Here is a 72,089-nt window from a genome sequence, read left to right on the forward strand (position 1 = left end):
AGAATGATCTCTGTAATAATAGATCAGAATCCACTGACTGCAGATCAGTATAAACTCATGTTTATCTTAGTAAAAAACACAGTTCCACATAAACATACTTATAAATGGGGGGGCAGTAAGTCAGCTTTTCTGATGCTGTGACTAAAGGACTGAACCAGAACAACTGTAGAGGAAGAAAGGATAATTAGAGGGCTCACAGTTTCAGAGGTCTTAGTCCATAGGAGGCCTCCTCCATTCCTTGGGGCTGGAGGTGAGGCAGAACTTCATGGCAGAAGAGTGTGACAGAGGGAAACGGCTCACATGTTGATCAGGAAGCAGAGAGAGTTTCTACTCTCCAGATACAAAATATATACCCCAAAGTCAATGCCCCTAAGTCCCACCTCCTCCAATCACACCCCACCACTTCAGTCACCACTCAGTTAACCCCTACCAGGGGATTAATTCACTGATTGGGTTAAGACTCTTAGAACCCAATAATTTCTCCTCTGAAACTTCTTGCATTGTGTCTCACATGAGTTCTGGGGGACACCTCACACCCTGCCTCAAAATAAAGTTTCAAAAAGGGCTGGGGATGTATGTAGCTAAGTGCTTGCCTACCATGTGCAAGACCTTGGGTTAAGTCTCCAGTGTCAAAAAATTCTCCAGGCCAGACATCTGATCATAGACAGCCACGGCAGGTGTAGAACAGGGCAGAAGACATTATGTCAGCCTCCTCAAAACAATTCAACTAAGTCTGTACTTTGTTCAGCTCACAATAGTAATATGTCTAATCTCTGCTTCTACTAATTCAAATATGATAACCCTTTGAAATAGGGTAAAAAGTGTATGTACTTTTCTAGTGAACCCAACAAATATAAGATGTACTCAACTCCATTCTACAAGAGATCTTATAAACACATAGGGGCACTGACATTAGAATAAAATGTAATCATGGCACTTCCCACATTAAATATCCCTAAGTACTAATAAACACATAATCTCAAAGGAAGAAATTCAAATTTCTGAACTCAAAAGCATGTTGGTACATTTTAAACTATGGTTTGAACAAAGATAGACCACTTAATAGAGTTCTTCAACAATTATTCCTGAAAATACATGAAGCATCATGCTCATTAGATGGCCCATCCCCTTGCTTCCAAGGAATAAGATAAACTTCCTGATGAAAGCTTTAATAAGATACATGTATATGCTTCCTAAATTTGAAAAGTAGAAAAAACATGTCTGTTTAAAAAGGTTACTTTTAGTAAATGTCTAGACTTACAAAAAGCAGCTAGAACTGTTCTCATATACTTTAATGATTTGAGTCCAGAAGAAATTTCATCTATAGTAGTTTTAAGTATGCAATATCAATAGTTGGCATTAAAAATATCACCATTCTGTTTCTATCTTCTACAACTGATTTGAAATTTTTGCTTAGAATCATTTGACTGAAATTTGGAAGAAGTGTACTGTGGTGTATATGTGTATATGTAAATACATAATCTTTTAAAATCATACCTCTGGGTACTTTTGATGCTTGGGTTCTATGAAAGACATCTTCTGCATGTGGGGTAGGGTAGGCAGTTGTTGGGATCCAACCAAAGGCCTCTCATGTGCTAAGCAAGTGCTCTTGCCACTGAGCTGCACATCCAGTCCCTAAGACATCTTAATAAGCAGAAATTAATTAAATCATTTAATATTACCATGAGAAATTTCAAACAAGACAATTCTCTCAATCAAAAACAAAGTAAGTTAAAAGTATATCTTTAAAATATTGCTGATGAAAGATAGCCAGAGTCCACAGGATTAAGAATTTTGTAGAAAACCAAAAAGAGGAAAAATTAAAAGTTGAATAGGAACCTAATGCACAGAACTGGGAACTGGGAAGACATGGGGAATTTTCTTACAAATACAGATATTGGAAAATGACACAAATAAGGAAATTACAAATCAATCAATCAATCAATTAGCATAGAAAAGCTTGGACTGTTGCTTAGAGATCTCCTACTGGAAAAGACCCGGGATCACCAGGACTCACAACTAAGTGTTACCTGACCTTTAACAAATTCTGATTTTATTTCAAATGTTCATGATCTAGAGGAAAGAGAAAGAGGTGACTTTCCTAAATTCAGTTTACAGTATATCAAAACCTAATACAATCAAGGTATTTCATTCAATGTAGGACGTCAATATTTATACAACAAATACAAATTGTTTTGTGTACCATTACAAACATACTGCCAATTAGCTCACCGAAGGTGACAGCCTGCTTATCCTAGCCCAGCAGGAGTGGAGGCCTAGAGAAGGGGCAGGCCTAGAGGAGAGGTGGGGTCAGAAGAGATGGACCTGGAGGAGGGTGGGAGGGGCAGGTCAGAAGAGGTGGGCCTGGAGGGGCGAGGCCTGGAAGCAGACCCAGACGGTTGTCTGGTGGAGGGTCAAGGGACAACAGATAGTGAGGAACAGCATTCTTGATGGTCCCTAGCTTAGAACCTCTCAATCTCCAACCTTCCATCATGATATCCCACTGAAGGGAAACACACTGGAGCTGGGTGGAACCACAACAAGCCTGACCAGCCACCCACCATCGCACTAGTCACCAACAGCCACCCTGAATCTGGGACAGTAGTTCCCTGGGTCATCCGCTACCACCTGCTTTGTACCTGCTGGCCTAAAAGTGCTGTGACAGTGGCAGGTAATCATTATATAATGCTAAGAGGAGAGGAGCCAGGCATGGTGGCTGATGTCTATAAAAGCTACTACGGAGGCTGAGGAAGGAGGATTGAGGCCAGCCTGGGCAACCTAGCAAGACTGTGTCTCAAAATAAAAAAGAATTGGGGATGTTCAGTGGTGGAGGGCTTACCTAGGATGTGTGAAGTCCTGGGTTCAAGTCTCAATACTGAGAGAGAGAGAGAGAGAGAGAGAGAGAGAGAATGCATTGTTATTATAAAGCTCATTTCCTTTTATTCTACCTTCATCATCATTTTAAAGCATTTTAACATTCATGGACAATGAACTATTTGGCAGAACAGTAGAGCTCTTACAAACTAAAATATAGATTGTTAGTGGTGGGGGAAGCGTGGCAGGAGGCCTGGCGAGCTCCACTGCCGCGGGGTAAGGGGAAGCCAGAGGAGTCGCCGAGGAAGCTGAGGCCAGCACAGGAGGTGGCTCCCATTGGCCTCTGGCGGGACTGAGCACAGGGAGACCAGAAGGTGGGCATGGGGGAAGCACCTTTAATGAAAAGTTTCAAAGACTGAAAAACTAAACATGAGGGTAGCAGGTGCTGCAAAGTTGGTAGCCGTGGCAATGCTTTTACTGATGTTTTATGATATTTCTCAAGTATTTGAAATAAAAATGGATACAAGTTTAGGAAATCTCTTTGCAAGATCAGCATTGGACACAGCTGCATGTGGTGTGAAGAATAATGTTGGAAGAGGGATCAACTTGCCTTGGCAAATGGGAAAATAGAAGAAGTATTAGACACTAAGTATTTTGACATGTGGGAAGGAGATGTGGCACCATTTATTGAGTTTCTCAAGGCCATAAAGGATAGAACAATAGTCTTAATGGGAACATATGATGATGGAGCAACAAAACTCAATGATGAGGCAGGATGGCTCACTGCTGAATTGGGCAGCACGTCTATAACTAGTCTTAGATTTAGAGACAACCAGGTCTTCTGTGGTGGGAAGGGCATTAAGACAAAAAACCCCTTTGAAGAGCACAGAAAGAACAATAAGGATACAAATAAATATGAAGAATGGCCTCAAGTTGTAGAAATGGAAGGATGCATTCCCCAGAAACAAGACTGAAGGAAATATGGAGAAAACAGAAGGAAGTGCACTTTCAATATTAATGAGACACTCAAAGAACAAACTACACATAAATATTTTAAGAGCATGCAGTCATCTTGGTGAGTGATATCAGGATTATTTGTTGCTAAATAGCTGTCTTTGTAAGCAGTCCTCATGGGCAAATCACTGAACATTTCCTTAGAAGTACAATGTTTAGACTGCTATGATAATAACACACATCAATTCTAAAAGCATTATCAGTGGGTTACTGATCAGATTGTGAAAAACATATTGATATATATGTGGTCACTGTAAAAATTGATCATAGAATAATATGGTCTTTATGAAGGGGATTTTGTTTATAAATAAATATATAGGTATGTATCTGGCCTTGTGATAACATTATCTTTTAAAGTCAAAAGAGATTTGGCTAGTTGTATGTGCAATGTCACCTTATAGTCCATTTCTCTTGATGTAACTCTTATTCTTTATTTTCCCCTCCGAAGAAACTAAGAAATAAAATGTTGGATATGAAAATATACATCAGATATGTGAAAAGCACAACAAATTCTTTAATGCACACAGCAAAAGTCAATATGTAAATATAGGTGGTCTTCAGAACCATACCTTATGAAATTTGTGTTAGTGATGTCAAAAACTTGATCTTGTATAAGCTATTAGAGTGAAGCTGGAGATGGAAACTCCACAAAACTGAGGAGCCAGGCCAAGTCACCTCCCTGACCTAATTATGTCACTTAGGACAGCTAAAACAGTATATTTAGAGCAACACAGGTATGTATTTTCCTTATTGGCATATACCAAGTGGTTTGAAAAGGGGTATGCTTAGTATCATGACACTTTGGATTTATAAACTAAGAAATTAATTTTATATTTACTTCACCTAACTTCATAATGGCAATTATTGCCCAAAGCTACAGTGGCATATTTAGAAAATTCCTAATTACTCAGTAGACTGATAACACTTTTCAAATAATTTTATTTGAACTAAAATGACTTTATTCCCTGTTCCACATAAAAATATGGGATATCTAACTTTATCCTTAAGATGTTTACTAAATTACTTTATTTTATTTTGCTTTCATTTTCCTAGGGCATTAAATACCTATTATGTATAAGTATCTTAAACTGGAACATAAATAAATTTAATGATCAAACTACCTTTCACAGTACAAGGCAGCACTTAAATTTTGAATTTAAATTTTAGCTATTGTGTATAAAAATAACCTATAAGCAGTATTTGTTATCTTTCTGTAAGTTGAATATCTTCTGGATATTTCATAACTATTGATAACTTTTGGGGCACTACTTCTTCCCTCCAACTGAATGTAATTCATAAACAAATGCACCATATGTGTTTAAATAATTTTTGTAAACTTTTTAGATTTTTGGTGCTTATATACTCAATCACATTCAGCATGATATTTTGACATTTAAAATACTTCTCTCAATTCTGTAAGTTAAAAGAATAGCTATTTTACAGTTCCAGGGATTATACAACAAATGTTGCAGTTTTTTATAATGAAAATAAATACATCTTGTTTTAAAACAACTAAGATATAAAGTCCCATTTGTTATAGATTGATAGATTCAACATAAAGAACTTCTAAAATGAAGGTGTAAGTTAGTGGAAAACCTAGAGTGGGCTCAGAGAAACCTCATTTTCCAACATATTGGCACAGGTGCTGACTTTCTTTCTTTTTTTTTTTTTGCATTATTTAAAATTTACTTTTATTGTAAACAAATGGGATACATGTTGTTTCTGTTTGTACATGGAGTAACAGCATACCATTTGCATAATCATACATTTACATAGGGTAATGATGTTTGATTCATTCTGTTATTTTTCCTTCCCCCCACCCCTCCCACCCCCCTTTTCCCTCTATACAGTCCCTCCTTCCTCCATTCTTCCCCCCTACCATGCCCCATTATGTGTCTTCATCTGCTTATCAGCAAGATCATTCTTCCTTTGGTATTTTGAGATTGGCTTATCTCACTTAGCAAGATATTCTCCAATTTCATCCATTTGCCTGCAAATGCCATAATTTTATTATTCTTTATAGCTGAGTAATATTCCATTGTTATATATATATATATATATATATATATATATATATATATATATATAACTGTGGTATATATATACCACAGTTTTGTTATACACTCATCAGTTGAAGGACATCTAGGTTGATTCCACAGTCTGGCTATTGTGAATTGAGCAGCTATGAACATTTCTGTGGCTGTATTTCGGTAGTATGCAGATTTTAAGTCCTTTGGGTATAGGCCAAGGAGTGGGATAGCTGGGTCAAATGGTGGGTCCATTCCAAATTTTCTAAGGAATCTCCACATTGCTTTCCACAGTGGCTGCACTAATTTGCAGCCCCACCAACAATGTATGAGTGTACCTTTTTCCCCACATCCTCTCCAACAATAATTGTAGCTTGTATTCTTGATAATTCCATTCAAACTGTGGTGAGATGGAATCTTAGTGTACTTTTGATTTGATTTCTCTTATTACTGAAGATGGTGAACATTTTTTCATATGTTTGTTGATTGCTTGTAAATATTCTTCTGTGAAACGTCTGTTCATATCCTTAGCCGATTTGTTGATTGGATTATTTGTATTCTTGGTGTAGAGTTTTTTGAGTTCTTTATATATTCTGGAAATTAGTGCTCTATGTGAAGTATGAGTGGCAAAGGTATTCTCCCACTCTGTAGGCTATCTCTTCACATTGCTGATAGTTTCCTTTGCTGAGAGAAAGCTATTTAGTTTGAATCTATCCCAGTTATTGATTCTTGCTTTTATTTCTTGTGCTATGGGAGTCCTGTGAAGGAAGTCTGATCCTAAGCCAACAAATTGAAGATTTGGACCTACTTTTTCTTCTATAAGATGCAGGGTCTTTGGTCTGATTTCAAGGTCCTTGATCCACTGTGAGTTGATTTTTGTGCAGGGTGAGAGATAGGGGTTTAGTTTCATTCTGTTGCATATAGATTTCCAGTTTTCCCAGCACCATTTGTTGAAGAGGTTATCTTCTCTCCACTGCATATTTTTTGCCGCTTTCCTCTATTCTGTACCATTGACCTACCTGTCTATTTTGGTGCCAATACCATGCCATTTTTGTTACTATTGCTTTGTGGTATAGTTGAAGTTCTGGTATTGCAATACCCCCTGTTTCATTCTTCCTGCTAAGGATTGCTTTAGCTATTCTGGGTTTCTTATTCTTCCAGATGAATTTCATGATTGCTTGCTCTATTTCTGTAAGGTACGTCATTGGGATTTTAATTGGAATTACATTGAATCTGTATAGCATTTTTGGTAGTATGGCCATTTTGACAATATTAATTCTGCCTATCCAAGAACATGAATGATCGTTCCATCTTCTAAGGTCTTCCTCAATTTCTTTCTTCAATGTTTTGTAGTTTTCATTGTAGAGATCTTTTACCTCTTTGGTTAGATTGATTCCCAATTATTTTATTTTTTTTTGAGGCTATTGCAAATGGAGTTGTTTTCCTCATTTCCCTTTCAGCTGTTTCATTGCTTGTGTATAAAATTGCTTTAGATTTATGCATGTTGATTTTATAGCCTGCTATTTTGCTGAATTCATTGATGAGGTCTAGAAGTTTTCTGGAGGAGGTTTTTGGATCTCTAAATATAGAATCATGTCATCAGCAAATAGTGACAGGTTACGTTCCTCTTTTACTATTCGAATCACTTTAATTTCTTTAGTCTGCCTAATTGCTCTGGCTAGAGTTTCACGGACAATGTTGAATAGAAGTGGTGAAAGAGGATATCCCTGTCTTTTTCCCATTTTTAAAGGGAATGGTTTCAGTGTTTCTCCATTAAGAATGATGTGGGCCATGGGCTTAGCATAAATAGCTTTTACAATGTTCAGGTATGTTCTTACTATCCCTATTTTTTCTAGTGTTTTGAACATGAAGGGGTTTTGTATTTTGTTGAATGATTCTTCTGCATCAATTGAAATAACCATATGATTCTTACCCTTAAGACTATTGACATGATGGATTATGTTTATTGATTTACAGATGTTAAACCATCCTTGCATTCCAGGGATGAACCCCATTTGATTGTGGTGCTCTATTTTCTTAATATGTTTTTGGATACAGCTTGCCAATATTTTGTTAAGGATCTTTGCATCTATATTCATCAAGGATATTGGTCTAAAATTTTCTTTCCTTGATGTGTCTTTGCCTGGTTTGGTTATGAGGGTGATATTAGCTTCATAGAATGAGTTCAGTTGGGAACCCTCCTTTTCTATTTCCTGGAATACTTTGAGAAGTATTGAAATGAGTTCTTCTTTGAAGGTTTTGTAGAACTCAGCTGAGAATCCATCTGGCACTGGACTTTTCTTGGATGGTAGGTTTTTAATGTCTTCTTCTGTTTCATGGCTTGATACTGATCTGTTTAAATTGTGTATGTCCTCCTGGTCCAGTTTGGGAGAAGCATATGTCTCTAGAAATTTGTCAATGTCTTTGGTAGTTTCTATTTTGTTGGAATACAGATTTTCAAAGTAGCTTCTCATTATGTTCTGAATCTCAGTGATGTCTGTCATGATATTTCCTTTTTCATCACAGATTTTAGTAATGTGAGTTTTCTCTGTCCCCTTTGTTAGTGTGGCTAATAGTCTATGTTGTTTACTTTCTCAAAGAATCAACTTTTTGTTTTGTCAATTTTTTGAATTGTTTCTTTTGTTTCAATTTCATTGACTTGAGCTCTGCTTTTAATTATTTCCTGTCTTCTACTAATTTTGCTGTTATTCTGTTCTTCTTTTTCTAGGGCTTTCAGCTGTAATGTTAGGTTATTTAGTTGTTGTCTTTTCATTCTTTTCTGGAATGCGCTCCATGCAATGAGTTTTCTTCTTAGTATCATTTTCATAGTGTCCCAGATATTTTGATATGTTGTATAGTCGTTCTCATTGACCTCTAAGAATTTTTTTATCACCTCCCTATTTTTTTTTTTTTTTTGTTATCCATGTTTCATTCAATAGTCTCCAGGTATTGGAGTAATTTCTGTTTTTTATTTTGTCATTGATTTCTACTCTCAGTCCATTATGATCTGATAGAACACAAGGCAGTTTCTCTATTTTTTTGCATTTCCTAAGGGCTGCTTTGTGGCATAACATATGGTCTATTTTCAAGAAGGTTCCATATACTGCTGAGAAGAAAGTGAATTCACACATTGATGGATGTTATATTCTATATATGTCTATTAAGTCTAGGTTATTGATTGTGTTATTGAGTTTTATGGTTTCTTTGGTGGGTTTTTGTTTGGAAGATCTATCTAGTGGTGACAGTGGTGCATTAAAGTCACCCAGAATTATTGTGTTGTGGTCTTTGTGATTCCTGAAATTGAGAAGGATTTGTTTGATGTACAGGGATGCACCATTGTTTGGGCCATAAATATTTACTATCATTATGTCTTCCTGATTTATGGTTCCCTTAAACATTATGAAATGTCCTTCTTTATCCCTTCTGAATAACTTTGGCTTGAAGTCCACTTTATCTGTTATAAGGATGGAAACCCCCACATTTTTACTGAGTCCATGTGTGTGGTAGGTTTTTCCAATCCTTTCACCTTTAGTCTGTGGATGTCTTTTTCTATGAGATTAATCTCTTGCAGGCAGCACATTGTTGGGTCTTTCTTTTTAATCCATTCCACCAGTCTATTTCTTTTGATTGATGAGTTTAGACCATTAATGTTCAGGGTTATTATTGAGATATGATTTGTATTCCCAGTCATTTGGCTTATTTTTGGTTTTTAAGTTGGCTTGGTTTCTCATTTGAGTGGTTTTTCTCTAAGGTAATTCCTCCCTTTGCTGACCTCCATTGTTGTTTTTCATTTGGCCCTCATTGAATATTTTGTTGAGAACATTCTGTAGTGCAGGTTTTCTATTTGTAAATTCTTTTAACTTTTGTTTATCATGGAAGGATTTTATTTCATCCTCAAATCTGAAGGTTAGTTTTGCTGGGTATAAGATTCTTGGTTGGCAACCATGTTCCTTCAGAGCTTTAATACGTTGTTCCAGGCACTTCTAGCTTTTATAGTCTAGGTTGAGAAGTCGGCTGCTATCCGTATTGGTCTTCCCTTGTATGTAATCTAATGCTTTTCTCTCTTGGCCTTCAAAATCCTACCTTTATTTTGAGTGTTAGGCATTTTCATTATAATGTGCTTTGGTGTGGATCTGTTGTGATTTTGTGCATTTGGTGTTGTGTAATCTTCTTGTATTTGATTTTTCATTTCATTCTTCAGGTTTGGAAAAATTTCTGACATTATTTCATTGAATAGGCTGTTCATTCCTTTGGTTTGTATCTCTGGGTCTTCCTCAATCCCAATAATTCTTAAATTTGGTCTTTTCATGATATCCCATAGTTCTTGGAGATTCTGTTCATGATTTCTTACCATCTTCTCTGTTTGGGCAACTTTATTTTCAAGATTAAATATTTTGTCTTCCTTGTCTGAGGTTCTGTCTTCCAAGTGGTCTGGTCTTTTGGTGATGCTTTCCATTGAGTTTTTTATTTGGTTTATTGTTTCCTTCATTTCAAGGATTTCCATTTTTTTTTTTTTTTAGAATCTCTATCTCTTCATTGAAATGATCTTTTGCTTCCTGCAGGTGCTCTTTCCGCTTATTGGTATTATCATTCATTGCCTGCATTTGCTCTCTTATCTCATCCTTTGCTTCGTGAATCATCTTAATCATGTATAATCTGAAGTCCTTTTCTGTCATTTCTTCTAACATACTGTCATTGGATCCTATTACTATAGAATCTAGATTTGTTTGGATCATTTTCTTCCCTTGTTTTTTTCATGTTGTTCATTTATCTTCCCCTCTAGCACTGCAGATCTGGGGTATTACAGATTTCCCCCATAGGCTTATAGTGGCCCTATAGGTTTCCAAAACCCTTTCTTTAAGGGATGATCAATATTAGCAGTGCCCAGATCAGACACTATGCAATCCTAGACCAAATAGCCCCTATGAGGACAATAACAATATTGTCATAATAAACAGAATGAGTTCAAATATTATCTTCAGTAAAACAAACAGATTTGCCTTAAAGCTAGCAGTTTCAAATGGAGGACAAAGAGGATGCAGAGGGATATAGAATGTGGCTGTTAATGGGATAAGAGAATATACAGAAGTTATAGATAATAGAAAGTGTGAGAGTGTAATCAAAAGAAATTGGATGTTAGCATGCAAAAAAGGGAAAAAGAGACTCTGAGGAAAGAGGTAAAAAAAGGAAAAGAGAGCAAGAAAAGTAAAGAAATAAAAACTTGAACTTTTTCAGTAAGGAGAAAAAAAGAAAATCTACAGTATAACAGTCATATAGTAATGAAACCTCCCAGAGTTCAGTAGCCTGATGCACGAGAGGTACCTGACAATGAGCTACAAGCCTCCAGCAGGCGTCTCAGGATGGGTTTTGCCCCACCTAAAGATTGGAGCTACAGCTTCCAGGATTATCCAAGATGACTGCTCTGGCTTCAAAATGTGTTGGCAAATGGGGAGCTGGAGCTCAGGGTGTGGCCGTGGTCAGCAGGAGGTCCTGAGGGAGGATGCATTTGTTCAGGCTGGAATCCTGGAGGTCGGGTGTGTTGGTGTGGTTGTGGGATCCTGGAGGCCAGTTGCAATCAGTTGGTCTGGGGTCCTGGTGATAGCACGCAGTCAGTTGGTCTGGGGGTCCTGGCAGCAGGAAGCAGTCATTCGATGTAAGGGCACAAGAGGCAAGGAGTGATCGGTCAGGCTGAGGGATCCTGGAGATGGGGCTCAGTCAGTCCAGCCAGGGGTCCTACGGGGCCTGGTTCTTGTCTCAAAATGGTGACAGCCACATGTAATCAAACCTGCAGGTACTGTAACAGTGAACTTCCAGGCAACAGCAGGCAGCTGGTGCTCCACTGGCGGTCGGCCATCAGTTTGTTGACTGTAGTCTGACGATCGGGAGGTGAACCTCATGCATTGGATGATGGGTAGGTGTAAGGCAGGTGATGGACAGGCAAGAGGCAGGCAAATGGCGGATGATAGGTGTCTGACAGTGAGCAATCTGCACTCAAAAAATGTGTCGATATGCTGGCAGACTGCAGGTGATCACAGCAGACAAATGGGGTAAACAGCAGGGGATCGGTAAGCAGCAAAAACTGCCTTACCAAGAAACAGATATCCTCTGCTTGAAACCGGAGTTACGGAGCAACAAGGAATGCAGCCTCCCTCTAGTCTGCCATCTTGGATCTCCTGCTGACTGTCTTAAAAAGACCCACACTGGTTAAAAAGTAAAACAGACTCAGTAAGAGGGATGGTTTCAAATTATAAAGCTTCTGCACAGCAAAGGAAACAGGAGTATAAAAGGAGACCTTCAGAAAGGGATAAAATCTTTGCCAGCTACTCCTCCAACAAGGGATCAATACCCAGAATAGATAAAAAAAACCTCAAACACTTAATAACAACAAAACTAGTAACTCAGCAAATGGGTAAAAAGAACTAAACAAACACTTCTCAAAAGTATAAATAGAAATAGACAGAAAATATAGGAAAAATTGTTCAACATCCTTGCCAATCAGGGAAATGCAAGCCAAAACTACACTGAGATTTCATCACACTCCTATTAGAATGGTAAACATCAAAATTACAAATAATGAGTGCTGGGGAGGGTGTAGGGGAAAGGTACACTCACGTATTGTTGGTGGGACTGCAGACTAGTACAATCACTCTGGAAAGCAGTGTGGAGATGCCTCGAAACACTGGGAATGGAATCACAATATGACTCAGCTATCTCACTTCTTGGTATTTATTCAAGAGAAGTAAAATCAGCATACTATAGTGATATGGTCACATCATTATTATAGCAGCACAATTCACCATAGCCACATCCCACATCATGGAACCAGTCCAGGTGTTCGTCAACAAAGGAATGGATAAAGAAAATGTGGTGTGTACACAATGTAGTTCACTTAGCCATAAAGAATGAAATTGCAGTATTTGCTGGTAAGTGAATGAAACTGGAGAATATCATGCTAAGTGAAATAAGCCAGACTCAGAAAATCAGGGGTCAAATGTTTTATCTCATACGCAGTAACTAGAGAGAAATAAGAAAATATAAAAAGGGTATGGTGCCATGAAGGTATAAGAGAGGTTAGTGGAGTAGATAAAGGGGATAGAGGAGAAGGAGAAAGAATGGATGGGAAAGGGAGGAACTGAGGAAGAAAACTAGCCAAATGATGCTATGTGCATATATGAATAGACCACAGTGAATTCTACCTTCATGCATATCCATAAATCACCAATTTACTAAAACAATAAATACATAATATGAAGACCAGTAGAGGATGGGGGAAGTTAAGAGAGGAAGAAAACAAAATAGACATACTGGGGATGAAATGGAGCAAATTATATTCCATGCATGTATGCATACAAAGGAACCCCACTATTACTATTAAATATATGTATATATATATATATATATATATATATATATAAAGTGTGCATATATTTAATATAACTAAAATCTTCTAATAAAATATTTTTATCTGAGGAAAATATACATGTACTGCAAATTAGACTCTGACTTTATCAACCAAAGAAAAATGTGCTGTTGAGATTAGTTTCATGAAAGACTTGAAATAAATTTTTAATAAATTCTAACTGTGTTATAACTAATATTTTTACTTAAATAACTATGTGGACTTAACACATTTACTTTCAAATTTTTATTAGTTTTTTCTTCTACTTTAACACTACAGGAGAAAATGAACCATTAAAACATTAAGAAAACAAGGGGGTGTGCTGGGGACCCTTCCACTCAAGCTCAAGACCCTCCCTCAGTGTTCCTCCTTCCTCCCTGCCAGGTCACAATCTGAGGGAGAAGAACTTCTGCACAGTGAACCTAGATGAAACAGTGAAGGAGAAACGGGGTTCACAGCCTGGGTGTCCTCAGTTCTCAGGTCCAGGATGAGGTCTAACCCTCTCATCTTTTTGTCACCTGCCACTTGTTCATCCAGAAGTTTCTAGGGTATCTCCCTGAGACTGGTCTGAGGAGAAGGGCGCTCCAGGCATCACTACAGACATGACCCAAAAGAGTCCCTGATGCAGGTGTCTCCCTCAGGCTGCTCTGAGAAGGGAACCACAGGTGTCCCTAGAGACATGACCCACCAGGATCCCCAAACCAGGCATCTTCCTCAGGCTGCTCTGAGGAGGAGGGAACCCCAGGCATCCCTAGAGACCTGCAGCGCAGTGTCCCTAAGTCAGGCGTCTCCCTCAGGTTGCTCTGAGAAGGAGTCGCAGGCATCCCTAAAGATAAGACCCACAGTGTTCCCAAGTCAGGCATCTCCCTCAGGCTGCTCTGAGGAGGAGGAGCCCCAGGTATTCCTAGAGATGTGACTCACAAAAAGAAAAGGGAGACCACCTCCCTGAGACCCCAGCCTCTGCACTCCACCAGGCCAAGAGCTGCTGCAGTCAGACACCAGGCAGGCAGAGGCACAGACTTGCACAGCAGCAGGAGCCCCTGGATGCTTCACTCTTGCACCCAAGGCCAGAAATGGACCACCAGAGAGGCTTCTGGGAAGTGTAGTTTTTGAGGCTGAGTGACTTAATCAGGGACTGCCTCATTTTAGAATTATGGGTTTTAAGAAAATCTGTCAAGTCCAACTCATGGTGACCACTGCAGGAGTTTAGGAGAACCTGAGCTCAGATCAAGCCCCTAGCAGCCTTTGGGAGCTGCAGACTGCACTGTTACACCACCTTCAATTCCCCTCAGTACTTGACAAGGATTCTGCTGAATAATAAAGGTGTTTGTACAGTCTCATTGTATTGGGAATTTGGTTGCAGACTTTCCTTCCTTGCTTGCTTAATATGTGTAGGTTTACTGTTAATATTTTATGTGTTTTCCCTGAAAACATGGGTCTTAACAGAACCAGGGATAAAACATAAAAAACAGACTTCTAATGGAACAGTGATTTCAGATTTAGTCATTTGTAATAAAACTTTGAGTAACCAAGAATGTTATGAGAAAATACAAAAATAGATTTTAGCGGCTGATTCCCTGTTGACTACTCTCAGATGACCTGAAGTATGTAGGCAAATAACTCCAACCCCATCAGGAATGATTAATAGGAATAGAAGAAATAAAGAAAATAAGTTTCTACACCTTATGACAATGCTTATTTAATTAATGGAAAACCATGACATCCTTACAGAGGGATGCCTCTTAAGCCCCTGGATTTAGAACCTCCTTTATCTCCCACAGGATATTTAGATGTAAAATCAGGACATGTTATAATCTGGTTTGAATGTATACATACAAGAGTGCAAGATATTCCATTTCTTAAAGATTAGGATTTACTAAATGCTGTAAATATTATTGGCCACCTATCCCCTGAAGAAAAAAGTTTCTCAATGTTAAGTTCACATAGTAGAAGATGGTGTCATATTATTGTTAGCATATTATTGTCTAGCACCTATTAACCACAGCAGTAGCCACACAACTGACATTTATTCAACCCTGCTGATTAGTTAAACAATATGAATATGTCTTATTGTTTAGTTATAGGTTATCACAAGTAAGCAATTACTAAAAATAATTAGAATACTTCATTGTCTGGTCTAGTAATGATTATACAAGATATTTTTGTTATTTTTCCTTGTGATCTTTTTCTGTTCTGGAAAAACATGTGCAACTGTCAACCTTTTAATGTATAAAAAGCTGGCTGGGAAAAATAAAATTTAGAACTTAGCATCCATTCCTTGAGTTGCTTTGTTCTCCACCTCACCGATGCCTACTCCATCACCTGTGACCACTACGACCCCTGCTAGGACTGGACCCCGGCAATGCACCCACCTGCCCTGGAGCATTCTAGATAATTCAGTCTGTCCTGCCTGCCCAACTCTCACCATGGATGCCTCTGGGAGCTGCAGGCTACCCATTCCTTCAGATTTCCCATGGATTCTGGACAGTGTAATCTGGTGCTCTGCCCACATAGTTCTAGTCCTGCAGGACCATGGGAGCCATGTGCCACATGCAGGCCCAGGCACCCTGGAGGACCCTGGCAGTGAAGTCTGGAGTTCTTCCCAGGCAACCTTTGCCATGGTGGACCATGGGTACTGTGTGCCACATGCTGGATTAGAAGCCCTGGAGGAACCTGGCCATGGAGTCTGGTGTTCTACACATACAGCCCTCACCCCAGAAAAATATGGGGGCTGCAAGTAGCACATTTACCCTCATACACCCAGGATTCTGGGTAGTGCAGTCCAGTATTCCACAATGTAGCCCTGCTGCAAAGGCCTCTGTGAGCTGCAGGTTACACAGTCAGCCAGGCACCCCTAGGGATTCTGGACAGTCTGGTTTTCTGCCCATTCAGCCCTCATTATGGAGGATTCTGGGAGTTACAGGCCTCCAAGGATCAAGGATATTGGAACCTGGTGCTATGTTCCACTACAGTGGTTACTAAGAGCTCTGAGTCCCCAGAAATTCTGGGTAGTGTAGTCCATTCTACTCAGGCAGCCCTGACCCCAGAGGTCTCTGAGAGCTGTGGGCTATTGATTATTCTGGGTAGTCCAGGCCATCCTACCTAAGTGGACCTCACCATCAAGGCTCCTGGGATCTGCACACCACAAGCCTGCCTGGGCACTCCTGAGGAGTTTGGGCAATACAAAGCCTGCTCAGGTAATCTTCAACGGGAAGGTGTCTGGGAGCTGCAGGCCCCCAAGGATTCAGGGTAGTGTAGTCTTGCCTTCTGCCACCACAGCCTTCACTGTGGAGGACTCTGAGAGTTGGAGGCCACACAGGCACTTAGGTACTTCCAAGAATTCTAGGTAGTGTAGTTCAGTTCTCCACCCAGCAGCCCTCACTACTACTGCAGGTCCTGGAAGATGAAGTTTCCCCTGAGGATTCTGGGTAATGTAGTCCAGTAAATTTCCTGCACACACCTACTGCAAGGGCCATGAGAACTGTAGGCCATATGCTTGCCTTGGTACTAAAGACCTCACTATGGAGGCCTCTGGGAACTCCAGGCAGTTCATTAACCAGGTGTCCCCAGGAATTTTATGTAGTGCAGTCTGGGCTTCATAATGCACAGTCTTCACTTGGGAGGTGATATAGGACAAATAAGGCTGAACACATCAGGAAGTAGCAGGAAGGATTTTTGTTGGTTGCAGCAGGTTCAGAATGGTTTGTACCTAAAATTTCCTCTGAACCCAGAGTCTAGAAACTCTTTTGACTTAATACCCAGTTGGGGAGATTTACATCTTTGCAGAAGTCTACATAAAAGTATTTTTTTTGCCCCAATTTTAGATTAGCCAGAGGTTTTTACAAGTATTTTTTTCCTGCAAACCTGGCATCCAAGAAAGAGGAAACTGCCAACCACAATGCCCTCTGCAGAGATTTTTACATGTTATCACAAAAGCAGAAGTAATTATACCACCATTTATTGGTGACAAGTTCTGCTGTCTCAGATGTTGAAGTATAATACCAGAGAAGCACACCAAGGCAAGCATATTAAGCAGGTTTTATTTAAAGGTAGTGACACAGATTTCTCCAAGAAGGGAGAAGGGGACCATGGCTGATGTTCTAGAATCTCAAGAAGTGAGCATGCCCTTCATCTTTTATAGATTAGGCTCTCCTTTGTTCTCCTGTTCTATCCCCCCCTTATCTTTCTCCTTCATACCTGTGTGACTAGGCCCAGAATATGCTGGTGAGATGGCAAAAAAGTGAGAAACAGGTGGGCAGGGGAAGGGCCAAAAGGAGGTATGGGCCCAGGGAACACTAATTAGCAATTCCTGGTCTGCAACTTTTTGGGAAGGGTAGTATAGGCAGATAACCTTGGTGATCAAAAGAGCTCTGGAGACACTTGACATTCCAATCTCCTAGGATTGGTCTACAACCTCCCAGACTCTGATGGCCTCCACAACTCGATCTAACCAGATTCCCTATTCTACACTAACTGCCTGTCCTCAATTCTGGTTTCAGTAACACCATGAATTTCCAGGCCAAACTTAACTCTCACAAGACAGAGCAACAAGAAATAGGAAGTTGGTCCACATTTGAGTTCTTTTGCAGAAATTTTTACTGATATTTTATTAACAACAGTTACGATGAGGATCTCTGGAGAAACTTAATTCTTTGGTGAAGGAGGGTGTGCCACTATAATTCCCCCCTTTAATGATGCCTCCCATAATTTAATCTTTTAAGTTAAAGAGCATCATTACAATCTTCTTGGCTTAAAACCTTATATACTGCCAAAACCTTGGTTGTTGTTCTTCTTTCAATAGATTCTTCTATAGTGGACCCAATAGTTTTAATGCACAGGGGAGCCAAACATGGGAGTAAAAAACAAGTTAATATCAGAATATCCACTATACCAATTAAGCTTTTAAATCTTCCAAGAGTTGAAAACCATACTCCAAATAGTGAGCTTGAATTTCAAGCTTTAATGCTCTTCCATGCTTGGATTTCCATCTTTAATGCTCTTTGAACTGGCACATGAGCTAGTTTTCTTTTATTGTTGGCTATGTATTGAACTGCCTGCCCATTGTCATCTGTTTGGATGCAACAGTCTGAACTGTTGAGCTTTCCACATACTCCCCCTTCCTCAACCAGTAGGTAATCTAATGCCAAGCAGTTTTGATGGATAGTTGCTTGCATCTGGGTCTTTCAGGTGGCTAGGAGGTCAAAGACTGTGGCAGTCTGATTAGTAATAATTTCCAGTACAGTGTGTAGGTGAAGAATCCTGTGTAGCATATAAATAGGTGTTCTTTAACCCCAACTGCCATCCTGTGCCCAGGTATCAGGACCATAAGTGACAATAATCCTCTGGCATGGCCAGTCATCTTTACCCCAAGTTTTTGGCCTCCTAGATCAACTCCTTTATCAATGGACCTCTTTTTCCTTGGCCCTAGATCCTCATACAAGGGAATCCCTAGGTCTTTTCCAGAGACAAATAGTCATTCAATTATAGCATCCGTCTGGTGAGGCAGGTCCTAAATATGTATTTTAATCACCACTTGATTATTATAAATTGATTCAACACATGGTTTACATGATTTCCATCACTGGGGCAGGAGTGGGATAGAGCCCCCTAAGACTAAAAAGGAAACCAAACCAGTGATAGACCAATGTTTGGCTTAATTTGGGTTAAACAGTGTAAGTTAACAAAGTCAACTAATAGAACCAAAGAAACCCTAGAAAACCTACATAAGCAAGGTAAAATAGTACAAATAAATATTTATACTATTTGTAGCAAAATATTTATGCTATTTGTAGTAACATGTAGCAAAAACCAGAGAACTATTATATAGGGCTAGAAGTAAGGGCTGGCACTGCACTCCAGTATAAGAGCCATCTTAGAGGATGAAAGCGTCTTTTGCCTGGTGATAAGTTTATCTTCCACCACGTGTTGATCAGTCAGCCCCCGAGTCACTGAAGCAGAGCTGTAGTTTCCTCAAGCTTAGGCTGTGTGCAGGCTAGTCAGCTTCTAGAGTGACCAGAGCAGGGCTGTTGTCCTGATACTCAAGCTTCTCCAGGGCTTCCTTCCTCCAGATGGTCAGGTGAAGAGGTGAAGCAGAGTCTGGAATGCACTCCCAATCCATGATTCCAGGCTTAAGCCTGGCATAATGAATCCAGGATCCTATCTCTATTGCCTTTCCTGCAGTTGGGGTGAATAAAATGACAGTTAAAATTCCCTTCCATAGAGGTTTTGAGGGGTGAGTATTTCATTCTTTGACCCAGATTGAATCTCCAGTGTGGGGATCCTCTCTACCATGTCCCATGTGGAGGAGAAAAGGGTTAACTGCCAGAGGATGATGTTGGGAGTTTTTCTATTACCCAAAAATCTTATCTCCTAAATGAACACACAAGAGTCAGTACTCTTTTCCTATGAGAGGGGACATGACAGGTCTGGCCATACCAGCTCCAGCCTCTTACAACAACATGAAGTCACCCAACTCTCCTTTATTTATAATATACAGGTGAAGGGGGCAAGGACTGGGAGGAGTTTCTTCTGTGATGGACAGGATAGGGTGGAGTTAGGGAAGCCATTGTCTTAAGGAGAAAATTCCAGAAGGAGACAGGGAAGCTCTCCCTGCAGCACTACATGCTTCCTGGCAGTCGCTAGAAGCCAGGTCTTTGCATTCTATGGCTCAGCCTAGTCTGATTCTGATAAACAAGGATAGCTTCCCACATCTCCACCCTTTTAATATTAAAATGCAAATAAAGGGCAGTTATCTTGAGGCTCTAGATCTTAGTTCTGAGAGCAGTTCCAAGGTCCCAGTTGTTGGTTTGGAGGGCTGCTCCATGGTCCCAGCTCTTGGTTCTGAGTGTATGGCAACCTATTATCATGACACAAAAAGAATTAGTAGCAAACATATCATTCCAATACCATTCAATTTAGGAAATATCTGATTTACAAGGAACATAGAGTCCATGAGATCAATTCTATCTTTTGAATATCCTGGATGTGGTAACACAATTTTACAAAATCCAGGCAATTATTACTGCTATGTCAAATGTCCATTAGATTCTTCTTATTTATCTCTTAGTCCCATTGGGAAGTATGATATTTAGTTGCAACAACACACATGCTTACAGTCACTATGGTATTTAAGCCTTTGTTTAAATTTGAGAGCAAAAGGCTCATCCCTGATATTTGATATAGTAGCTGTAAAAGCATTTAATTTAATCTCAATCATTCTGTTAATACTTAACTTTCAGGGGCCATAGCATCTAAACAGAAGGAATCATGCCCCTTGATATAATGAATGTGGAAATATATAGAAACCTAGAGGAATACATTAAAATATATATGAACCAAACTACCATCAAAGAAATAACTGTTAGAATGTAGATGTGAATTATCCATCTTTCTAGTGTAGTATCTGTCAGTTCATTATATTTCAATTTGGTCTTTATTACATGATTACCAGTAGTGCAAAGTAATATCCAAATAATAGGGAATACTCCTAATTATATGGAATTTCAAAATCAGAATGATTATATATTTAATTTTATTTTGAATACTGAAAATGTTTTTAAACAACTTAATTATTTGCCTAGTTCCTTAGATCTTTCATAGCATTGAGGGTTTAGATTAAGTATGGTTGCTTGTAAATTATTTTTAAGAAGAATTAAAAGTGAACCATTTAGTGGCAATGTTGCCATGTTAGGCCTTGTTGGCTTTGTATCTTCTAAAGGAAAATATTTTCTTATAACTGTCTTTCATCAACTTTTTAAAGTTAATCAAAAAACATATCCATCACCTTCAGAGATAATATGTAGCATTGGCAAGACATTTGTATATTTTATCCATTTAAGAAAGGTGTCAGATTCTATCACAGAACAATTAAGATATTGGTGGATATCTCATAGAAATATCTGACCTTATATGAGAAAATCCCATTACAATAACTGTTTGAACATATAATCCTAAGTTCCCTAAGTATAATTGGCTGACCTAGGTATTTCTTATGCTGTCTTTTTCTTAAAGGTTACATCTAGACAGTCAGAGAGTCTATCATGAGACCAGCATAAAGATAAGTTTCCATTATAGCCAATATAGTCAAATCCAGTCACATGGATGGGCGTAATGTGAATATCTTCAAAACCTTCCATCATATAAATGTTATCAGTAAATATTGGAATTGATTCTCTAGTCCACATGGTTGGATATAATAAAGGTGGATCTGGGAAATGGACCCAACAGATTTACTATATTTCACTTACCTGAGAGCTCAAAGAGCTGTGTATAAATATTGTGGTTGAAGATTTAAGATCTCCTTATTGTAAAATCTGGTGCATTCTACTGCTCCATTTGTCACTCAGCAGTGGTGAAACACCTAATATCCTAATTTTTAGACAATATTTTTTAAACTAAGTGGGTTTACATAGGTATCTGTTTCCCCCCTTCTTGTTTTTATTTTTTTTTAATTGTAGAAAGAGATTGCTATAAACTAGAGCATTATCACCTTAAATTGTAGACAATAATCTAGCATTGTAAAAATATTTAAACCATAAGAAGTGACTTAATAAATATTTGTATTTGGCCAGGAAGATTAACAAAAGCTGCCTGTTATTAAAGCCAATGTTGTTAAGTTGAAAGGGCATTACAATAAAAGAAGAAAGGTCCAACTTCCACCAAATATATGATTTGATTTTGTCTCTAATAGTAGGCTGAATTAAAAAGCTATAAAATGCACTCAGTACAGACATAGAAAATTAGTCTGATGACCTGTTTGTTTTGTAGATAATGGACTTATTATTCTAAACTAAGTTAAACTATTATATTAGAATTGGTAGTATCTGTCAGGATAGTGATTCAATAAATTATTTAAAAATCCTAGACTTTATGTCATTGATCTAGCAATTGTATTTTAAGGGACTTATGGAAAGATAATCACTATGTATAAAGATATAGTTGTATGAATATCTTTAATAACTTTGTTTTTAAAGTAGGAAAACTAATCCAAATGTCCAAAATAGGGTTTTGGATAAATGAACTATTTGACACAAATCTGACATTAAGAGTAATTTTGTAAAAGAATACTAATTGTGTACATCTAAAATAATGTTATAAGCTTTAAAATGAACAACATAATTGTGTATGTGCAAAATATGTACATCTCTGAGCTTATATATGGAAAGCAGTTTGGAAGATTTAGTAAATGTTAATAATAGTTGTTGGAACTTCAAAAAAAATTTTATGTACACTTAATTTTTCCTAAGTGGGTCTCTTGACAAAATCTAGGGAAGCTACCTCAATCTTGAAACCATCTTTAGCCTCTTTATCTGAATATTACTTTATAAAACTTCCATATATAATTCTTTGGTTAATATAAATTAAGTAGCATAATCTAATATCACATCTGAAACATGAAACAGATAAGCCAAGAGCGTCCATCCTTTCTTCAGGGAAGGTGTTAAAATACATGTCAGCCTCATCTAGGCTAGTTCCCCTCAGTTATAGAATGTTTGCCAGTAGCAATTTCATTTAACTTGGATAATGACCCTGTAAGGTAAATACTATTATAATATCCATCTTATAAGAAAATTGAGACATGAGAGAGGAGAGTGATGACTGCCATTTGAACACAGTTTATTGCTAGAATTTTACTTTGGGTGACTGAGTATTTCTCTAGCTGAGTAGTTCTCTTTCAGGAGCCTATTGCCCACTCATTCTAAACTGCAGGAAAGGTGGACTTCTGAATAAGCATGGATGTATTTTGAATTGAAGGCTTTTGTGGTGTTCAGGGACGTGGCTGTGGACTTCACCCAAGAGGAATGGAGGTGTTAAGCCCTGCTCAGAGGATCCTACACAGGGAAGTGATGCTGGAGACCTATAGCCACCTGGAATCATTAGGTAAGTATGGCATCGCTTAGCACTAGAATTTGCCCCACAGGATATTTTCCACGTGTCATGAGAAAGGTTATACCTTTGGGTTGGACTTAAAACAGTAATTAATCTTTTTCCTTTTAGTAAATCTGGATTTAGAAGAGTTGAAGCAGAAAGTTTGATTTACTTATGTTATGTATGACACTGCATTTCCAGGTCTCTTTCCCTGGAAAAGAGAGGCTGGGGCTCTCATTTTACCTTCTCTTTCTCTAGACACAGAAGATTTTCATCCCCCAAATATGATTCATTTCTGACTGGAGTTCCCTTTCCTTATTCAACTCTTCTTCTCTGGAGAATTCACTATTCATGGGTCTTCTGTAACCTTGTGAGTTCTCTTTTTTTTTCTTTCCTACAAACAGAAATTCCACTTTCCAAACGAAAACTCATTACGCAGCCGGAGCGAGGGGAAGAACCCTGGAGAGAGGAGAGAAAACATTTGCCAGGCCTCTGTCCAGGTGAGTGTGAGCATGGGATAGATGGGACAGCATACCGCTTGGCAGATAGGGCAGGAAGAGGCATTTCTCAGATGCTGAGAAGAAGCTACTCTGCAGGCCTCCTAGGCCACTGGTAAGGCTTTCTTGCATTGCCTTCCTTGCAGAATATAATCTTCAATTGACAGAGGGATTTTTCTGAGGGAGGATCTCTTCCCTCCTCCTGAAAGCCCTCCCTTACTTGTCTTTGTCTTCTCTATAATGCTTTCTAAGTTCCTAGTATTTTTTCATTCCTTCAGATCTTAAAAACTATACCTACCACATTGGCATTAACTCTTTTGGATGCTGTTTTCCCTTATGCTAAGAATAACTGATTATCTCCACTTCTCCAGATTATAGCAAGCTGAGGATAATAATAAAATACATACTCATGTGCCAGCACTCTGGTTTTAGAAATGAAACATTACCTAATCAGTTGAAGCTCCCATTTCCAAATTGTATCATATACCTCCCCACTGTCCTGCCCATAGGGAACTGTATTTCAGTATTAGGAATTTATAATGCCCGATTATGTCTCTCTGGAACTTGTGAATATAATAAGCTTTGTTTTATTTTTTTTCTGACCCTCTCTTCTGTATTTTCTTTTGGCCATATCTGAGTATCTTGTAAAAGAACATAAAACAGGATACAAATATCTTGCATATGTTTTGATACATTTATCTGCAGTATTTTTATTTATGTTGTCATGTTTTTATATGCTATTCTAAATGGAATTGTATTTTAAATTTTGACCTTCAGTTGTTTCCTGCTAGTATAGTGAGAATACTATTTGTGTATTGTCCTTGTTTCCTGTCACTTTGCTTACTTCATTTATGAATTATAGCTTTTTTTCTAGATTCTTAGAATTTTCCATGTGTAGGTCATGTCATCTATGAGTAAAGACAGTATTACTCTTCCATTTTAAACAGAATGCTTTGATCCTTCCTCCCTCCATCCCTTCCTCCCCTACTTTCAACCTTACATCTATCCCTCCTTCTCTCTTTCTTCTTCTTTGTCTCTTTTTTCTTTTTGCCTTATTGCAACTGCTAGGACCATTGGTACACTGTTGAATAGACTTTGTAAAAGTGAACATTCTTTCCCTGTTCCTTGCATTGGGTGTTAAGTGTTCACTTTTTCATCATATAATATCATGTTACTTTTATCAGGTGACCACTTTCCCTTCTGTTCCTAATGTGTTGAGTTTTTATCATGGATGAGTTGAGTTTTCTCACATGAATATTATGTTTTTATTTAGATCATCTGTCACAAAATTAGGGCTGGGGTTGTGGCTCAGTGGTAGAGCACTTACCTAGCATGCGTGAGGCATTGGGTTCAATTCTCAGCACCACATATATATAAATGAATAAAATAAAGGTTCATAAACAACTAAATTTTTTTTTAAATTTTTTAAAAAGTCACAAAATGACACCTTGGGTGGTCAAGTTTTTTCTTTGTAAATAGAATTCATGTAAATAAAGTTTTCTTAGAAAACAGCTATACCCACCTAATTTAAATTTTCTCTCTTGATGCTTTCATATTATCAGTACAGCTGAATACTTAAAACAGATTGTGTGGTCTACAAGCCTGTAACATAATTTGTTTGACTTTTTAAGAAAAAAATTTCAGAACCTTCCTTTAGGAGATATTACAGCATTTCTTCATTAGCTTGTTAATATGATGAATTGTATTGATTGATTTTTGAAAGGTGAATAAGTCTTTCATTTTTGAAGTAAACTTTATTTCATCATATTATATATTCTTAATATATTATTGAGCTTGATTTGCTGTTTTGCTAAGAATTTTTATCAGTGTTCATGAGGGATTTTGATTGGTACTTTCTTTAAGTCTTAGTCTGGTTTTGATAGGAGAGTAATAGTGACTTCATAAAATGAGTTCAGAGTTATTGCTTCTCTGTTTTACTGACAGTTTATTAGAGAGGTTGGGGTTGTGGCTCAGTGGCACAGTACTCACCCAGCACATGTGAGGCCCTGGGTTTGATCCTCAGCATCACATAAAAATAAAATAAAAGTATTGTGTCCACCTACAACTAAATATATATATATATATATATATATATATATATATATATATATATTTTAAAAAAAGTTTATTAGAATTGGTATTCTTTTCTTAATGTTTGAGAGAATTTAGCAGTGAGGTTTTCCTTAAGGGAAGATTTTAAATTTCAGATTCTATTTACTTAGTAGATATGTGATTATTTTCATTCTGTTTCTTTTTAAATCAACTTAAAAATTTTGAGGGGGGTACAAAGGAATGAACTCAGGGGTGATTGTATATTTCAATCAATGTATCCACTTAATCTATTTTAGCTAGAGATTTATTAAATTTGTGTATCTTTGCAAAGAATCAACTTTTGATTTAATTGACATTTTTGGTGGTACCACGGATTGAACCCACGACCTTATACATGCTAGGTAAGCAATCTACCACTGAGCTATTTTATTGTGAACCAAGGCCTTGAAAAGTTGCTTGCACTGACCTGGAACTTGACCCACCTGCCTCAGCATCCCAATTAGCTGGGATTTCAGGCATACAGTACCATACCCAACAGCTTCAAATTGATTTTCACTTCTTAAAATATGGAACACTTCACAATGTGCATGTCATCTTTGCACAGGGTCTATGCTCATCTTCTCTGGATTATTCCAATTTTAGTATGAGTGTGGCTGAAGTCAGTCCTCAAATTTATTGTTTCAGAAATTTTCATTTTTATCTTTTTCTTCCCTTATACTTTGTGCTTAATTTGCTCTTTTTATCCTGATTTCTTGATGTAAAAGCTTAAGATATTAGTATAGACCTTCTTTTCTGGTTCAATAATGTATAGCTATCAATTTCTTTTTAAGCCTTGCCTAGCTGACTCCTACAACCTTTGGTATGTTTTCATGATCATTTAGTTCAGAGAATTATCTCATTTATTTTCTTCTTTAGCCTACACGTTGTTTAGAAGTGATTTCTAGATATCTGGAAATTTCTAGATATTTTATTATTATTGGTTTTTAATTTAATTGCATTGTTGAGAGAACATATACTTGTTTTCAGTTTTCAAGATCTGTTAAGAGTAATTTTATGACACAGCACATGTCTGTTTTGGTGGACATCCTAAGAGCACTTAAAAATAAAGAGTATATTCGGTGTTGGGATTGTGGCTTATTGGTAGAGCACTTGCCTAGCATGTGAAGCACTGGGTTCAATCTTTAGCACCAAATTCAACACTGAATAAAATAGTTATAAAAAAAATCCACTAAAAACCCCCCAGTATGTACATTCTGCAGTTGTTGGTGTACTTTTCTATAAATGCTAGTTAGGTTATGTTGATAATATTGAGATAATTTACATTGGTGATTATTTCTAAGTTTTTGGCCATTATTTCAAACAGTATTCTTTATCATTTTAGATTTATCTGATTATCTCTAATGATCTCTCAAATATTGATTCATATAGTTTGAAAAAAGTTGCTTTTTTTTCCTGTGCTGGGAATTGAACCCAGGACCTTACACATGCCAGGCAAGTGCTCTACCACTGAGCTAAACACACAGCCCTACTTTGAAATTTTGCTATGAGGTACATGTACATTAATAATGATTATAACTTGTTACTGCATTGATTTTTATCATTTTGCAGTTATCTGTTTTTATTAATATTCTTTGTTTTAGAGTTTATTGTCTGATATTAAATAACAGTTCCAGTTTTTATGATTATTCTCTGCCTGGCATACTTTTGTCCCTTGTTTTCATTTCAATCTATTTATTTGTCTTTGTATTTTAAATAGGTCTTTTGTGACACTGTATGGTTGATTCTTCTTTGTTTGTTTGTGGTACTGGGGATTCAATCCAGGGCTTTGTGCATGCTAGGCAAGCACTCTACCAACTGAGCTACAGCCACAGCCCATTGGTTCTTTTTTATTCGGTTTGATGATCTCTACATTTTGATTGCAGTTTACAGTGTATTTGCACCCAGTGTTACTGTAGATATAGAAATTTTATTTATTTATTTATTTATTTTCTAAATAAGTGTACCTGACTGGAAATTTTAGTTTTGTCAGATTTTTATCTTCTCTTTCTGATCTGGTTTTCCCTCCTCTGTACCTTCTTCAGCCTACATATTTTTAAAACCAAATACTTTTTGGTTGCTTATGTGAATTTGTGGGTGTGACTTTTCCAGGCATTACTACGTGTCTTAAACCAATTTAATTAATTATTGTTTGCTTCAGGTAGTGTAAGAATGTTGCAAGAGTGTGTTTACATTCTCCTCATCTTTAGCACTGTTATGTACATTATGCCTGTACAATCCTAAACCCAAAACTATAGTGTTAAAATATTTCTTAATATTCTATTTAATTTTGCAGTATTGGGGATTGAATGCAGGACCTCACACATGGTAGGCAAACATTTTACCAGTGAGTTATATCTGTGGCCCATGTTACAGTTTTTAAGCAGTCATATAACACAGTCATATACTGTTAAAGAAACTAGGAGAAGTAGGCATATAGAAGATGTGTGAGCATCTGTGTGTGGGGGGAGTGTGTGCGATATCTACCCATATTTCTGGTACCTGTCACTCTTTTATATGACACAAACTGTTATCTGGTGTCATTTTCCTTTATATGGAAAGACGTTCTTTAGAGTTTAATTGAATCTAATTGAATTTAATTCAATTGATTTTTTTAGTTTAATCTGAAAATGATATTAATTCCACCTTCATAAAATAGATAAAGAATTGTTGGTTAAAACATTTTCTTTCAGGGCTGCAATGTTTTCTGGCTTTCATATTTAAAAAAAAAATTTTTGTAGTTTTAGATGGACAGAATGACTTTATTTTATTTTATTTATTTATTTTTCTGGTGGATACCAGGGATTAAACTCAGGGGCGCTCGAACACTGAGCCACATCCCAGCCCTACTTTGTATTTTATTTAGAGACAGGGTCTCACAGAATTGTTTAGCACCTCGCTTTTGCTCAGGCTGGCTTTGAACTCAGGATCCTCCTGTCTCAGTCTCCCAAGCTGCTTGGATTACAGGTGTGTGCCACTGGGCCTGGCTACTTTATTTGTTTATTTTTATGTGGTGCTAAGGATAGAACCCAGTGCCTCACATGTGCCAGGCAAGTGCTCTACCACTGAGCCACAACACCAGCCCCTCTAAGAACTTTTTACTTAACTCAAGATCACAAAGATTTTATTCTTGGTGTCTTTGAGAAGTTTTATATTTTTAGTTCTTACATTCAGCACCATGATCCATTTTGAGTTACTTTTTGTATATTATGTGAGGTGAGAGTCTAAACTCATTTTCTTGCATGTGAATATTCAATTGTCCGGACATTCTTCATTTAAAAAGAGTGTTTTATTTCTGCACCTAATTACCTTCCATCTTTGTCAAAAGTCAGTAAACTGGAAATCTAGGGATTTGTTTCTGGTCTCCCAATTTTGTTCCATTGAATTCGATCCCCCTTATAACACCAGCATACTATCTCCATTGCTATAGCTTTATATTAAGATTTGAAGTTGGATTGTCTTAAGTTCCTTTTTTTTAACATTTTTTCATGTATTTTATAAATGTTGAATTTCCATATAAGTTTTAGAGTCATATTGTCATTTATAGAAAGGAAAACAAAGCCTTCTGTGATTTTTTAAACATATTTTAGTTGTAGATGGACAAAATACCTTCATTTTATTTATTTATATGGGGTGCCGAGAATTGAACCCAGTGCCTCACATGTGCCAGGTGAGTGCTCTATCACTGAGCCATAACCTCAGCCCTCTGCCTTCTGTGGTTTTGATACAAGGATTACATTGTACCTATAGGTTAGTTTCATGAGAATTACTATCTTAATAAGATTGAGTCTCCTAACCTATGAATGTCTTTCTGTTTATTTAGGATTTTAAATAAACATTCTCTTAACAATGTTTTTTAAAATTTTTAGATTATAAATCTTTTGCTACTTTTGTCAAATTCCTGAGTATTTTATTATTTTATGACATTGTGAATGGTATTGTTTTCTCAATTTCACTTTTGGAACAGTCATTGCTGGTATATTGAAATATAGTCATTTTTTTATATTGATCTTGTATCATATGACCTTACTAAACACAATTATTTCTGGATGCTTGTATGAAATTTTGTAAGCAGAAGAAAGTTTTACCTATTCCTTTTCAATTCCTTTCAAATGCCTTTAATTTCTGTGACTTCTCTGTGGACTGCCTGCCTCACTTTTTCTTCTTTGGCATTTTGACTGGAACTTGACTCATGCTGAATTTTCCTCCTGTACCTGTTGAGTCCTTTTTCTCTTGCTCCTTTGCAAGATTATCTTGTTGCCTCCTGACTTTGACTATGACATCTTTTTATGTTTATTGTACTTGAGGTTTGTTGAACTTCTTGGATCTGTAGAATAATTTTTTCATTAAATTTTGGAAGTTTTCATCTATTTTTTATTAAGATTTTTTTCTGTGAACTTTTTTTCTCTTCTTCCTGAGTCCTCATCACACATAGGTTGGATGGCTGTTGGCATCTTATTCTAAGGCTTGTGGTTTTCTTTAATCTTTGTTTTACTCTCTTCAGTTTAGTTTATTTCTTTTGATCTGTCTTCAGATAATATTTGCACACACAAATATTTACTGTTGTAGCTCTCTAATAATTTTATAATTTCAGTTGCTTTGCTTTTGTATTCCAGAAATCTCCTTTTGTTTCTTTTTAATAGTTTCTATTTTTAGGAATATTCCCTATTTACTAAATCATTGAGAGCACACTTTAATTTTTTATATATTGTTTTAGTTCTTTGAACATATTCATAGTACCCACTTTGAAGTCTTATTTTTTATATTTTCCTTAACTTAAATCTCGGTTCACTCAGTGACAGTTTGTATTATTGCATTTCTTTTTTTCAGTTGGTGTTACTCTTTCCCATTTTTCTGAAAACTTGATATTTTAAATAATATATTATAATTCCTCTTTTACCTGAATATATTTCCTGCCTGAAGATTGTTTTTGCTGCTTTTTTTTTGTTTTTGTTAATTTTCTAGAAAAAATCTATGAAATATGTCTCCTCTGTGAAGATGATGCTTTCTTGATTGTTAAATTTTATCTTTTATTGCATTTCACTTTTGGGGATTGAACCCAGGGTACTGAGACTGGCTTTGAACTTGGTATACTCCTGCCTCAGTCTCCCTAGTTGATGGGGTTACAGTGTGTGTCACCATGCCCTGCTCATGTTTATTTCTGTTGAAAAAAAAAAACTTTTTTTAGTTGTAGATGGACACAATACCTTTCTCTTATTTACTGATTTTTATGCTGTTCTGAGGATCAAATTCAGTGCCTCACATGTGCTAGGCAAGTGCTCTACCACTGAGCCACAATCCTAGCCCTAGAGTTTATTTTTAATTCTGGCTTTCTTGATGTCAGTCTTGAACTGCAGAGCTTAGTGGTCTCTAAGAATTGGCCATATTTGTATTCAACGACTTGAGTTAGAAAGGATTCCTATATATTTGTGGTTAAATGTATGGGTTGGGAGAAAATTTAAAGTTCAGGTGGTTTCAGATCTTTCCTGAAATGAACATTGTGATGCACACCTATAATTCTAGCAATTTTGGAGGCTAAGGCAGGAGGATTGCAAGTTTGAGACCAGCCTCAGTAACTTTGTGAGACTCTAAGCAACTTAGTATGACTCTGTCTCAAAATCAAATATAAAAAGGGGCTAAGAATGTAAAGTATCTCTGGATTCAATCCCCGGTACTGAAAACAAAAAGTCTTTCCTGGCTTTCTACTTTCTACTGAGTCCTCTTATTTTCCCTTTGCCCTGTTTATCACCTTCTTGTCAGACAGGGATATGTGGAGAGCCCAGGCCCACTCAGTCCACAGCCAGGGTTGTGTGGAGAGTTTCCCTAGCCTCTCTCTGATAGTCTCATTTTCAGGGTCTCCCTGTTAAATTCTGGACAATCAATTTTTTTTTCTTCAGGACCATAATATTCAGATAGCAGTTCTTGTCTTCCCTGTTCATTTACTACCTGGACCTTTCCTTTTTGAAAAATATTTTTAGTTGTAGATGGAAACAGTACCTTTATTTTATTTATCTATTTTTATGTGGTACTGAGGATCAGACCCAGTGCCTCCACCTGAGCTACAATCCAGTCCTAGACCTTTACTTTTATAGATAGTTGTAGTGGGTGTTGGTTTCTTATCTTCCATTTCATTTCAAGTGAGCCCCTCTTATAGCCTCTGATGGCTTGGTGGCCTGTCTTACTATAAGCTACCACATTAACAAGTAAGCTAGGATGGAGGGAGAGGTCAAGACAACTACAGCAATAATGTTGCAAACTCCTTCTCTGAAGTTCAGTGTTTTTCAAGAATAAACACTTGTTGATTTATTTTTGTTTTTGGTTGATTTTTTGTTCTGCCAAGCAGTACCTGAGTAATGTGATAATGTGAAAAGCTGTAGGTATGAGTTGTCTATAATAATATGGAGGTCAACATACTTCTATAAAGTGTTATGTAGTGCACATTTTAAGTTTATAAGACCACATACAGTCTTGTCAGATTGTCTTCTTTCCTTCCTCGAGATCCTTTTTTTTTTAAGCTGGTAGGCCTTACATAAATAGGTTGCAAGCTGAACTTGGCCTGTTGGATGAGTTTGCTAACTCCTGCAACAGAAAATGTAATGCATAAAGAGAAATGAAAAACAGGACTTGTGAAGGATTTCTGTGTGGGAGATAGCTTGTAATATGAATGACCTAGGCAGCCTTACTTTTGACTTCTCTAAAAATGTTCTCTATTCAGCAGGATCAAAGTCAGAAATTGAACCTTGTCCTTCCTGCCCTGTAGTATTCTGCAGTCAGCAAGCCCTTAGCCAACATGTGTGACTCAATCATCTGCCTTAGCTATTCTCAACTTTATATGCAGGAAATCATCTCTGCCCATGGAAACACTGCACAGAATATCAGAAACAACAGCAGGAGCAAGTCTTTGATCAATTTTCGCTTGACTGACAAAGCAAAAATTCAAGAGAGAGAACAAGACTCCAAGTCATTATTTGGCAGCCCACATAAAAATGAGACTTCAAAGCTGCCCTCCAACCCACATGAAGAACATCCAGAGAAGTCCAAGGAAGACAACATAATAGTGGATATAAGGCCCAGTCTAAAATAGAAGGCAGACCTTGAGGAAAGGGACAAAGTATTGCATGATTTGGAAGTCCCAGGATTTAGAGCAATCAAATTTGAAGAGTTCCAGCCAGACTTTATTGAGGAGTCAAACCTACTTAGCCTCCAGAAGACACACACAGAGGAGACACTGTACATGTACACAGAGTGAGGACCAAACTACAGCAGTATGTCAGTCCTTGTCAAAAACCCAAGGACACACCCTGGAGAAAAGTCTTATGTGTGCAGGGAAAGTGGGAGAGAATTTACCTGGAAGTCCAACCTCATCACACACCAGAAGATACACTCGGGGAGAAACCTTATGTGTGTAAGGATTGTGGACAAGGCTTTACTTGGAAATCAAACTTCTTCGCACATCAGTGAATACCTCAGGAGTCAAGCCTTACATGTGCAAAGAATGTGGGCAGAGCTTTAGCCTAAAGTCAAACCTCATCACACACCAGAGGGCACACACTGGGGAGAAGCCTTATGTTTGCAGGGATTGTGGGTTTGTCTTTTCCACCATTCTCACCTCATCATACATAAGAGGGCACATTCTGGAGAAAAGCCTTATGTTTACATAGAGTGTGAGCAAAGTTTTAGTCAGAAGTCCCACCTCATCAGACACTTAAGGACACATACAGGAGAGAAACCTTACAGATGCACAGAATGTGGGCATAACTTTAGCTGGAAATCAAACCTCAAGACACACCAGAGGACTCACTCAGGAGTTAAACCTTATGTATGCCTGGAGTGCAGGCGATGCTTTAGCCTGAAGTCAAACCTCAGCAAACACCAGAGATCACACACAGGGAGAAGACTTTTGTATGCACAGAGTGTGGGCGAGGCTTTACCAGGAAATCAACCCTCATTACACACCAGAGGACACACTCAGGGGAAAAGCCATTTGTATGCTGGGAGTGTGGGCGAGGCTTTAATGATAAGTCAACCCTGATTTCACACCAGAGGACACATTCAGTGGAAAAGCCCTTCATGTGCAGAGATTGTGGCAAAAAGTTTAGGCAGAAGCCAAACCTATTTAGGCATAAGAAGGCATGCTCGAGTTCCTTTGTTTGCAGGGAATGTGGGCAAGGGTTTTGTGATAAGTTAACTCTCATTAAACACCAGAGGGCACACTCAGGGGGTAAACCTCATGTGTGCAGGGAGTGTGGGCAGGGCTTTAGACACCTCGTTAGACATCAGAGGACATATTCAGGAGAAAAACCTTATATTTGTAGGAAGTGTGGGCAGGGTTTTAGTCGGAAGTCAAATCTCATCAGACATCAGAGGGTACACTTAGGATAAAAACCTTGTGTTCATTACAAGCAGTGTAATGAAGTCTAGCAAGGTGTCTCAGTTACCAGACATCAGAGGACATGAAGAGAGCTATGGCTTTAGTAGTAAGTCAGCCATCACTCAACACCACAGAGGAGACATCTTACTTAAGACAGTAGTGTGCACTCCTGTGTATTGGTGAGAGTCTCATCTCCATTCATCTAAAGGAGAGTTGATGACCCATTTTCAGGAGCTCTGGCTTCTCTACTGCGGATAGTATGTTGTGGAGTACTTTAAATAGGGAATGGAGGGCTGGAGTTACAGCTTAATGGTAGAGTGTTCCCCTACCACATGTGAGGCACTGGGTTGGATCATCAGCACTACATGAAAAAATAAGTAAATAAAGTAAAGGTACTCTGTCCCTGTACAACTAAAAAAATGTTTTGAAAACAGGGAATGGAGACTATTTCAGTGTTACTTTCCAAGGACACTTGAACACTCCTTCCCTCATACCCTCGATGTTACAAAGATGACAGTACTAGAGCCTGTTTTTGAAGTCTATGTGACCTGAGAACAAGACACTTGGCTGACAGCATGGCTGATTTAATGTTGGTTCCTCAGCAGAATAGTCTCAGGAAGAGTTTGGGGTATGGTGAATTCTTGGGGACAGAGAGTGCATGGATTGATGAGGATTTTAATACATAATAAGCTGACAAGTGGGAAAAACTGTAAATATCTTAGCTCTAGGTTTTGGAAAAAGGGAGCCAGTTTTTAAATATTCTCCCTTGCTTGCTTGCTGGGGTTTCTCTGCTTCTAGGTTTAATTCATACTGAAGATATTTTTATTGACCTGTGTATTTAGACTAGAGATGTATTGTGTGCTTTTACAAAGAAAACACACAATATGAAGAACTAGAAATGAAATGACTTTTGTTCTTTGAATACAACATCCCCTAGAGGTAATTCTTCAATGTAAATCTTTTCAGCTATTGTAAAATATGCCATTTTTCTGGTTGAGATTATTCCCTTTTAAAAATGGTAATGTTCCACAAATTAATATAATTTTTTAAAAAAAATTTAGTTATATGGACACAATGCCTTTATTTTATTTTATTTTATGTGGTGCTGAAGATTGAACCCAGTGCTGCACACATGCTAGGTAAGTATCTACCACTGAGCTATAGCCCCAGGACAAATTAATTTTAAATTATGGGTTAGGTCTCTCTCTCTCTCTCTCTCTCTCTCTCTCTCTCTCTCTCTCTCTCTCTCTCTCTCTCTCTCTCTTTTTCATGGAACTTGACTAAATAATCCTGAATCTTATTTGGAAAATAATATGTCCAAGATGTTTGGAATGGGCAGAAAATATAGAAACTAATAATAAATGATTTTGTCCAGATATGGGTATTTAGAATAGATCTTTAGAATCATATAAGAAATAAGAATGTGGTGAAGCAGGACTCCAAACTAGTACCAAAACAGCAATTACAAGATTCAGTGTTTAGGTCACTGACTGTCAATTGAGAGAAAAAATAAATGTAGATCCTCATGTCTCAACATTCAAAAAATTAAGTAAGGGAATCACTCATTCAAAATGGTATGAGTTCTAAGAGTTCTAATTTTGTTCAATGTCTGTTTGAGAAGACTTGGTTAAAAAAGGTTGTAAGTATTCTATATGGAGCCATTCTCCTGGCCCACCTGCTCATGTCTTCTCCATTGCAATTCCTGGACTGGCTCTCATACTCCTTTTCAACAGAAAAATATCTTTTAGTTTTAATCCCTTTCAGTCTTAGAATTTAGGCATTCTTTTCTGTAAGATCATGTCACAAAATGATGGTTCTGACATTAAACATGTACCTTTTACTGTTTCTAACTTCTAGAAAGACTATCACAGTATTCAATTTAATTCATCCACAAAACAAAAGATTTTGCTTTAAATTGTTAAAAAAATTCTTAATAAAAAGTAGAATGGAGATCCTACATGAAGACTCAAATAGATTTGAAGAGATATAAACTGCTTCCCACTCACTGCTCCCATGGCAAGTAGACTATACTGTGTTGAGAGAATTTTGAAGAAAAGATGGTAAACAATGTGAAACAATGTAAGTCTGTTATGATCACCATTAGAAGGTTTCATTTTAAAAGGTGGTAATGAGTTTTAAAATAACTAACTAAATTTCATTTAATTCTATTTTAATTCATAATTATGTAACAGTCATTAGATCTAAGTATGGTCAGATGATGTCTGGAGGCCCTGAGACCTTTTTGGGGATTTGATTAAAAATTTCATAGTAATACTCCTAAAACTTGCTTCCACTGTGCTGATATGTGCACTGATGGTGCAAAAGCAATGGCTGAGAAAAACTAAGGAGGCCTTCACACAAATCACAGCAGTGTCACTAAACTGTACTGGCAGTTACTGTTTTTCACCAGCATACACTTGGAATAAGCAAAGGCCAGTTCCACTTAGGAATGCTCTTTATAGTCCAACTTTCAAAAGGCCCTGGGTTCAGTCCCCAGCACTGCAAAAGAAAAGAATAATGAATGTTTCTCATAAAGCATAAAAGTTTTATCAGTCCTTGAATACAATATTTTATAATTACAGTTTTTATTTTTAGATGATTATAGATTCATGTGCAGTTCTAAGAAACTAAATATAGATATTCTATGTAGTATTTGCCCAACTTTTTTTTAAATTGGTGCCAGGGATTGAACTCAGGGTAACTTAACCCACTGAGCCACATCCCCAGCCCTTTTTATTTTTTGGAACAGGATCTCACTAAGTTACTTAGGACCTTGCTAATTTGCTAAAGCTGGCTTTGAACTTGAGATCCTCCTTCCTCAGCCTACCAAGCCACTAGGATTACAGTCCTGTGCCACCATGCCCAGCTATTGACCCAATTTTTAAATTCCACACAATATCAAAAGCAAGATACTGAGTACATTTTCAAAAACATTTTATATGATGAAATGGGAAATGAACACAAAGCTCTTCTATATCTTTAAGAACAATAGATTATTTCAAGGAAGCATTTCTGTGATTGAGTTATGAGCTGAACTAACTGCACTTTTATGGTTGTTATTTTTATTTGAAAGACTGATTCACATATTCAGTAAACATTTTGTTAAAAATGAAGTGATTTTGGGGTTGGGGATGTAACTTAGTGATAGAGCATTTGCCTGGCATGCAAAAGGCCCTGTGTTCAGTCCTTAGTACTACATATATACACACCAAAAAGGTGACTTTTTTTTTTTTGGTACTGGGGATTGAACTCAGGGGCACTTTGCCACTTCACCTCTGAGTCACATCCCCAGCCCTATTTTGTATTTTATTTAGAGACAGGGCCTCACTGAGTTGCTTAGCACCTCACCATTGCTGAGGCTAGCTTTGAACTTGCAATCCTCCTGTCTCAGTTTCCCCAGCCACTGAGATTACAGGTCAGCATCACTGCACCTGGTACTAAAAAAGGTGACTTTTAAAAATATTAACAGGAATTTTTGCTAATTTTAAGCAAAAAGAAATTGAATTATAAAAACCACGTATTCCCCCTGTGAAATGTGACAGTTTCCTAATACTTAGCTCTTTATGATGAGATTGATAATATTAGTGAATATGAATCTACAATACCAAATAATACAATTTATCAACCTTGGAAGATCTGCTTACCTCACTGAGCCAATGTTCCAAATGATTACTATGTGATGTTAAAAAATCATACCTGGGTAAAGATTCATCTTACATATAAAGTAGACAAATGAATTTTAATTTAGTAAATGTCCAATTCATTCCACATTACAAGTAAGCTTTAAGAAATCGTACTTGTTGATTTTTGATATACTATCAAAGAGTAACATCAACAAGTTTCTGAAAATGCCATTGAAATGCTCCTCTATCTTCTAAGTCTATTTCTGTGTTAGACCAGATTTTTTTTCTCTCCTTCCTTCAACTCTCCCTCCCTTCCTTCCTTATTTCCTTGGACCTTCTTATTTATTGATTTCTTTTTATTTTTTATTTATTTATTGAGACAGGATCTTTCTAGGTTGCCAAGGTTATCCTCTAATTTGCAATCCTCCTTCCTCAGTCTTCCGAGTCCCTGGGATTTCAAGAATGACCACCATGCCTGGCTCTTATCTTGACGGGTTAAATGCAAGAGGACATACAAAATATTTGCTGTCTTTCATTAACTTAGACATTAAGTTACATGCTGTAATAACTAACATTCTCTTTATGTTAATATCCTCTGTGGTTTATGGTTTTTGGGGAAGGGCGGTTGATACTACAGAGTGAATCCAGGATACTGTATCACTGAGCCACATCCCTAGCCCATTTTAATTTTTATTTTGAGACATGGTCTTACTAAGTTGCTTAGGGCCTTTCAAAATTGTTGAGGGGGGCCTTGAACTAGCAATTCTGTCAAGAGTGGTTGGAATTTTTGGCATGCACCACTGTGCATGACTAGTTTTGTGATTGTAATGATCTCCTTGGTGTATGTTTTTTTCTTTTTAATTTCATTAATTTATATTAATTTCCTCACACTGACTTCCTTATTTTATTGCTTTATCATGCTAATATAACAATAATTTATCTTCTTCCTTTTTACTGCTATTTCAAAATCAGTTCATTTCTGTGTAACTTAAAATTTCAATTTTTATTTTTTCTTTTATTCAAGAATAACTTTCAGAGTACTTACAAATGGCTAAATGTATATATTCATTCAGACAACCTCTTAATATTTAATTTTTATAGTTGTATGTTTTGTGATTTTTTTCTCAATTAATAAAGTGTAGTTTCGAATCTGAACAAGCTCTATGAATTTAGATATGTATTATAATAGAAGAGTTATACCAAAATTAAGATGTAAAGATTATTAATTTTGACATTTTTGTGTATAGTTGCCTTATATTGTTTTTATATGATTTGCCTGCATTTTATTAATCTATATTATGCTTTACACATAAACAATTAAATCTGTTATAAATGTAGATATAAACAACATTAGAACCACCACTAATGTATCCACCCCAGCAGAAGAAATGTCTTAGAGTTTTAAAAAACAATACATCCATTTATATAAATGGTATACTAAATAAATTTGTACTCACATCAGGAAACATTTCTCTAATATTTTCATCAAGTATTCTCAGCAGATTTCAAATATATTTTAGTTACATGTATAGAAATTAATAATATTTCTTTTTTAAAAATTTATAATTTTAGATGGACAGGATGCATTTATTTTATGTTTATTTTTATGCAGTACTATGGAGCAAACCCAGTGTTTCATACATGCTAGACAAGCACTCTGCCACTGAGCTACAGCCCCAGCCCAATAATATTTCTTCTTGATAATTTTTTTTTTTTTTTAAGTCATGGAGCAATCCCAGGTCCCATTCAGTGATTTTATTAATCTGCTCTATTGTTGAACTTGCTTTTTGGGGTTGAACTTGCTGTTCTGACTTCTTTGTTTTCATGTTGATATACTTGTTTTGTGAATGGAGTGTCCCTTTAAACAAAATGCCACCTCACTTAAGTTGGCAAAATGCCAATAAGTCACACACATGTACTGTCTGCCCTAGGAAAAAGCATGAAAAAGGGAATAAACAGAACATAAAAAATAAAATGGTTGACTAAAGTCCTCAATTATTTTTTAAATATTTGTTTAGTTGTTGATGGACTTTATTTTATTCATTTATTCATATGTGGTGCTGAGGATCAAACCCAGTACCTCACATATCCTAGGCAAGTGCTCTACCACTGAGCCACAACCCCAGCCCCTAAATTATTAATTACTGCATCAAATGTAACTCACCTGAATATACTGATTTAAAGCAGATTAAAAATACTTGACACAACTACATCCTGTTTCCAAGAAACCAGTTTCAAATATAGCATTATAGGTAGATTAAAAGTGAATGAATAGTGTGGCATACTTGGAACATGGCAGAGTAAGAAGCTCCAGGAATTATTCCGTTCACCAAAACAAGTATTGAGGTGGCAAAAACTGCCAGAATTGATTATTCAGAACTCTTGACTCTCCTCACACTTGCGATATCCAGGGGATTGCTTGATGAAGAACAGTGTGTATATTTTGAATTTCAGCACTTGAATACCAGTTATTAGACCCTAATCCCAGTCCCACAGCAGGCTGCCTTGGGGGAAGGCAGTTTATGATCCTGCTTTGACTTGCAGTGCTAGGGTTGACAGTAAGAACCTTGTCCTTTGATCATCTGCCTGGCAGTTCACTGAGGTCCCAGTGCAGAATCAGCCAACATTCAACCCTCTTGGACTGAACAGGGTTCCCAAGTAGCATCTGTCATTAATTACAAAAGACAAGTCACTTTTTTTTCTACTGGATTTAGGCATTTAAGGAGATATTTTCCAGGTTCCTAACTGATCCTTGATATAATGGAACAGAAACTTCAGTAAAGACAAATGACAAGGAATAGAGTCTGCAAAAATTTGGGAAAAAATACTAAATGAATGGACAATGCTATACCTCTAAAATCAACAACAGTCCCTGACAGGGACACCAGTTCTCAATAATAAATGCATAAACCATACAAAGAAACAAGAAAATATGGTCAATAAACATGAAAAAAGGACAAACTATTTATGAGGCACCTGGACACTGAACTAAGTAGATTTTACTCGACTTTAATGGTTTTTAAAATGCCCAACTAGTGACCACAGACAAAAAAGAAATTTAAAGGAGAACAATGTATGATCATGTAAGAAATAAAGAAATCAAATTCATAATTTAAAATTTCTGAAAACGGAAACTGCAGACAAAGCTGGTTTCACTGGAGAATTCTAAGATAGTGACAAATATTAACTGCAATTCCATGAAATTTCTTGTAGAACAGGAGTTAATGCTTTCCAAGTCATTTTATGAGGAACACATTATCCTGTCAGGAAAATCAAAGTACAAAACAAAACAATATGCCTTATGAACACAAACAATTCCTCAACAAAATATTAGCAAATAGTGTTAAGAAATATGTAAAAATATTTAGGCATTCTAAGTGGAATCAGAAATACAAGGCTGGTTCAATACTTGAAGATTACTTAATGTAATCCACTATATTAGCAGACAGATTTTGTGTAAACAAATCACATGATTATCAAGTGATGCAGAAAAAGCATTTGACAAAAGTCACCACCTGAGAATCAAAGTCTCTGGGAGAGGAGTCCCCTGTGTTTCTCTTTTGCTAGCAAATCAATGAACCTTTTACCTTTTTCTCAAAACTGTCCTTGTCAAGGGATTGGCATTGGGAACAAGGACAGCTTTGTGTAACAAATCTGGCATTCCAGGTGGGACCCAGGACTACCTTTCTTGGGCAGGCCTGGCTCTCCAAGGAATCCCACTTCCATGCTGAGAATGTAAGGTGGCTGGAGAACTTGTTAAAAGCCAACTGCTGGAGAGTTAGGGGACAGGTTGCTCCATCAGGGTCCACTTTGAGAAAAATGAAACTGAGCTCAGTAAAGTTGCAACACCCTTGGTCATCTGCATGACCCCTGCCCTATGTATGCCTTGTCCAGTCACCTGCCATCTGTCATTGTGGACCTCTGAACTGCCCTGATGCCAAATACCCTTAACTGTCCATGCACCACCTGATAGAGAACAAGGATTTTAGGTTACTTCCCACAACTTGGCCCTCTTTCAGCAGCAAGCAGCTTGGAGATGACATTGCTCATTTTTTTTATGGAAGTGGAATGTAGAAATCGATGGTGGTCCACTTTGTAAGAAACCGATGAAAACCACGCTGGACATGGGAAATCACATAAGGGAATTTATTAAGCAAATAAAGTGTCTCCCTGCAGGGTAAGAAAAAAATGAGAGGAAAAGAGAAAGGGTTCATGCTAGAGAGAGTGGAAAAGTGAGGAGGAGAGAGAAAGAAAGTGAATAGAAGAGAGAAAGCATGAGAAACGATGGCAGGGTAGCTAGAGTAAAGCAGTTGAATTCCACTGGCTAACGGGGACCAATAATGGAGAAGGATACTTGTAAGTTGACTGATGAACCAATAGCTAGCTAGGATGTTCACAGACTGACAAGAAGTTGGGAGGTGGGGAAAATGACTGCAACATAAGGGGCAGGGGAGCAGCTTTATATTACATTACATTCCCCTGTTTCTGTTTTTACAAAAAGATCTTTTGTTCTCCAGTTCCTTCCCACCATATCTCTCCTTCCTGCCTACGTGACTAGACATGGTTTGGCAGGTGAGATGTAAAAAGTCCATTCTCCCAGGGGCAGTCTTCAACTTCCAGATTTCCAGAGGAAGATGGCTTTCATGGACTTCATTTCATCAATTTGACTGATCCCCTATTTGTACACTAACTGCCTGTCCCAAATTCTGGCTTCATTTCCCCCTCTAGTTTTAGGAAATCCTTTACTGCTGTAGGGAATGGGGGGCAATGACCACTCTGGCTTCTTCAAGCTGGAAGGGGGCAGCATGGGGCAAGCAGTTTGCAGTTCCCTTTTTAGAAATCAGGTAAATCGAGGGGTCCATGGTAGAAGTCTGGTTGGGGAAGAGCAGGTTGTCAAGCCATTCTAACATGCAACAGGGTTGTGAGGCAGAGTCTTATCTCAGGTAAGGCAGGGCTTTTCACAAATCTTAGGTAAAATGTTCTAATCTTAAAGCTAATTTTTCCTCTTTTGCCATGACCAGCATGACCAAATTCTCTAGTTCAGTGAGGGTCAAAGGAGTATTAGAAAATAAGCGTTTATAAACACAGATTTTGAAGATTAAGCTGATATCAGATGGAGCTCTGTTCTCTGATGGAAATGCAGATCTAAAGAGTTATATCAGCCATCTTTATATATGTATGTAAGCATTATTCTTTGTTTTCAGGAAAGTTATAGAGACTAGGACATCTATGTAATTTTTTCACATCTCCAAAGTGCAATGTTAGGAGCTCTGTGTAGCTCTCAAGGAAGTCCACTGTCCAAAGTTACGATAAGGTGATCAGGAACCAGAGAAGTGAGCTGATGAAATACTGGTTATCTAGCAAAATAATTCCTTTCTGTCCAAGAGCTGTGTGCCTGAGATCAATTGCAGAGCTGATAGGACTCCTGTATAGAGTCTCCCCAGGGACGGTACTGCCACAGCAGTTAGGCATCTGGTGCCCCTGCACAGGAACACTCCCAGGCACCAGGCATGCCACAGTCATGAGGTCAGAGACCCCAATCTCAGTCACTGTTGTCCCATTTTTGCTACTGCACATTACACTCTTTCTTAAATGTCATTTTAAGAAGATTACATATATTGACTCCTGAGTCTATATGAACATTAGTTAACACAATTTAACATTATATCTAAAACATGAATTAAAGAAAGTCTGAGAGAGCTTTTAACTTTCCTTTTGTGTGACAAAGTGAAAAAATGCTTTCATGTTTCATGATATTAACCTTTAAACACTCACTAACTTTTAGAAATGCATATACATTTAAATTTTTTATCTCAGTGTAGAAAGTAACAAATTTTACATATACCCTATTGATGACAGGTCCTATAATAGAACATTAAATGATAAGTTTACCATTACAGACAAGGTTAATTTGGAGAATAGCAGCTGGATAAATTTTCTGCTTTAAAGGCTTGTATACCAGGAAAATATGAACACATTTAACATACAAAGAATAGTGTTTTTAAGTATGTTACTCCATGGAATAACTTTGTAAATTAATCAGTTGTCTCTAAGAAACGCATTCGAGTAAGCCCATACATGTCAACTCTAATTCACTCATCTTATTGTAAAAAAAAAAAAAAAAAAATCAGACAAGTGTACCAACAGTATTTGCCATCTCTTTCTTGTTGAAGAAAAGTCCTAGAAAAATTGATGTTAAATATTTTATAAACATCAACATTTTATTAGTTTGACCACCTAGAGACTTGTGAGTTACTTTTAAAGACATTTTGCTTCTATTAGTTTACCCAATTTAAATTGAACCTTTTTAAATCATGTGAATTAAAAGTATTTGGATTCATTTTTTAAAATTTTAATTTTTATGCACACTTATATTTAACACAAAAGCAAAGGCCTTGTAATGTAATCTCCATTGCAATGTAACAGATGTTCAAAAATAACTCTAGAGTTGGATAAAAAGAACTGATCAAAAATCATTAACCTAGGTATGTAGGATCAAAATTGTGAGCTCAAAAATATAGCATTTAAGAAAAACAAGAGTCCTAGAAGAGAAATGATAATGGCCATTACTTATAGCATGAGAGAATGAGAAAGAGTAGGACAGAAAGAAGAGGTGAAAGGGAGAGATAAAGTGTTCTGTGTTGTAGCCCAGGAGAAATTTAAAATGGACACTTTTTTTTTCCCTTGGGTTTGAGACTGGTCTCTGGCTGTGCATTCTGGCTTCCTCCATTTACATTTCAATGTAAGCCTTGACTGAGATCTGAAAGGAGCTAACAGGTTCTAGCAGAAACTTGATGCCTAGGGCATTTTAACCCTTTTTCCTGGTTAGTAATCAATTCAGGTTTGCATGCAGAAAATTGTGAAACATTATCTCCCACTACTTGTGAGGAATGGGGCTGCTATATCATACTCCATACTGTGACATGCCACTGATGGTTGGGCTGGTTACTCCCTCCACACTGGCATATGTGGGACCTCCTGGTGGGAGGACAAGGTGGGCTGGGCCAGGGAATGGAAGCAGAAACAGAACTGAGTCAAAGTTGGAGGAGGAGGAGGAAGGAGGGATTAAGGGGGGAGAAGAAGCCAAAAGGAATTGTTTGAGTTTGCAGGAAGAGCCAAGAAGCAAGAAAGAAGAGACTTGAAGATAAGGAATCCCTTTCCATCTGCCCAATTGCTCACAGAAGCTGTGTGCCATTATGTGGCCATTTTGACTGATTATCTAAGAGGTACAAAAATGAATTTTGATGGCTTTAGGCTAGGGGTCAGGTGAAGGGTTCCCGAGGTTGAATCTGCCGGAATTGAAGACCCAGATCCCATGGTGGAGACTGATACAGCCGAGTCTGTGGCCAGGGCATCCCGATGCCAGAGTAGTCCATTGGAGACAAGGAGGCACCACATTGATTGTGTCATCAAACAAGCATCAAAGTGGGCCAGGCAAAAGCCAAGAACGATTGAGGACCTGATATCAGGGTTTTCGAGTGTGAGTGGGAGCAAGAGCGTGAAGACGAACCTCAACCCCTGAGAGAGAATCTCCACCATAAAATCAGGAACCCACTCGGCAGATAAGACTGACTAAGGGAGCCAGCCAAAAGTATAAAAGTCATGGGTGGGGGTTAAATTGACCTGGGGAACCCACCTAGGGGACTCACCAATCTGAAGTTTGGTGATGAACGCAGAGCAGAACAGAGTGTCTGGGTGAAATGGAAGGTGAGGCTGTGTCTGAGGGGCACTGGGGCATCAGATGGGGTTCCACTTGCTTAAGGGACAGTGGAAGAGCCCATCCAAGGCTCAGCACCAAGGTAAGAAAACCATGAAGGACATGGGAAATCACATAAGGGAGTTTATTAAGCAAACAAAGTGTCTCCCTGCAGGGTAAGAGACAAAATGAGAGGAAAAGAGAAAGGGTGTGCACTAGAGAGATTGGAAAAGCAAGGAGGAGAGAGGAAAAAAAGTGAATAGGAGAGAGAAAGCAAGAGAAAAGATGGTGGGGAAGCTATCCTTAAGCAGTTGAATTCCACCAGGCTAACAGGGGACCAATAATGGAGAAGGATACGTGCAAGCTGACTGATGAACCAATAACTAGCTAGAATGTTCACAGACTGACAAGAAGTTGGGAAGCCAAGAAAATGACTGCAATGTAAGGCAAGGGGGAGCAGCTTTATATTACATTACACACTTTATGATTTGAATATAATATAGCCCTTGCTGTTCTGCCACTGCAACTTATTTTTAAAACAGATGTGTTTCTTTCTCTTCCTCTCTCCCTGCTCCTCCCTAAACTCAGGGGGAAAAGGATTGCATTTTTCCACATCCTAGGCAGAGTTATTTATCCTTGAGTACACATCCTCCACAGGAACAAAGTAATTCCAACTTGGCACCAAATATTTTAGCCTGTGCCTCGGCTATAACCAGGACTCCATGGGCAGGGTGCTGGGAGCAGCAGGCGGCAGGGCTCCCACCAGACAAGTGCTGTGGAGACACCTGGGCCCTGTCTGGATTGCTGTTGGTCTCCAGCAGCCCAGGGTTGGGTTCCAGGGCACTGAGATTTCCCTGACCCTCTGCAGACTTTGCTGCTGTTGGTGCCCCTTGGCTCAGGGGCCTGGTAACCAGTTCTTCAGGCCTACCTTGTTTCTCACCACTCTCTCCCTCAACCTCCTTCTCCTTCTCCTCCTCTTCCTCTTCCTTTGGCTCCTTCTCCTTGTGCTCCTCCCCCTCCTCCTTCTCCTGCTCCTCCTCCTCCCCCTCCTCTTCCTCTTCCAATCCTTTCTCCTCTTACTTCTGCTCTTCTTCCTTCTCCTCCTCTTCCTCCTTTTCTCCTTCTCTTTATCCTCTTCTTTCTCCACCTCCTCCTGCTCTTCCTCCTCCTCTTCCTCCTCCTCCTCCTCTTCCTCCACCTCCTTTCCCTCCTTCTCCATTTCATCCACCTCTTTTTTCTCTTCTTTATCCTCCTCCTTCTCCTGCTTTTCCTCCTCCTAATGTCCCCTCTCATTTGGCTGCTCTTGCTCCTCCTTTTCCTCCTCCTCCTCTCCCTCCTCCTCTTCATCCTCCTCTGCCTCCTCTTCTTTTTCCTCCTCCTCCTCCTGCTCTTCCTCCTCCTAATGCCCCTTCTCCTTGGGCTGCTCCTCCTGCTGCTCCTCTTCCTCCTCCTCCCCATTCCTTCCCAAGCCCTACTCTCCTCCCTTGCACCTACAACCTCCATAGCCAGGGTCACAATGGACCTTCTACCAGCATCTCTACCAGCACCATAGCCAAATCATCGGCTCCCCTTGCTGGGCATCCCACTGTGCAGCCTGAGGACAATGAGATGGACACTACCCCCCTTCAATGGCAGTGATTTTTCCATCTTCTGCTTCCTGGGGCATCTTCTGCCCACACCCCAAGGGCCATGGCCGGAGGAAGAACAGGCAGCTAGCTCAGGTAGCTGTCTCCAGTGGACCCCCAGTGCCTCAGGTCACCCACCCCAACTCCAATCTCTACTCTGGTGTTGTCCTACAACCTACCCCTCAGTCTGTATCCAGGAACCCTCAGCAGAACAGAGCCTCTGCCAACACCCCCAGGCTTCTCGTGCTACACTTGTGAACCATTCACTGGCCTCCACCCAGGCACACAAGGCCTCTGCCCCTTCATCCTTCAAGGCCTCCAGTGAAGAACCCATGGATACTACCCCTCCTTCATGGGCTGTCCTCTTCTAGTCACCTCCCACCTGCCAAGCTTTTATACTCACTCAATTTGGTAAGTATGGCACACACATTGACAGCTAGTTCTAGATCAGAGGCCTGGTGGCACATGTTTGATGTTCCAATTGCGCCCAGTGTGACTTTGGAGCTGAAATGACCTTTGCCAGTATTGATTTTTGACATAATAGCTGGACATAGAATCACCAAAGAAGCATTGTGCATGTGCAAAACACCCCCCCACACACACACACACCACACACACACACAGGAATGTCACAGTCTTTGACTAAATTTCAGAAGTATGCAAACTTGAAAATTTTCTAAGACTATCAAGGAGACTAAAGAGATGTGATAAGTGTAGGAACTAGGAGATGCTGGACTTAAACCTATTATGGAGGATGCAAAATATTTTCCAGGATTTTCTTAGGACAACTAACAAACCTGGACTAGACATTGGAGGAAGATATCTATGTTAGTTTCCTGAATTTAGAAATGTTCCAGACTTAGGAGAGACAATATGTTTTTCTGGACAATTCACAGCAGAGTAAAAGCTTTAAAGTGTTCGGGGTATGAGACACAAATATTCTTCTCAAACTGTTCAGAAAAATGGAATTAGGGATACAGGCAATGATAAAGGATATGTGACAAAATGTGAAAAGTTTGTGACTCATCCTAGCAACTCAAGATAATTCTCATGAAGAGACACTCAATCAATATTATCCAGGCAGCAATGAATTTATGTAAGTCCTCAAGAGTCTGATAGCACCCTGACTTTGACCATGACACAGTGCCATGAGGTATGGCCTCGTGAGATCCCTGAGGTGCCCACTTAGATACCCTATACACTATGCATTGTTTGTCTTCACATTCTTTATATTTCAGAAGCCTGTAGTAGAGCAGCTTTCCTTTGCTCAAAAAGATGACAGTGAATGTGAATTGGAGTAAGATATTTGTATCATGTGGGAGATGAGAAGTCACACTGGGTCTGGCCTAGTGACCCCACTTAGGGTTATTTGTCAGGAAATATACCAATTGTCCTTAGGGAGGCTTAGTATTCAGGTGCAAGCAGCAGAGGCTTCAGTCCATCACACTTGAAAGCAGAGTATTGCCGCACCCAGAAAATATGGGCCCTGCCTTTTACATCTGCACGGCAACACTTTTCATTTTACACAGGAATACTTAACTATGACTGGTCGACTATTCTTCCAAGCGGAATATCCACTTTTTGTTTCTCTCAGAAGCATACCAAGTTTAGCATAAAAATCAACTCTTTTGCCAATGCTCCTTGTATTATGTTGAGCCTTTAGAGTGTGTCTTATGCTCTGTTCAAAACATCACACCATTGTCTCAAAGTTTCACAATTCTCTCAGCCAGATATTTTGAGCCCCATTTTAGGTTTGTAAAATGAGCTGTATGGAACTTACTTACTTTTCCAAGACACCCAGTGATAAGAAAGAGCAGAGGTGATTGCATAGGATTTTTAATCTGATTCAAAACAATAATGATTAAACTGTATACTAAACAAACACTACAACATGGACTTGGTGAAAAGAAGCTTATGACCTGCTTTACTAAGAGTCTGTTATAGGAAATATCACTAATTAGGTACCATCCATGTGGTGATCATATAAGCCAACTGTATCATAGTACTGTGACCATAAAATAACTAGTTGGAATAAATCAACCAATCTATTGAGAGGAAAAAATGCAAAGCAGGGATATTTTCCCAGTTTACCTAAAGTTATTCAGGAAAGAATATTTTGAAATAAAATACACTTTAGGAATCCCCTTTGAAAATGAAAAATTCTTGGCAGAGTGCATACTTCTTAAGACTGTAAAAGGAGACGGGGTGATCCAAGATGGCGGACTAGAGGGGGACTGCATCCCCAGTCACTCCAGAACCCAGGAGTTAAGAAGGGGAGGCATTGAGAGACTCGGACCAAAATAGAGCCACGGGTGAGTCTGCCCACTGGGTAAAGCTCGGCCGGGTGGCAGGCCCAGATAGAGGTGGCTTATTGGAGCAGGGCAGGGCAGCTACAGTCTTCTACAGGCAGCCCTGCGCACTCCAGCACTGGGCCCCTCCCACACAGCCAGCTTCTCCAGGTTCTCAGAGCAGGCCCCCTACTGAGAGCCTCTCTGATCAGAACAAGCTCCAAGTCCCGGAGCCAGCGTGGCATACTCGGGCCCGCAAGCGGCTTCAGGGACCAGGATAGGGCAGCCAGTGACCTCCCCAAGCAGCCTGGACCCCTGCGGTGGGAGGTGCCATTCAAGGCTAGCTTCTCGGAACAGACTGCCCAATGAGAGCTTTTCTACATAGAGACAGTCACAAGTCCCTGAGCCAACGGAGAGCTTCGATCTGCAAGCAGCCTCTGGGATCAGGGTAGGGCAGTCAGAGACTTCTTCAGGTGGCTCTGCCCACTCCGGCCGCAGGTTCTTTCCACGGGGTGATCCAAGATGGCGACCTAGAGGGTGACTGCATCTCCAGTCGCTCCAGAACCCAGGACACAAGAAGGGGAGGCATTGAAAAACTTGGACAAAAATAGAGTCACGGGGTGAGTCTTCCCCACTGGGCGAAACTTGGCCTGGGTGGCAGGCACAGATAGGGGTGGCTTATCATAGCAGGGTTGGGCAGCTAGAGTCTTCCCAAGGTAGCCTTCCACACTCCGGTGGTGGGCTCCCCCCACACAGCCAGCTGCACAGTGCAGGCCCCCAGTGAGAGCCTTTCCGCACAGAGCCAGCTCCAAGCCCTGGAACCAGTAGGGGCTAGGGGCAGCTTTTTTCAGAAGCACTGCATTATCAAGTTCCTCCAAGACATCAGGCTACTGAAGCCTGGGAGTTGATACACTGGAAATCTACTGGGACACTATAAGCCAATAGAGGAAATCTGCAATATCTCAGATTCTGACTGACATCTGACAATTATGAGAAAACAAGGGAAAAAAGGTCCCAAACAAACCTAGATACTACATCAATAAAACCCAATGACAGCACAGCAGAAGAAATGTCTGAAAGGGAGTTCAGAATGTACATAATTAAAACAATCAGAGAAGCAAATGAGGAGATGAAAGAGCAAATGCAGGCATTGAAGGAGGAGATGAAAGAGCAAATGCAGGCATTAAATGATCGCACCAATCAAGAGTTAAAAGACCAAATACGGGAAGCAAGAGATCATTTCAATAAAGAGTTAGAGATACTGAAAAAAAAAAACAAACTGAAATACTTGAAATGAAGGAAACAATAAACCAAGTTAAAAATTCCATAGAAAGCATAACCAATAGGGTAGAACACTTGGAAGACAGAACCTCAGACATTGAAGATGAAATATTTAATCTTGAAAACAAAGTTGGCCAAACAGAGAAGATGGTAAGAAATCATGAACAGAATCTACAAAATTATGGGATATCATGAAAAGGCCAAATTTGAGAATTATTGGGATTGAGGAAGGCTTAGAGAAACAAACCAAAGGAATGAACAATCTATTCAATGAAATAATATCAGAAAATTTCCCAAATCTGAAGAATGAAATGGAAAACCAAGTACAAGAGCGTTATAGAACTCCAAATATACAACATTACAACAGACCCACAACAAGGCACATTATTATGAAGATACCTAACATACAAAATAAAGACAGAATTTTAAAGGCCGCGAGAGAAAAGAATTAAATTACATTCAGAGGGAAACCAATAAGAATATCAGCAGATTTTTCAATCCAGACCCTAAAAGCTAGAAGGGCCTGGAACAACATTTACTAAGCCCTGAAAGAAAATGGATGCCAACCAAGAATCTTATACCCAGCAAAGCTTACCTTCAAATTTGACGATGAAATAAGATCCTTCCATGATAAGCAAAAGCTAAAGGAATTTACAAAAAGAAAGCCAGCATTACAGAACATTCTCAGCAAAATATTCCATGAGGAAGAGATGAAAAACAATGATGCAAATCAGCAACAGGAGGAACTAGCCTAAAGGAATAGCCAAATAAAGTAGAAACCAAATCATGTCAAAAAACAAATATGAGTCAAATGACTGGGAATACAAATCATATCACAATAATAACCCTGAATGTTAATGGCCTCAACTCATCAATCAAAAGACATAGACTGGCAGATTGGATTAAAAAGAAAAATCCAACAATATGCTGCCTGCAAGAGACTCATCTCATAGAAAGAGATACCCATTGACTAAATGTGAAAGGATGGGGAAAAACATACCATGCACACGGACACAGCAAAAAAGCTGGAGTTTCCATCCTCATTTCAGATAATGTGGACTTCAAGCCAAAACAAGTCAGAAGGGATAAAGAAGGATATTACATGGACTGCTTAAGGGAAGCATAAATCAGCAAGACATAACAATCATAAATATCAATGCCCCAAACATTGGCTCATCCACGTACAACAAACAAATCCTTCTCAATTCCAGAAATCAAATAGACCACAACACAATAATACTAGGTAATTTTACCACACCTCTCTCACCACTGGATAGATCGTCCAAACAAAAATTGAATAAAGAAACCATAGATCTCAATAACACAATCAACAATTTAGACTTAACGGACATATATAGAATATACCATCCAACAAAGAACGAATACACTTTCTTCTCAGCAGCACATGGATCCTTCTCTAAAATAGACCATATTTTATGCCACAAAGCTACTGTTAGCAAGTATAAGAAGATAGAGATACTACCTTGTACTCTATCAGATCATAATGGATTGAAATTAGAAATAAATGACAGAATAAAAAACAGAAATTTCTCCAATACCTGGAGATTAAATAATACACTATTATATGATGAATGGATAACAGAAGACATCAGGAGGGAAATAAAAAAATTCCTAGAAGTAAACAAGAACAAAGACACATCATATCAAAATCTCTGGGACACTATGAAAGCAGTACTTAGAAGAAGATTTATTTCATGGGGTGCATTCAAAAAAAGAAGTAGAAATCAACAAATAAACGTCTTAACACTACAGCTCAAAGCCCTAGAAAAAGAAGAGCAGACCAATACCAAAAGTAGCAGAAGACAGGAAATAGTTAAAATCAGAGCCGAAATCAAAGAAATTGAAACAAAAGAAACAATTGGAAAAATTAACAAAATAAACACTTGGTTCTTTGAAAAAATAAACAAGATTGATAAACCCTTAGCCACACTAACAAAGAGAAAGAGGGAGAAACCTCAAATTACTAAAATTCGGAATGAACAAGGAAACATCACAACAGACACGACTGAAATACAAAACATGATTAGAAGCTATTTTGAAAATCTATACTCCAACAAAACAGAAAACCTCGAAGACATCAACAAATTTCTAGAGACATATGAATTACCTAAACTGAACGGGGAGGACATACACAACTTAAATAAACCAATTTCAAGCAATGAAATAGAAGAGGTCATCAAAAGCCTACCAACAAAAAAAAGTCCGGGACCAGATGGGTTCTCAGCCGAGTTCTACAAAACCTTTAAAGAAGAGCTCATTCCAATACTCCTCAAAGTATTTCATGAAATAGAAGAGGAGGGAACCCTCCCAAACTTGTTCTATGAAGCCAATATCACCCTGATACCTAAACCAGACAGAGACACATCGAGGAAAGAAAATTTCACACCAATATCCTTAATGAACATCGACGCAAAAATTCTCAACAAAATTTTAGCAAATCGCATACAAATATATATTAAAAAGATCAAGTGGGTTTTATGCCAGGGATGCAAGGTTGGTTCAACATTCGGAAATCAATAAATGTCATTCACCATGTCAACAGACTTAAAGTTAAGAATCACATGATTATTTCAATAGATGCAGAAAAAGAATTTGATAAAATACAGTACCGCTTCATGCTCAAAATACTAGAAAAAATTGGGGTAGTGGGAACATTTCTTAACATTATAAAGGCAATCTACGCTAAGCCCATGGCCAATATCATTCTAAATGGTGAAAAACTGAAAGCGTTCCCCCTAAAACCTGCCCTCTTTCACCACTTCTATTCAACATCGTCCTTGAGACTCTAGCCAGAGCAATTAGACAAACCAAAGAAATTAAAGGGATACGAATTGGAAAAGAAGAACTCAAACTATCCCTGTTTGCTGACAACATGATTATATATTTAGAGGAACCTGGAAATTCCACCAGAAAACTTTTAGAACTCATAAGTGAATTCAGTAAAGTAGCAGGTTACAAGATCAATGCTCATAAATCCAATACATTTTTGTACATAAGTGATGAATCCTCAGAAAGAGAAGTTAGGAAAACTACCCCATTCACAATAGCATCAAAAAAAATAAAATATTTGGGAATCAATCTCACAAAAGAGGTGGAAGACCTCTACAATGAGAACTACAGAACACTAAAGAAAGAAATTAATGAAAACCTTAGAAGATGGAAAGATCTCCCATGTTCCTGGATAGGCAGAATTAATATTGTCAAAATGGCCATACTACCTAAAGTGCTATACAGATTCAATGCAATTCCAATTAAAATCCCAATGATGTACCTTGCAGAAATAGAGCAAGCAATTATGAAATTCATCTGGAAGAATAAAAAACCCAGAATAGCTAAAGCAATCCTCAGTAGAAAGAGCGAAGCAGGGGGTATCACAATACCAGATCTTCAACCCTGTTACAAAGCAATAGTAACAAAAACGGCATGGTGTTGGTACCAAAATAGACAGGTAGATCAATGGTACAGAATAGAGGACATGGACACAAACCCAAATAAATACAATTTTCTCATACTAGACAAAGGGTCCAAAAATATGCAATGGAGAAAAGGTAGCCTCTTCAACAAATGGTGCTGGGAAAACTGGAAAACCATATGCAACAGAATGAAATTAAACCCTTATCTCTCACCCTGCACAAAACTCAACTCAAAATGGATCAAGGACCTCGGAATCAGACCAGAGACTCTGCATCTTATAGAAGAAAAAGTAGGTCCAAATCTTCAACTTGTTGGCTTAGGATCAGACTTCCTTAACAGGATTCCCATAGCACAAGAAATAAAAGCAAGAATCAACAACTGGGATAGATTCAAACTAAAAAGCTTTCTCTCAGCAAAGGAAACTATCAGCAATGTGAAGAGAGAGCCTACAGAGTGGGAGAATATCTTTGCCAACCATACTTCAGATAGAGCGCTAATTTCCAGAATCTTTAAAGAACTCAAAAAACTGTACACGAAGAATATAAATAATCCAATCAACAAATGGGCTAAGGAAATGAAAAGACACTTCACAGAAGAAGATGTACAAGCAATCAACAGATATATGAAAAAAATGCTCAACATCCCTAGTAATAAGGGAAATGCAAATCAAAACTACCCTAAGATTTCATCTCACCCCAATTAGAATGGCGATTATCAAGAACACAAGCAACTATAGGTGTTGGCGAGGATGTGGTGAAAAAGGAATACTCATACATTGCTGGTGGGGTTGCAAATTAGTGCAGCCACTCTGGAAAGCAGTGTGGAGATTCCTCAGAAAGCTTGGAATGGAAACACCATTTGACCCAGCTCTCCCACTCCTTGGCCTATACCCAAAGGACTTAAAATCAGCATACTACAGAGATACAGCCACATCAATGTTCATTGCTGCTCAATTCACCATAGCCACATTGTGGAACCAACCTAGATGCCCATCAGTTGATGAATGGATAAAGAAACTGTGGCATATATATACAATGGAATATTGATCTGCAATGAAGAATGATAAAATTATGGCATTTGCAGGCAAATGGATAAAATTGGAGAATATCATGCTAAGTGAGATAAGCCAATCTCAAAAAACTAAAGGATGAATGATCTCGCTGATAAGTGGATGAGGACATATATTGCGGGGTGGGAGGGGTTAGCATTAGGTTTAGGGTTAGGTTTAGGGTTAAGGATAAGGAGTGTGGTAAGAATGAAGCAAAGAAGGACTGTATAGAGGGAAAAGAGGGGAGGGAGGGGTGGGGGGGAAGGGAAAAAATAATGAATCAAACATCATTGCCCTATGTAAACGTATGATTACACAAATGGTATGCCTTGACTCTATGTACAAATAGAGAAACAACATGTATCCTATTTGTATACAATAATAATAATAATAAAAAAGAAAATTTCAGAAGTATTGCCATTTTAACAATATTATCTTTCAGTCCATGATATTGGAAGTTTTTCCTGTGTTCAGATCTTTAATATCCTTCAACACTGTTTGTAATTCAATGTTTGAACCTTTTACTTCTATATTTGTAAGTATTTTTTGATGCTCTTGTAAATAATCTTATATTCTTAGGTTGATTTTCAGATCATTCATTTTCTGGCATATGCAAATACAATTGATTTTTGTACATTGCTCTTGTACACTGTAATCTTGTTGAGCTCATTTATTAATTAAAATAGCTTTGAGTAAAAAAAAAAAAAAAAAAAAAAGACTGTAAAAGGAAATTCACTTCCAAATAGTGATCAATTTTAAAATGCAAGCCTTAAGTCCTGTTTGCACTTAGCAATGCCAAAACATTATACTGAAGTTTTCTTTCCAAATACAACAATTTTGATGAGGGATAATTTAACTTCTTATTGTTATTGTCAGATCCTAGCTTCATTCGGAGGTCATATATTTCAAATTAGTTGGTTGCATCTTAAACACTACCCCTGTCCCTTCCTTTCCTGATTGCATTTTAAGCAGTAACACTGTCCCTTCATTTAAGGGATGTTAAATTTCCCTAAATTATTGAAAAGTATCAAGTTTCATTCTTGGAGTTTTGAAAAGCTGAAAGAACATTAGTTTAATCACATGCCAACCTTGGTTTCTGTTTCACTCATCATGTCCATGAAGGTTCTTCACACAGCTAACAGTTGTTGCCTTAGGTAAGACTGGTTGAACCTCTGTTGATACTTGCCCTCAATGAACTTAGACTTAAGCATGAGATACACATGAGCAGCTAGCTCTCACTGAGGGCAAGATGAAAGCACCCAACACAGATGACAATGAACCAAATGTGCTTTTCCTCGAAGTGTCTTTCTGACTCTAAGGTATTTTTCCTTCTCTTTACTTGACCCTACCTCCTTTGCCTTAGGAATGAGATTACCACCTAGATAGACCTTTCAAATGACTCAAACTTTCCCTTAGTAACACCAGGCTAAAAGTGGAACCATGCTCCCAATGGAGATTATCCAACTCCTGAGGTGAGTGACTGCTGCAGAAGATAATTTGTCTTTCTCTGAGACCAAGGATTAAACACACTGTGAACTCCTGGGGTTCCGGAGAACCACTTTTCCACTGTGCTCGTGTGGAGGATTTCCTTGAGACTGAGAACAACACAGAGCAAATCAGAGCCAAGACATCAAATGGGAGAGAGATCCTTGAGGACATTTACCTCACCACTGTGTTCAAGCAGCTCAACTACTGAGGTTTCAGTTACATGAGATAATTCTTTAAAATATTCTCCTTTTAATAATAAAGTAACCTGAGGTTACTATAACATGTTTACTTTGAAAGGTTTTTGATCTTTTGATTCTGTTAAAATAACACTTAGCTTAAAACATAAATACATGTATTGTAAAAAAAAAAAACATTTTTTCATTATACCCTTAGTTGATAGTTTTATTAAATGCTTTGTTTTATTTTATATTGATTTTTACACTCAAAAAATCTGTCAAAAACTAAGAAAAAAACACACATGAGCCAATAAATATTTCTTTCTTTACCCTAATTTGTTTGCTTTATTGAATCCTAAATTACCTCTAACATCAACGTGATCCCTGAATGGATTTGGATTGGAGGGTAAACTTTTTTCCATGTCTCATCTATGCATTTTCTCCATCTGAAGGGTAGAGGAAATGAGAATTACCTTTAGCTGGGAACACACCCAAGGTGTCGTGGTGGAAGCTGAGTTTGTTCTGTGCTAGGGTTTCCAAATCTGTGAAGGAATAAGACTTCCCAGAGGATGAAAGAGTAAGAAGTGGGACAAATGTGATAGAATCTGGTACATCCCTACAGCCCATTGGGACAGAAATACAATACACAGGGAGTGTGGTGAAGAAGCTCAGGCTGAAAGTTGTTTTTGGGAGGGACTCTTAGAAGAGCTTGAAGGTTTGCCAGCTGGCCTAGAGAAGTTAGAGGAAATTAGAGGAGGAAACTTTCATTATCAAAGATTTTGTAAGAAAAAAGTTAAGACTTCTCAGTTAGTTTTGAGATAATCCTGTTAACAGCCTAGAGAAATAATTAAATTAGGAAAGATGGGGATAGAAAGTAATGTAGGATCTTCTTGTAGGCCTGGTGAGAAGTGTTTACAATGTAAGTAAGAAGGGATAAAACTGACACCCAACTTGGAAACCAGAATAGGTTCCTCCTTCCCCTTGTTTGAAGATTAACACCTGAGTAATGTTGGGGCAAGCTGTTATAGTCACCCCTTTTGCTGCTGTGATTAAAAGTTTCTACAAGAGCCATTTTAGAGGAGGAAAAGTTTATTTAGGAGCCCCCATGTTCAGAGGTCTCAGTCCATAGACAGCTGCTTCCATGTCCCAGGGCTGCAGGTGAGGCAGATCATCATGGCCACAAGAGTATGGCAGAGGGAAGCAGCTCCCATGGTGACAAGGAAGCAGACACTCCTTTCTCCAGATACCAAATATATAACCAAGGCACACCCCCAATGACCCCCCTCCTCCATCAGACCCTGCCCACTCTCAGTTAGCTCTCAGCCAGGGATTCACTGCTTGAGTTAAGGCTCTTATCACACCATCACGTCTGCTCTAAACCTTCTTTTATTGTCTCACACATGCTTTTGGGGGATATTTCATGTCCAAACCATAACACAAGCATAGAAAACAACTTTATTTATTTATTTTTTTAATGAGAGAGAATAGAGGTGCAGACATATCCAGAGGGAAATAGAAGACCACAGCTGGGTGCCCATGTAGGTGGTGGGTCTTACATTTTTATAGATCCCAGGTTTCCTCTCCCTCCCCAACTTCCTTTTCTTCCCTTTGTACAGACTAATGTCAGGAAGGAGCAGCCCAGGGGGTGATTATTTGTGTTGCACATTGCAGATCTGGGAGGAGTGAACAAGTGGTTCAGTGGGAATTGCAACTGGAACAGCCCATTTCTTGTTCTTTTACAAACCACCCTTGTCTTTCCCACCTGATCATTTACTCTCTGTCTTTTTTTCCTGTCTCATTCCCCCACTGAGTAAGGGCACCCTTAGTGCTGAAAGGTGAAATGGGCGAGGACTGCTCTGGCTGCTTCAGGGTGAGATGGAGTGACATGGTAGAATCACTTTGGTTTCCCTTTAGAAATGTTGTGGGTGTGTTGATGGGTCTGAGGGATGAGTCTAGTTTGGAGAAAACAGGTTGTAAAGTCACCTGGGAAGAGAGTGCCGTACAAGAGAAAGAAGAAAGCATGAGTTCTGGAATGAAGTTAATACAGCAATGAAAGTCCCAGCATCAGAACATGTCAGTGAACATCACAATGATGATGATGATGATGGTGGTGGAGAACAGCATATTTTTCACCAGGAGATGCCAGATGACCAAGAGCTAAGAAGTTGTTACCATGACAAGGCCTGTGAGGACATTGTCTCTAATGGGAATGTAAATCTTTAAGGATATTAGTTACATTGCCAGAGTTGTCAGGAATGTAAACACAGCATTTAGTTTTTATAATGTCACAGATGCTCCCATAAGATGTAGTTAAGATATCTAATGCCACCTGAATTTTGTAAAATACCTTTTTATTGGCATAACCTCTGTGTTTAATAGAGATCCAATTATTTCTGGCACTTAGGCCTATATAATCATATAAGAAAAGACAGATCAAGCCTGCCTAAGTAGGAGGTTAGGAATATTTAGAGGTCTCAAATTCCCTACTGTCTTGTATATCTAAGAGAAACAAACAGATTTAAAAATTAAGTTTAAAAAAGGCTTATGTGAGCAGTAGTGGAATGCAAATGGCAGCCTCTACCAGAGGCAGTTTCCAATTTAATTCACCAAGGGATCTGAGTTTACTCTTATGTCAACCCCAGGTTCTCTTTCTATCTAGAAGCTTAGTAGGTGTATCGCACAACTGGCCTGAGTATCTCCTTTAGAAAAACATCTAGAAGAATTCAGGTGAAATGGTACCAGTAGCAAGATTGCAAATGCAGAATCAACCTGAATTCACAATCTTATCTTTGGGAGACACACCTTGATAAATAATGATCTTTGCATAACTCCCTTTGTTCTTTAGGCCAACATCTCAGATTTTAAACCCATGTGCAATCTGGAAACTGCTTTTTAAGGGAACATAAAATGGAAGTTGTTCAGTAGTTCCAAGGCTAATTACAAACATGAATTTCCATGTGACCCTAAGGAGTTCTGCTTTCTTGCAGCAACTGTTTCCTATTTGTCCTAAGGGGACCTTAGGGCCTGTACTCAGTACAAGAACATGTGTGCTCTCAGGAGCAGGAATAAGGTGCAAGTGAAAGGCTGCCTCCAGCAGCAGCTTCACACCAAATTTATGAAGGGTTTCTGTTGATTTAAGTATTGCTTCAACCCCAGGTTCACTGTCTACCCAGGGGCTTCCTGGGTGAAGGACACAACAGGGCTGACAGAGGTGAAGTGTTGTGAGTAGAAATGTTCCACAAACAGGATCAAATGGATTCTCAATTCTACTATTGGCAGTTATCCCTTGATAATTCATAATTTTCCCTGTTTGATTCAGCTCTTTTGCCAATGCGACCAAAAGACGTGACAAGAACAATCAGAGAAGGAACATTTTATTTGTGGGCTTATAAAACACAAGAGGTGTCAGTCCATTGACAGCCAGCTCCATTCCTTCGGGCCTGAGAGGAGGAAGAACATTATGGCAGAAATGTGTAGTAGAGAAAAGTATCCCAGGAAATGACAATCGGGAAGCAGAGAGACTGGGCTCAGCTCACAAAATAGACAGACTGAAGTCTTCCCCAATGACCTATCTCCTCCAGCCACCCTAACTGGCCTCAGCTCCCATTCAGTTCATCCCTACCAGGGTATTAATTCACTGATCGGGTTAAGGCCCTCATGACCCAGTCATTCCACTTCTAAACCTTCTTGCATTGTCTCACACATGAGTTTTTGGGCACAATTAGTATCAAAGCCATAACAGTTCCAAATCTCACCTGTGCCCTTTAGTCCACAGTTCTGTAGACTGTCTACAGAACTGAACTCAGGACATTTTTTCACTCTCATTGTTGATTTTCTCTGAGACTATATCCAGTACCCTATCTGTGCTCCTAGACTGTCGTGCATGGAAAGACAACCTTTCCATGTCGTGCATGGAAAGAAAAAACTTTGAAAAAGTTCTGAGGCAAAAGAGGAGAAAATATGGAAGGTCATGAGGTGGACATAGATCCTTACAGTATGCCTTATAACTGTTCACACCTCTGAAATGGAAATTATAGGTGGAATAAGGAAAATATCCCCTCCTTTTCATTAATTCTACATTATACATTAACTGATAAAGGTGCAACTGTAGTCATACTGTCCTTCTGCTTAAAACCTTTTTAAAGCCCATGCTAAAACTATGATTTGATCTAATAGTACCAATCTTTAACTTAAATGGTTAATACTAAGTACCTAGCCTTCAAAGTCATCTCAGGCCTGGCCATACTGACCTTTCTAGTTTTCTCTTCTGTATCATTATATGAAGGTACAGCATGCTGTTCTTAGAATTTGGTTATATTTCTCAAACTGAAATCTGGTCAATAGACTGGTGTCAAATAGGGTACCTTCCATGAAAACATTAGTTGAGTACACCTCAACAAGACTACCCATAAGACCATCTTGCAGACCTTGTTTCTCTGGAGGAATGAACTGAACTCTGGATGACTTACATGGGAAGGAGTTTAAAGGATTTTGGGTACCTTCCAGGATGCCTCCAGGATGACTGGAACCTAGCTCAGACATTGGCTGATGAAGCCAAAACTTTACTAAAAAGCATACTTCATTGTGACATTCTTGTTTTCAGTGAACACAGAATGCTACATCTTGTATTGCCACACCAGTGAAGTTGGAGAGTGGATGTTGCCACCGCTGCCCTGGCATCCTGACATGGCTACCACTGCTGCCAATGCTGTTGCCACCATCACCAGGATGGATCCTCTACTGCGCCTGCTTCATTTTGCTAGCTCCATATTCCAGTCTGGAAAAATGCATGCAATCGTTGGAGTAGTCTCATACTGGCAAGGAATGTGAAATAGTAAATGTAATAAGACATTATCCACCTTGCAGCATCTTTTTCCCATTGCTGAAATTCTCCCTCTCAAAAAAATAAATTGCACAACTTGGTCTACATAATACTAGATGATCACTGAGGTTCTTGTTTGCCTCTGAGAGCCTGTGCTTTGCTCATTTTCTATAGCTAACTAATTTTTCAGTGGGAGATTTATTCTCCAGGGCAAGGCTATTACAAAGAATATGGACATCTTTCTTGACTCATTTACTTCTCAATTTTATGCTACCTATTTTTGTTTCAAACAAGAATGGAAGGGCAGAATCCACATTTCTTCAGAACAGGCGACTGCATTAACTTAATGTATTAGTATTTCAAGTTAGCCAAAGGGCTCTGTCAAAGATTTTTTTTTTGTTTTTACTCCCATAATTATACTGGTTTTTGAAAGGTGGGTGTGATTTCTCAGGCACTCTATTACAGTTGGTTATATGAAGCTGCCTTTCAAAATTGCTAAAAGCACCTCAGTGATCTACAGTTAAGATAATACTAATCCTAGCTTGACATAAATGATAGTTTTATGGATGTATGCTCTGTAAAAAGTGTATTTTAGCCTGAAGAAAATGCCAGTGTTTAGATAGTTTTGACTTTATTTTATGTCTCTTGGTCTATAATAATTTTGTTTAATTTTGACACATTTAGTTAGAAATCCTGATACCCAAAATGCCCTGTTATAGTAAAAGAACTCAAAGTAGAACTGAAATTTTAGCAATTTGTTGAAGAATTGTGTAATCTACTCAGGAATATTTAGTCCTGTACACATTGTCACTTAATTATATCAAAATGTAAAAATAACTGGTCATAGTTCTCTTATGTCTTCAGTAGAGGATAAAGTAACAAAATTATGAAATCCTGATTTGGTAAGGATTGTCAATGTTCATCTTGTCGTATGTTTCATGGAATTATTATGTATTTTTTGAAAAGGGTGGTTCTTAGGTCAAAAAAGTATGGGGAATGTTGCATTCTGTATCTTTCTTGTGGAGATTCATAATGCATGTTAATACTTTAAAGGCACTAAGAAGTCCTATAGTAAAGAAACCTGTTTACCTTTGTAACATGATTCTTAAATTTGACTATGAAACCTCTTATTTATTATTATTGGTTTTGTTTTACAAAAGTCTATTGACATATTAAGATAATGTTTCCATGCAATTTGGGAAACCTGCCTGTCATAGCCTATTACATATTCAAAACATCCTTGTAAGACATACACTCATTCAGGCTTTATTTAGTGGTTATCTTGGCACATTCAAAGACAGTATTAAAAAAAATAGATCTTAGTATGAGATGAACAACACAATGACTCTCATTATTCCATTGAGAACTTTAAAGATCAAATTCACCTGAAATATTAAGTTACAAAGGAATAATTTGGTGAGTTAAAACAAAACAGTTTATCAATGTTACTTTCTTCAAATTACCTTATAGTTAAACATTATTCTTAGACTGCCTAGAGAAATTCTTAATTATTAAGTACTATCTTCAAGATGTCATCTCATAGTCTTTGGCTTTAACTTTAATTTCCTGTAGTAATAGTATTGTACTCTCTTTATTATGGTTACCACATATCAATAATGTGCTACAATTTTGTGGTTTTGTGCCAAAACAATCTTTCCATTTGAATTGGGAGAGATTTTCCACAGATTTGTAGCCATAGAATGATGGTCGCCTCACTGTCACATTTGGAAATGGAAGGTGTGTTGCTAATATTTTGCTTTATTCCCAGGGGCCAGGACCTCTCCCTGCTTCTAAGCTATGGCTCAGGACTGGCCAGCCTATGCAATTCTTCCACTTGACTGCAATAATTCAGAGTGATGCAAGATAAATCAATGAGATTTAATTCTGGAATTCTGTGGTAGGATCCAATTCTCCTTGGATCTCTAGCATTTCTGCACATCATATAAGTGAGGAACTGAATGAATGTTTCCCTGGACTATCTTTTCAAGGAGGTTTATGTGTTCAACAATCTTGGAAGAATAACCTCTGTCTCCCTTCAGAGCAAAAGACAGCCATGCTTAATGCCCAGTGGAATAAAGCTAGTATCTCTCCCTGGACCAATTGGTAGGTATGCTTTCTGCCCATTATTAAAGATTCGTGTTCATTAAGTTCAAGGTCCCTTTCCTGTAATGCAATCCACTGCATGTACAGGTATCATCTGGCCCTTCTCTTATTGCCCTATGGGAATTGGGTTTGGGGGCACTAGCGCAATACTGATGAGCTAACATGCTAGCTAATGCTATTGCTAAGAGTAAGAAATTGTCCTTCACCTCTGACCTAACAGTCTCATGTCTTCTACCAGCACTCATGAAACTGACAAATGTAAAATCTCAGCTCCTTCACAGTTCTTTACACTTTGGTGGAAACTCTGAAGTGTCTTTCTGCTGAAGTTTCTGAGGAGATGGGATACAAACCTGAGCCTGCTTGTATCCACCTTCCCGCTGCAAGAAGAGAGTTTTGTCTGTCTTGGAATGGAACCAACAGAGGAAAGGAAAGCACAGAGGGGTAGAGGTGGGAGAATCATTGTTACAGTGGTAACTTATTCATATCCTATTGTTGGGTCAGGCAGTGTTAGGCATTGTATGTATTGTTGTTCTCAAATCCTTTTGCAATCTTAAGCTTATCCCTGTTTATCTGAAGAGGTAACCATGTTTCAGCAGTTTGCTTCTTTTCACATGTGGACATAAAAAGAAATACAAAATTATTCTCTTTCATTTTTATTTAGACCTTTTCTATGAAAATGTTGTGAACATGAAATGGTTTTCCCATAATTATTTTTAAACACACTGAAGAGTAATTTTAAAAGGAAAACACTCAGGTTCAAATGGTACATGTTTTTTTTTTCTTTTTACTTCAACCATTATCCATCCCACATAACCTATGCTATTTTTTTCTTAGAATACATAAGCTCAGAAATGCAAAGTCCTTGAACAATTACTTTACCTTTGTGTTTCTCCATTGCTTCATCTGTAAGATGAGGATTAGTAAGAGTAGCAACCTCTTAGGCTTGTGGTGATTAAATGAGTCACTATATCTAAATTGTTTAGAATATTGCCTGCAGGTAGCAAGGCTCAAATACATTAGTAGCTTTTATTGTTACTGATGCTGTTGTTTTTATTTCAGGGGATAAGAGTGGGTGAAATGAGGAAGGAGAGGTAAGCAGAAGCATTACTAAGGCTTCAGAGAACCTTTTCTGGAGAGGACTTCCTACCTCCCAGCTTCCCTTTGTTTTTTTTCTTGGTTCCATTCAAAAGAGAAAAACAGGAAGAAAAGAATATAAATTTAAAGCTTGGCATGGATTCATGTGCCTGTATTCCCAGCACTTGGGAGGTTAAGGCACAAGGGTTGCTTGGAGCAAAGGAGATTGAGGCCAGCCTGGGCAACATAGCAAGACCACTATCTCAAAAAAGAAAAAAAGAAGTAAGTGTATTCAAACTTTTGATACTGGAGATTTCATGCAGTGGTGTTCTACCACTCAGTTACCTACCCAGCATTTCTTTTTAATTTTCACTTTAATTTTTGAGATAGGGTCTCACCAAGCTGCCAAGGCTGATCTCAAACTTGTGATCCTGTGATCCTCCTGCCTCAACCTCCCAAGTAGCTGAGATTACAGGCATGTGCTATGATGCCCCTCACCAACTTTTTGATAATTTCACTCAAATCACCATCCTAGGTCCCAGATTCTACGTTTCTCTTTATTAATATTTGTAACTTTGTCATGGTCTTTGGTTTTATAATCTGTTCACATATCAACTGTTTTTTAAAAATTCGTTAAAAATTACTTTACCAGAAGGCTTTTAGAAGAGGTGATTCAAAGGCCACATTCCAGAGGTTCTCAAGATGGTGGACTATAGGGTGGCTGCATTTCATGTTGCTCCAGGACTTAGGATTCAAAAGAGGAGATATTGAGAGACTTGGGACCAACTCAAAGCTGCTGGGTGAGTCTCTCCCATTGGGGAGGCATCCCAGATGGGGCGTTAGTTCCGGAACGCAGGGAACTTTGTGAAGTAGAGTTGCCCAACAAGACACCCACCCCCTGCTGGAGCAGTGAACTCAGACAACTGGGAGCACTGGAGAGAAAGCCTCTCAGCACAATGCTTGGACTCGGAGCAACCCACCAGAGCTCCGGACGGCTGCCCAGAGGAGGAGGCTCTTGGTGAGTTGTTTGGACCCAGAGTGACCACTCCTGAACACCGGGGGGCTGCCCACAGGAGGAGGAGTGTAGCAGGTCGCTTGGATTCGGAGTGACTGCACCAGGGCTACCAGCGGCTGTCAGGAGGAGAAGGTGTGCAGTGAGTTGCTTGGACTCCTGGTAACTGCTCCTGAACACCAGGGGGGCTGCCTGGAGGAGGAGGAGGAGCGCATCAGAGCAGCCGCCATAGAGCTCTGGGTGGCTTCCCAGAGGAGGAAGCGAGCGGTGAGTTGTTTGGACTCAGAGTGACCACTCCTGAACACCGGGGGCTGCCTGGAGGAGGAGAAGGAGCGCAGCAAGTCGCTTGGACTCAGAGCAACTGCTCATGAACACCTGGGAGGCTGCCCAGAGGAGGAGGAGGGGTGTAGCGGGTTGCTTGGACTCGGAGTGACTGCACCAGGGCTATGGGCAGCTGTCAGTAGGAGGAGGTGCGCAGTGAGTTGCTTAAACTCATAGCGACCACACCGGAACTCCAGGTGGCTGCCTGGAGGAAGAGGCATGCGGCGGGTCACTGGGGATCAGAGCGTCTGTATGGGGCTCCAGGTGGCTGCTCAGAGGAGGGGCTGCACAGCCAGGTGATTAGGTGCAGAGCAGGGTCCCAGGACCTAGGCAGCTTCTTGGTGGGAGAGCCGCACAGAGACAAGCTGAAGGGCAGAGCGAAGTTTACAGGACTGCAGGCAGCTTCTCTGAGTAGGGGCAGCCTAAGGAGACTCGTCTGTGAAGGGTGAGGCTCCCAGACCCAGGAGGTAGGTCTGGACCCCTGGGAACGTTGCAGAGGAAGGCAGCCCAGTCCAGGCGGTAGTTGTAGATGAGGGGAACCTCTAGGAGGGGAACTGAGCAGCGAGACCTCCACACCGGGTGAGTCTTCCCTGCCGGGTGAGGTTTTACCACAAGGATGGTAAAACCAGAGGCACAGGCCCAAACAGACCTTGCCTCAGCCTGCAGCCTAGTTCCCCTTTGGATGACCATTGGTCAACAAGTGGAGGCACCTCTGCCCACTAGCAGGAAATATATGCCACCTGAAGGTCACCACCCCTAGAGAGGCAGCTTCCTTGTGGAGCACTGCATTATCAACTTCCTCCAAGGCTTCAGGCTACTGAAGGCTAAGAGGGGATATACTAGAAATCTTCAGGGACATTATAAGTCAATAGAGGAAATCTGCAATATCTCAGCGGTCCACTGATACCTGAACAAAATGAGAAAACAAGGGAAGAAAATGCCCCAAACAAATCTAGATATTACATCAATAAAATCCAAGGACAGCATGGCAGAAGAAATGACAGAAAGGAAGTTCAGAATGCACATAATTAAAATGATCAGGGAAGCAAACGATGAGATGAAAGAGCAAATGCAGGCATTGAATGATGAGATGAAAGAGCAAATGCAGGCATTGAATGATCGCACCAATCGACAGTTAACACAGCAAATTCAGGAAGCAAAAGATCATTTCAATAAATGTTAGAGATATTGAAAAAAACAAACAAACAGAAACTCTTGAAATGAAGGAAACAATAAACCAAATTAAGAACTCCATAGAAAGCATAACCCATAGGATAGAACACCTGGAAGACAGAACTTCAGATATTGAAGACAAAATATTTAACCTCGAAAACAAAGTTGAACAAACAGAGAAGATGGTAAGAAATCATGAACAGAATCCGCAAGAACTATGGGATATCATGAAAAGGCCAAATTTGAGAATTATTGGGATTGAGGAAGGCTTAGAGAAACAAACCAAAGGAATGAACAATCTATTCAATGAAATAATATCAGAAAATTTCCCAAATCTGAAGAATGAAATGGAAAACCAAGTACAAGAGCCTTATAGGACTCCAAATACACAAAATTACAACAGACCCACACCAAGGCACATTATAATGAAAATACCGAACATACAAAATAAAGACAGAATTTTAAAGGCTGTGAGAGAAAAGAACCAAATTACATTCAGGGGGAAACCAATAAGAATATCAGCAGATTTTTCAATCCAGACCCTAAAAGCTAGAAGGGCCTGGAACAACATTTTTCAAGCTCTGAAAGAAAATGGATGCCAACCAAGAATCTTATACCCAGCAAAGCTTACCTTCAAATTTGATGATGAAATAAAATCTTTCCATGATAAACAAAAGCTAAAAGAATTTACAAAAAGAAAGCCAGCATTACAGAACATTCTTGGCAAAATATTTCATGAGGAAGAAATAAAAAACAAAGAAGCAAATCAGGAAAGGGAGGAATTATCCTAAAGGACTGTCAAATAAAGGAGGAACCAAGATGTGTCAAAAAATAAATAAATAAATAAGTAAAATTTTAAATATGAACGAAATGACCGGGAATACAAATCATATCTCAATAATAACCCTGAATATTAATAGCCTAAACTCATCAATCAAAAGATATAGACTGGCAGATTGGATTTAAAAGAAAGATCCAACAATATGTTTCCTGCAAGAGACTAACCTCATAGAAAGAGATACCCATAGACTAAAGGTGAAAAGATGGGGAAAAACATACCATGCACATGGACTCAGCAAAAAAGCTGGGATATCCATCCTCATTTCAGATAATGTGGACTTCAAGCCAAAGTTAGCCAGAAGGAATAAAGAAGGACATTTCATACTGCTTAAGGGAAGCATAAATCAGCAAGACATAACAATCATAAATATCTATGCCCCAAACAGTGGCACATGCATGTATGTCAAACAAATTCTTCTCAATCTCAGAAACCAAATAGACCATAACACAATAATACTAGGTGATTTTAACATGCCTCTCTCACCACTGGACAGATCTTCCAAACAAAAATTGAACAGAGAAACCATAAATCTCAATAACACAATCAATAATTTAGACTTAACAAATGTTTATAGAATATACCATCCAATCAAGTGCGAATACACTTTCTTCTCAGCAGCACGTGGATCCTTCTCTAAAATAGACCATATATTATGCCAGCAAAGCTAATGTTAGCAAATTCAAGAAGATAGAAACACTACCTTGTATTCTATCAGATCATAATGGATTGAAATTAGAAATAAATGAAAGAGTAAAAAACAGAAACTACTCCAACACCTGGAGATTAAACAATATGCTATTATATGATGAATGGATAACAGAAGATATTAGGAAGGAAATTAAAAAATTCTTAGAGGTAAATGAGAACAAAGAAATATCATATCAGAATCTCTGGGAATCTATGAAAGCAGTGCTTAGAGGAAAATTTATTTCATGAAGCGCATTCAATAAAAGAAGTAAAACTCAACAACGAAACGACCTAACACTACAGCTCAAAGCCCTAGAAAAAGAAGAACAGACCAACAGCAAAAGTAGTCGAACACAAGAAATAGTTAAACTCAGAGCTGAAATCAATGAAATTGAAACAAAAGAAACAATACCAAAAATTGACAAAATAAATACTTGGCTCTTCAAAAAAATAAACAAAATTGATAAACCCATAGCCACACTAACAAAGAGAAGATGAGAGAAAACCCAAATCACTAAAATTCGAAATGAACAAGGAAATATCACAACAGACACGATTGAAATACAAAAAAATAATTAGAAAGTCTTTTGAAAATCTATACTCCAACAAAATAGAAAATTTCGAAGACATCAACAGGTTTCTAGAGACATATGAATTGCCTAAACTGAACAAGGAGGACATACACAATTTAAATAGACCAATTTCAAGCAATGAAATAGAAGAAGTCATCAAAAGCCTACCAACAAAAAAAAGCCCAGGACCAGATGGGTTCTCAGCTGAGTTCTACAAAACCTTTAAAGAAGAGCTCATTCCAATACTTCTCAAAGTTTTCCATGAAATAGAAGAGGGGGGAACCCTCCCAAACTCTTTCTATGAAGCCAATATTACCCTGATACCTAAACCAGACAGAGACACATCAAGGAAACAAAATTTCAGACCAATATCCTTAATGAACATCAACGCAAAAATTCTCAACAAAATTTTAGCAAATTGCATACGAAAACATATCAAAAAGATAGTGCACCATGATCAAGTGGGTTTCATCGCAGGGATGCAAGGTTGGTTCAAAAACAGGAAATCAATAAATGTAATTCACCATATCAACAGACTTAAAGTCAAGAATCACATGATTATTTCAATAGATGCAGGAAAAGCATTTGATAAAATATAGCACCCCTTCATGCTCAAAACACTAGAAAAAATAGGGATAGTGGGAACATTCCTTAACATTGTAAAGGCCATCTATGCTAAGCCCATGGCTAATATCATTCTAAATGGAGAAAAACTGAAAGCATTTCCCCTAAAAACTGGAACAAGGCAGGGATGCCCCCTTTCACCACTTCTATTCAATATCATCCTTGAAACTCTAGCCAGAGCAATTAGACAGACCAAAGAAATTAAAGGGATATGAATAGGAAAAGAAGAACTCAAACTATCCCTATTTGCTGATGATATATACTTATTTAGTACTAATTATGATATATACTATTTGCTGATGATATATACTTAGAGGAACCAGGAAATTCCACCAGAAAACTTTTAGAACTCATAAGTGAATTCAGTAAAGTAGCAGGTTACAAGATTAATGCTCATAATTCTAATGCATTTTTATACATAAGTGATGAATCTCTGGAACGAAAAACTAGGAAAACTACCCCATTCACAATAGCTTCAAAAAAATTAAATAAAATAATTGTGAATCAATCTAACAAAAGAGGTGAAAGACGTATACAATGAACTACAGAATACTAAAGAAAGAAATTAAAGAAAACCTTAGAAGATGGAAAGATCTCCCATGTTCTTGGATAGGCAGAATTAATATTTTAAAAATGGCCATACTACCAAAAGTGCTATACAGATTCAATGCAATTCCAATTAAAAGCCCAATGACGTACCTTACAGAAATAGAGCAAGCAATCATGAAATTCATCTGGAAGAATAAGAAAACCAGAATAGCTAAAGCAATCCTTCGCAGGATAATGAAGCTGGGGGTATCACAATACCAGAACTTCAACTCTACTACAAAGCAATAGTAACAAAAATGGCATGGTGTTGGTACCAAAATAGACAGGTAGGTCAATGATACAGAATAGAGGACACAGACACAAACCCAAATAAATACAATTTTCTCATACTAGACAAAGGGGCCAAAAATATGCAATGGAGAAAAGAGAGCCTCTTCAACAAATGGTGCTGGGAGAATTGGAAATCCATATGCAACAGAATGAAACTAAACCCATATCTCTCACCATGCATGAAACTAAAGTCAAAATGGATTAAGGACCTTGGAATCAGACCAAAGACCCTGCAGATTATAGAAGAAAAAGTAGGTCCAGATCTTCAACATGTCAGGTTAGGACCAGACTTCCGCAACAGGACTCCCACAGTACTAGAAATAAAACAAGAATCAATAACTGGGATAGATTCAAACTAAAAAACTTTCTCTCAGCAAAGGAAACTATCAGCAATGCAAAGAAAGAGCCTACATAGTGGGAGAAAATCTTTGCCAATCATACTTCAGATAGAGCACTAATCTCCAGAATCTATAAAGAACTCAAAAAACTGTACACGAAGAATACAAATAACCCAATCAACAAATGGGCTAAGGAAATGAAAAGACACTTCACAGAAGAAGATCTACAAGCAATCAACAAACATATGAAAACATGTTCAACGTCTCTAGTAATAAGAGAAATGCAAATCAAAACCACCCTGATTCCATCTCACCCCAATTAGAATGGCGATTATCAAGAATACAAGCAACAATAGGTGTTGGCGAGGATGTGGGGAAAAAGGTATACTCATACATTGCTGGTAGGGCTGCAAATTAGTGCAGCCACTCTTGAAAGCAGTGTGGAGATTCCTTAGAAAACTTGGAATGGAACCACCATTTGACCCAGCTATCCCACTCCTTGGCCTATACCCAAAGGACTTAAAATCAGCATATTACAGAGGTACAGCCACATCAATGTTCATAGCTGCTCAATTCACAATAGCCAGATTGTGGAACAAACCTAGATGCCCTTCAATTGATGAGTGGATAAAGAAACTGTGGTATATATATACAAAGGAATATTACTCTGCCATAAAGAATGATAAAATTATGGCATTTGCAGGCAAATGGATGAAATTGGAGAATATCATGCTAAGTGAAATAAGCCAGTCTCAAAAAATCAAAGAACAAATTATCTCACTGATAAGTGGATGATGACACATAATGGGGGTGGGAGGGGTTAGTTTTAGGGTTAGAGTTAGGGTTAGGGAGGGGGGCAAGAATGGAGGAAGGACTGTATAGAGGGAAAAGAGGGGTGGGAGGGGT

General features: G+C 38.4%; 1 non-coding gene and 2 pseudogenes across 1 annotated transcript; 2 read left to right on the top strand and 1 right to left on the bottom strand.

Moving 5' to 3' along the window:
* The first annotated feature begins 3,243 nt into the window (after window positions 1–3,243).
* Window positions 3,244–3,788, top strand: LOC124967203 (protein FAM3C-like; annotated as a pseudogene).
* A 19,296-nt stretch (window positions 3,789–23,084) lies between these two features.
* LOC124967193 (zinc finger protein 875-like) lies at window positions 23,085–34,088 on the top strand (annotated as a pseudogene).
* On the bottom strand, window positions 26,231–26,335 carry LOC124967676 (U6 spliceosomal RNA). Its single transcript, XR_007105595.1, has one exon. It is a non-coding gene; the product is annotated as a U6 spliceosomal RNA (small nuclear RNA).
* Window positions 34,089–72,089: the final 38,001 nt, after the last annotated feature.

This window comes from Sciurus carolinensis, chromosome 16, assembly GCF_902686445.1.
Source record: "Sciurus carolinensis chromosome 16, mSciCar1.2, whole genome shotgun sequence".
Classification (NCBI taxonomy): Eukaryota; Metazoa; Chordata; class Mammalia; order Rodentia; family Sciuridae; genus Sciurus; species Sciurus carolinensis.